The following is a 72089-nucleotide window of genomic DNA, read 5'->3' on the forward strand; positions in this document are numbered from 1 at the left end:
GACATTTAAATGATGTAATTTTTCATATATAACTGTTAAGATTTTTGCGAATTTTTTCGCTGAGTTATCAATTTTCTTCCATTCTCGATTTTTTTATATAGCAGAAAAAGAATGGCACAGCCATTTTTTTTAATTGTGTACAAACTTTGAAACTTTGCGCTATAACACATGGGCTGAAAAATACCAGGACTAACAAAGAAAACACGTTTTTTTTTGTTCAAACCAAGCTTTATTCATCAACGTAGTTTCCATCACGAACAACGCAATCATTCCATCGCCACTTTATCATTTCAATACCACTTTTGTAAAGTCAGTACTAACTGAAAAAGAGGCGAATGCAATAAAACTAATGTCATCTATGTGTTAGGTCCGGGACTTTTCAGACCATGTGTTATGGTTTTCGTTGTCGTATTAACTATACAGCGCACAAACGTGTTCACGTTTTGGAATGCCTAAAAAGGCTAAGTAAATATATTTTGTCACATTTAAATTCACATTTTATTCTTGTTTTCGTTACATATTATTTGAAAATTAAGTCATACGATGGTTTTATTAAAAAAATCCGTCATCTCTTTTTGTATCTTCTGTTTTTCTAAAACTTGAAGCACAGCTTCCTCCCTTAACCGTCTTAGCCCACTCATATCATTTTGATCGACGTCTTCATGACCAGTCCATATTAACGCCTTGTTGAAAATTTCAACTGCTTCAGTCGGCTTAATTTTTTCCAGTTGCTCTGATACGCTGTCATCATCGGATTCGTCCTCTTGTTGATGATCGTCATCTGTATTGCCCTCTTCGATATCTTCGTTCCATTCATGAATGGCTGGCAACGTGAATTCAATGTGAAATTTTTAATAAAAAAAGTTTTTTCAATAACCCACATACAAATCTTTGAGCATATCTGCGAACACGAGCGAACCTCAGGATTTAAACTACTAAGGAGATCGACGGTGTTGCACATCAAGGTGCGAACTTCAGCTTCCCATTTTTCTTTTAAAATCGCCAACGGAACATTATCTTCAGGATCATTACTGTTTACTGCAAAATTTAAAATACTGTTCCAGCAGTTAGATAATGTTGCTTCAGCAACACGAAACCAAGCCGCATTCAAAAGATTTATAGCTATTTTTAAGTTAATTTTTTTTCAACGACTCGAGCAAATCAGACTCTGTCGCTGCTATTGAAGCTAGAAGGCTGTTTATGTAATGCAACTTAGTGGTTTTTACTGCATTCTGATCCAAATGCCGAAATTTGCCCATTCTCCGTTGTCAGTTCAGCTTCATGTGGGTGAGAAGGAGCGTTGTCGATTAGGAAGAGAGCTTTAATTGGTAAGGTTTTCTCCTTTAAAAACGATGTAACCTTAAAAAACAACCAGTTAACCTTAAAAATCGAGCAAAACTTAAAAGGAATATTTCCCATGTGGAACAAATGACTCATGAAACCATGGCTAGTCGGTGGGACACTGAAAGTTTTTAAAGCAGCTTGGATTCTTCGCCTTTCCAATTACCAAAAGCTGAAGCTTGTGGGATCCAGTAGCGTTTGAACAGCATAAAAATGTGATTCGCTGCTATTCGGACTTTACCCCTGGGACTCTCTTCTCCAAACTTGACGCGTACGGCCAATGCGGCCATTTTAGCTTTAAGTTTTTCTTTAAACGGATCCACTAGCTGAGGTTTTTTTCCTGATGTTTTTTCAGTTTTTCGCCTGGTATTTTAAGAAGACGGAGCCATCCATCACTAGCGAAGAAGTTTGCTTCATTTTCTTTAAATTTTGCATGCAGTGTTTTTGCCCTTTCTTTCAACATTAGAGCAATTACTGACCAGTTTTTATCTCGCATTCTGATAAACCAACGATAAAGAGCTCTCTCCATTTTGGCCAACTCTGAAGAACGCAGTGTTTTTCTATTTCCAAAACCACAATATGTGTTGTTTACGCATTTTAAAATCTCTTGCTTTTTCGCTTTAATGTTACAAATTGTTTATTTAGCAACATTATATTTCTTTGCTAAAATCGTCACAGATGAGCCTTTTTTTAAAAAGCCGAGAATTTTAGCATTTCGTTTTAATGTCTAGCACAGGGGTTTTTTAGAACTCATTTTCACCAGAAAACATAAGACGGAACACTCTTTGCAAAACCAAAACCGCGACTGAAATATTTTACTCCTTACGTGCAATTACGAATAAAATGCCTATTTCATAATTAGGGGATTCCCCAATTTCAGAACTACTTGAGATCAATGTACACTACATTCAAATAATTGTAACGTTTATTGTTCATGTTAAAGAGCTTTTTGGGTTTGTTCACGTTTTGGAGTAGTCAAATGCACAAAAATGTCTGTTCACGTTTTGTGGTGTTCACGCTTTAGAGCGTTCACGTTATCGAGCGTGCACTGTATTTTTATAAAACAAAATGTTGGTGTATTCATAATTTTGCGACGTGGTGTATGTAAAAGGAATCGTAGGGGTACGTGTCAATTGTGCTAAGGGCAAGTATAGTAAATAACCCAATAAAAAATCAATTTTTTCTGCCACAATCAACCAGTGCTGTCTTTCATTGGCCACTGTACTGGTATATATGTGTATGTATCCAAACCAGCCGGAGATCGGAAGCAACAATTTGTCTTCACTAAAAGAAAAACAAAGAACACTGTGCCCTGTGCCTATTAACGGCCACACCATCACATTCTAATTACACACAACTGTAGCGCGCAGATGCGGGCAGACGCTATGACCCTGATTCCAGCTCAGGTGAGATAATAATTTAAAACTTGAATGCGGAATTACATATTTACGTACATATACATATGCATATGTGCTGATATGTAGAAGGGCCGAAAAGTGAATGGTGTGACGTTGAGTAGCTGTGATTATGTCCAATTTGAACACAACCGCTGGCGGGTGGCTGCCAACCGTGGTTGCTAGTGAGTCACAGATCACATCGTTGCCACACGTGAAAAATACTGCAACGTGAAATAAGTGAAAACACACCCAAAAACTACAAAATATATTAAAGTCATTTTAATTGCGTAGTTGGTTAAACTAGAACTGGTTTGCTTGCCGCATCTGCCGCAGCTACTAGTCTACCGCTAGCTGGTCTGGTGTTGCGACACTGAACGGCTGCTCTTCTGCTCAACTCCGCTGCCTGTTTTGCGAATGTGGACAATGCAGTTGTTGCCGCCCAACAGCGGCATTAATACCGTGACTTTATGAGTTAACTTAAATTTAAATATGTTTGTATGTGTATGTGTGTATACAAGTGTGATTAAAGTTGTTACTCTTGTAGCTTCTGGTGACCTGCAATTTATTTGCAATACTTATTTTCGGTTGCTTCTTCTACACACACACACACATACGCATACATGCATACTGTGAGTACTTCTTTCCGTCCGCAGTCACGTAGGGGATTCGTTACACACCAACAGTTCAAGAGCGCATCGTTGAGCGCAGCAACAGCGCTCACGCAGAATTCGCACAACTAATCTACATGCATAGGTGTGTGTGTGCAGTGGAAGTTGACACCATCGCGCATGCGCAATGCCACGCAGAATATAGACTTCTGGCTGCGGCTCTTTCTGTGGCTGTGTGGTGTACTCTGCTTTTGATATAGCGAAGTATGTAGTTGGCCGTGGTCTTATCGCCACCAGCGCTTACTTGGTCAGCAGTTTAATAGTTTACTCGCAGAATGCTGCAACGTTCCAATCGTGATAATAACAGCAACAATGTTGTGTGCTACAACCGCGCTACGTGCGGACGTTCAACACTCACTCTCACACGCTCATGGATATGCTCGTACGTCCGCTATGGCAGAATGTTTGACAGCTCAGCTTTTGACCGCACTGGCCAACAGCTAATAAGGTACACAGACGTGTAAACAGAACGACAGGTAGCCATAAAAAATAAATACAATTTTGTGTCGAATATGTATAAATACCGGCTTCGATCTGCATCTCGATATCAGTACAAATTCGTCTATAGCTACTCGTGTACTCGTAGTCGTACATCTTTACGCGTCGCAAAATTTTCGATCTGTTCTTCTGAAACAGCAACTATTGTAAGGTGTAAGAATATGAAGATCCTGATTGTCCTGTGCGCCCTTGTGGCAGTAGCCTCGGCAGGTTACATACGTAGCGGTTGGTCCGGTGGTTCTGGCGGTTGGGGAGGTTATGGTGGTGGTGGCGGTTGGTCTAGCGGCGGGGGCAGTGGCTGGTCTGGTGGCTATTCCTCACCCAAAATCATCAAAGTGATTACATTGGGTGGAGGAGGCGGCGGTTATGGTGGTGGTGGCTGGAGTAGTGGTGGTGGACATGGTGGTTGGAGCAGTGGTGGCGGTGGTTGGAATGGTGGCGGCGGCGGTTGGTGGTAACATGGAGATTGACTCGGCAGCGGTGTTGTACTGAATTTTCGAGATTTCGTGTGTTGTGACTTTGTTTTTGTAAAGAAATTGTATATAATTACATACTTATATTTTTTTTTATCTAAATAAAATTTGTTTGGTAAGCTATAAATTACTTCTGTTTGAATTCAAAAAGTGGTAAACAGGAATCAAAAATGACAACAATCAAAGCTACTCATCATCTTTGCTGACGTGACAGACCGGGTTGAACCTTGGCACCTTTCAAAGATACTAGTTGAGCGTAAATTAAAATGATATCCTGTAAGGAGTTTACTCTAAAAGATTTATAGCCGATTTAACTTAAAACAGTTGCCAGTTCCTTTAGCTGCGCAAACCAGGGAGCTGAAGGTGACTAGAAGTTGGTTGCCTAATATGGTACCTAGACTTTGGATGCGAATACTTCGGCCAAATTAACTGACACATGGGATATAGGCGGCCGCCGTAGCCGAATGGGAAGTGCACAGTTTCGAAACCCAGAACACTAAACGCCAAAGATATAAAAAACCTTCATAGAAAAAGCTCTTTTTAATAGCGGTCGCCCCTCGGCGGACAATGGCAAACCTCAGAGAATATTTCTGTTGTAAATATTTCTGTTCCTCATAAAAAAAACATCTGCCGTTCGAAAGCGGCATAAAACTATAGGTCCCTCCATTTGTGGAAAAACATCAAGACGCTCACCAGGAGGAGCTCGGCCAGACACCGGTCTTCGCCAAGTTCAAGCGTTCAATTGTGCGCCTGCATATGTCGATTCTATTCCTATAATTGCCTAACAAACGGAGGGATAGGCAGTCGTGGTGAAAAGAATTGAGAAGGAGCGAATTTGACGGAATCAGTGATGGGCTTACATAATATGGGATGTGTTTACAAATTTTAGCTTGTGTTGGTGATACTATATATTATACTATACGAAAAAAATTAATCAACAGCACGTCGTTGCTGTCTGAACAACGACTAATTGGATGAGAGTGTGATTGTGTATGAAATTACCGTACAGAATTCGGCTGCCGAATCCACTGTGGGGTGGCAGCTGAAGTTCCCCTCACAATTTTCTTTTTCACCATACTTATTGGCCAAATCTTGTATGGAACCTGGATAATGATTAAGTCCTACAACTAATGAAATAGCAAAATTGCTGTTCCCCGGAGCATGACTTTGTCGAATGCCGAAACTGATTCCAGTATAATATTTATAGTCCATCCGACTACAAGGATATCTTTGTGGTACGTGGAGCTAATATGGAGCTGAGTTCTAATCAATAAAAAAGTCACAATAAGCAAGCTGAAAAGTTGACTTCTATTGGAATCTCTCTGATCTCTAAGAAAGAAAATATGAAGGAAAGTAAAGTGAATGCGGATTAAAATAGTGTGTCTTAAGAAAACCAGAACCGAAGAACTGTAGCCCTCTTTTCCTCTTTCATTCAAATATTCATTCAAAATAACATATGTTATTGGAAACCCCTTTAGTTCTCATTAGTCGGTGTTAGCGCTAGTTGCGTACTATCGAAAAAGAAGGAGCATTTTATGCCTCCCAGCACATCATAATCCTCATCCATACTTCTGCTTAGGACTTCAGAAGCTTTCAGCTCAGGTTAGTTGGTCCGGTTTTCATGGAAAGAAATACAACAGGAAAAAAGAGAATATTAACTACCCCTCGGTATGCACCACAAATGAAATTATTACCCTGCGCATTATTTTGCTAATGAGTTTAATATAAGCATGTCCAAGGGCCCTCGAGCATGATTTTTAGTCATTTCAATTCATGGGTGAATTTTCCCCTACACGTCATCAATATTCCTTTCAAACTGAATTTCAAGTTAGAGGGTAAAGAAAAATGGACAGCAGAAGAAATTAACAGCATGAACCTTATATGTATTTTGTTTGTTACGAGGGCGGCTCAATAAGTCCGTGACTTTTTGTATTTCTGACCTCTTTACTGAAAAAGAAATACTGCTCCTCTCAACAGGCATCCGTCAGTTGACTCCTGTCAAAATTTGAACGTGCTACGTCAGTTAGTTTGTGTTTTACAGCTACCTTTATCAGACTACCTAGTAATTTGAGGAGAAACCGTTTTGCAACTTTTTTTTCTTCGAGTTCAATTATAATTTCTATTTATTTACAATAATTTCACTTAACTTAAATCGTTCTACTCTTGGAGTATATTCAGAAAATTCAAAATATTGGGTTCGGGAATTAGTTCGTAGCGTTTTTACCGAAGACTTTATTTCAAGAAAAAAGAATATATCAACAAGATAATTAATTATATATTCTCCATTGCTGTTTATAACCTCTTCTCACCTATAGACCGATTCTCTTTCAAAAGAGATTTCAGATGTTCTTCATCGAATTCAAAAGTCCTTCCACTGCGAGACGTGTCACTGGCGTCAAAGTCGCCATTTTTGAACTTTGCAAACCATTTTTGTGCTGTAGATTCGCCTATGACACCTTCTCCATACACGTCGCAAATGTCCCGGGCTGCTTCGGCAGCTTTTTGATCTCTATGGAAAGCAAAGAAAAGCAGGTCTCGAAAATGTTGATTTTTGCCTCCTCAGTATTCCATTTCTAAGGCTCAAAACTAATAAAAGATTAAATAACTCAAAAATACAATTAACATAGTTTTCTGGAAAGAGTTCCCTTTGTCAAACAGCAAACAAATCATTGCAAAATAAAAGAAAATATAAAAACGCTATGAACTTATTCCCCGACCCAATATAATTGTAATTGGAATTGTATGTAATTTTTTTTCATAAAATTGTCTCATGTTACCAAGCTATAACCATAAAGTGCCTGTGATTAATGAATAAAAAATAAATATATGGTAAATCTGCATTTGAAAGTTTGTTGAAAAGAAATAAAACCTCTTTAAGCGCGTTTCTCATAATTTTCATGAGATTTGAGCACATAAATGTGTAGTCTATGACAACTGCCAATAACCCATTAGTAAGTGATTATAGACTATGTAGACACGTAGATAATTACCGAAATAAAATTAGAAGCGCAGTGCATAAATCAACTGATAATTCGCATCAAATAAATGTGTTTCTTGCTAAATACCACTCAAACTCACAATGCAGTCAAAAGTAAGTAAATAAGTTGAGCACTTGTTAAACAATTGAGAATACAGTAGGGGATGCTTTTTTGTACGTAGAAATCGACGTAACGTAGAGATCGAAAGTAAAACTCCTTACTAAAAAATTCATAAAAATTCATATATATGGCATACGTGACGGTACTGCTTTTCGCAGGTTTCGCGATTATGACATCCGTGCTCGTATCACTGAACGTACTCTTATTACGAACTATCATTCATTCACAAAATTGTGTTCGAGTGCGTGTAAAAGTTGAAAAATATAAAAAGTTGATACTTATAAAATTTAAGATTCCAGGCCACAGGGGTATACCAGGGAACTGAAGGGCTGACCAACTTGCATGAGAAGGTACCTGTATGACAAACATAAGTAATTTTATGGAGGTACCTCTCGCAACTTCGCAACTTGTAAGCTTCGTATTAAGGACGCACTAATCAGTTCTGTAAATCAAAGATGGATTAGTGTCAATACCTGTGAAATTGCTAGGCAAACATGGCCAAGGCTAAATTTACGTCTGTGCAAGAGTGTTATAAAATTGAGTAGACTTCAAATTAGGGCCTTAGTGGGGGCTCTCACAGGACATTGTCTCATAGGAAATCATGCAAGGAGATTAGGCGTTTACATGCATAATTTATATCATAGCTGCAGGAATTGGGACGAGTTGGAAACAATTCAACACCTTTTTTGCACATGCCCGGCTCTAGCCAGAAGCAAGAACCGATATTTAAGATCCTACTTCTAAATGAATATTGATAATCTATACACTTTAGGTATCAACAAGCTTTTACGCTTTGTCAAAATGTCAGGATGGTTCAATAGGGAAATGTAGCCCAGCCACCGCGGCTCACAACGGACCCATTTCATGGTCTAAGTGGCATCGTTGTGCGATGCGGCTGCCAAACCTAACCTAACCTAATATTATACCACCTTAATCAAAAAGTTCTCGGCGCAACCACCAGGTGATGCTCTAGTGCGACAGAAGTCTTATATTGTGTGATGAGGCATGCTTTTTGATTTCTTCAGCTATTGTGGGAGCTTTGAGATCACGGTAAATTTGGGCATTTGTGGTAACCTAGAGCATGGTTCCATGTGTAAAAGTCCACGTAAGTGGGGAAAGTTGCTGATCGCCATTCACTTGGGAGTGGTATGGACGATTCTTCTGCATATGGGTCAAGCAGCTCACAACTCCCGGGATTAGCCCAAGTATCCTCTGGGTAGCTTATGAACACCCACCTGGTAACGTCTACCACAGCTGCCATGTAAAGAAGCGCAAATTCGGTGTTGGATTTGTTGTCGGAGAGAGACTTCGTCGCCAAGTACTGTCGTTCACTCCGGAGGACGAGCGTCTCGCAATAATCCGCATCAAAGCTCGTTTTTTAACATCCACGCCCCGACGAAAGAGAAGGACGATGCGACCATAGATTCCTTCTATGAGCGCTTGGAACGTTCCTATGAGCTGTGCCCCCACCACGACTAAAAAATCATGCATGGCGACCTTAACACCAGGGTGAGCAAGGGGGGAATTTTTGGCCCCACAATCGGAAAGTTCAGCCTGCACAACGAAACATACGAAAACGGACAGAGGCTGTTCGACTTCGCCGGAGCCCTAAACATGGTAGTCTGTAGCACCAGATTCCAGCATAAGAAGATACATCAAGCTATCTGCCTATCTCCTGATCGAAAAACGCGAAACCAAATCCATTATGTTGTGATAGATGGAAGACACGCTTCTAGTGTATTAGATGTACGTACGATCCGAGGGCCCAACATCGATTCGGATCCTTACCTCGTTGCAGCCAAACGCTACAATCACAACAGCCAGAAGATTCGCCACTCGACTCTCACTCCTGCTCTCAGAGAGTACTGCTCAACAAACATTTGGATATGGAGCAACATTTCTCGTTCCCTACGTACCACCGCCGAAGAAGAAATCGGATTCCGGCGAGCCAGAAAAAACAGTCGTTACGACGAGGAATGCCATGCAGCCGCAGAAAGAAAGGATGCCACCTATAGAGCCACGCTGTGATCGGGCGCAACGCAAGCCATGTGGGATCGCTACAGAAAGCTAAAAAAGGAAGAGAGGCGTATTATCCGTATTATCACAGAGAATGTGAAGAAGTACCCCAAACGTCGACGACGGAATTGTCGTTCCGCTATCAAAACAAACGGTCGGCGCACTCGGATATCGGCACCCGCGTCACTGTTGGCAGTTATGATTTCGAGGTTATAAGAGACTTCGGTTATTAAGGAACCAGCACTAACACCGATAATAATGCCAGCCTGTAAATCTAACGTAGAATCTCTCTTGCCAACAAGTGCTACTTTGGACTAAGTAGGCAACTGAGCAGTAAAGTCCTCTCTCGACGAACAAAACTAACATTCTACAAGGCTCTCATCATGCCCGTCCTAACATATGGCGCGGAAACGTGGACGATGACAATATCCGATGAAGCGAGGCTTGGAGTGTTTCAGAGAAAGATTGTGCGTAAAATTGTTGGACCTTTGCACGTTGGCAACGGCGAATATCGCAGGCGATGAAACGATGAGCTGTATGAGCTTTACGACGACATAGACATAGCGCAAAGATCCCGCGGCGAATGGATACAAACGTTCCGGCTCTGAAAGAATTCGATGCGGTATCAGCTGTTGGTAGTAGAGGAAGAGGAAGGCCTCGTCTGCGTTAGAAAGATATCAGGTGGAGAAGGACTTGACTTCACTTGGTGTGTCAAACTGGCGCCGGTTAGCATGAAAAAGAAACGACTGGCGCACTTTGTTAAACTCGGCCAAAATCGCGTAAGCGGTCATCACGCCAATTATATTAAGAAGAAGAAGAAGGTAACGTATGGAACATTTGCAATCATTCTGAGAGTTTTCGATTGGAATCTTTGGAGTATTTCGATGCTTGAGTTAGCTGCGGGGCTCCAGAGTTATATGCCATATGTCCATACTGGTTTTAGGATAGTTGAGTACAGTCAGAGCTTATTTTCGAGGGATACATGGGGATTGCGGTTTAACAGCCAATAGAGATCTCGAAGTTTGATTTCTAGTGCCTTGTCTTTAGTAAAAAGATGGGTTTCCCATGATATTTTGTAACATTACTTTGGGGTATGATTGTGTTATTGAGTTTAACGGGTGGGCAAGTATTTCGTTTGAGCGTAAAGGTAACTTGAACAGATTTTGTCTCATTTGATTTTATTTTCCAGTCTTTGAGCCATTGAGTTATGTCATCAAAACCCTTTTTAGAGTTGAAAAGAAAAGAAGCCACATCAGGAAGGGAGTCAAGCGGTGTCATCTGCAAAATTCCGTCGATAGTATTCTCAGTAACCAGCTAAACTTTTACAAAGCAGAGATTGTTCTTCATATTTTGTTACAAAAAAGTGCCGATTTTTTGATAAGGATATAATAATTTGTGGGTAGAGTAGAGTAGTATTATAGAGCAACCCATCATGACTGATTCGGTCGAAGGCTTGAGATGTGCCCAGAAATACAGCTGTGCAATACTTCTGCTGTTCAAGTGCTTTGTAAATATTATTTACGAGTCTATGTATTTGTTCGAGGATACCATGTGTTTTTCTGAAACCGAATTCTTGATTTGGAATTTATTTTCGGTCTTCAATTATGGACATCATTCTTTTGAGAAATAGTGACTCCAAAACCTTCTGCGCTTTTTCTGGGCTTACTGAACATTTTTATTAGTGCAACTTTCCATTGGGAAGGAACAAAACCAGTTAATATTAAGGCGTTGTATATATGTATGCTTGAGGAAAGATATTCCTTCTGCTGGGAGTTGCTTGAATACTTCTACATGGTGTCTGGTTTGTTGCCAAAGCTTACTCACCCGGCGTTTTTCTATCAGTTTTTCTTCAACTATACGAGATAGTAGCTTGGTTGCACAAGGTGCGTATTTCCAAGCTGCTTGCTGCACGCAGCTATTAAAATGCTCTACAGCTTTAGTTATATCTTCATTGGCCTTGGGAGGGTGCTTCAGATCAATTGCTGAGGTTAGAAGCGTCCAGCAGTACTTCCAACCAGTTTTATTGTTGCAAAGGCAGCATGGGGCAAATGGGTTAACTGAGTATTCATTCAGCGTGATTTGTACGGGAGAGTGGTCGGAGGAAAGTTCACAACATGAGTTAAATGCTGTTTTACTAGCAAGGAACTTTTTGCTACACAAAAGTCGATTAAATCGAGTCATTTATTTGTGTCAGTCGGCTAATATGTTGAGGAGCCTGAAGAGGCTGTGATGAGATTCAATTTTGTTATCGCTGCTAACAGCTGGCGACTTTTTGGGGCAGAGAGTCGAGATGCCCACTGCGTGTGTTTATACTTATACTTATTTTCGGTTGCTTCTTCTACACACACACATACAGGCATACTTGCATACTGTGAGTACTTCTTTCCATCTGCAGTCACGTAGGGCATTCGTTACACGCCAACAGTTCAAGAGCGCGTCGTTGAGCGCAGCAACAGCGCTCACGCAGAATTTGCACTACTCATCTACATGCATAGGTGTGTGTGTGCAGTGGAAGTTGACACCATCGCGTATGCGCAATGCCACGCAGAATATACACTTACTGGCTGCGGCTCTTTCTGTGGCTGTGTGGTGTACTCTGCTTTTGATACAGCGAAGTATGTAGTTGGCCGTGGTCTTATCGCCACCAGCGCTTACTTGGTCAGCTGTTTAATAGTTTACTCGCAGAATGCTGGAACGTTCCCATCGTGATAATAACAACAACAATGTTGTATGCTACAACCGCGCTACGTGCGGACGTTCAACACTCACTCTCACACGCTCATGGATATGCTCGTACGTCCGCTATGGCAGAATGTTTGACAGCTCAGCTTTTGACCGCACTGGCCAACAGCTAATAAGGTACACAGACGTGTAAACAGAGCGACAGGTAGCCATAAAAAATAAATACAATTTTGCGTCGAATATGTATAAATACCGGCTTCGATCTGCATCTCGATATCAGTACAAATTCGTCTATAGCTACTCGTGTACTCGTAGTCGTACATCTTTACGCGTCGCAAAATTTTCGATCTGTTCTTTTGCAACAGCAACTATTGTAAGGTGTGAGAATATGAAGATCCTGATTGTCCTCTGCGCCCTTGTGGCAGTAGCCTCGGCAGGTTATATACGTAGCGGTTGGTCCGGTGGTTCTGGCGGGTGGGGAGGTTATGGTGGTGGTGGCGGTTGGTCTAGCGGCGGCGGCAGTGGCTGGTCTGGTGGCTATTCCTCACCCAAAATTATCAAAGTGATTACAGTGAGGGGAGGAGGCGGCGGTTATGGCGGTGGTGGCTGGAGTGGTGGTGGTGGACATGGTGGTTGGAGCGGTGGTGGCGGTGGTTGGAATGGTGGCGGTGGCGGTTGGTGGTAACATGAAGATCGATTCGGCAGCGGTGTTGTACTGAATTTTCGAGATTTTGTGTGTTGTGACTTTGTTTTTGTAAAGAAATTGTATATATTTACATACTTATATTTTTTTTATCTAAATAAAATTTGTTTGGTAAACTATAAATTACTTCTGTTTGAATTCAAAAAGTGGTAAACAGGAATCAAAAATGACAACAATCAAAGCTACTCATCATCATTGCTGGCGTGACAGTCCGGGTTGAACCTTGGCATCTTTCAAAGATACTAGTTGAGCGTAAATTAAAATGATATCCTGTAAGGAGCTTACTGCAAAAGATTCGTAGTTGATTTAACTTGGAACCGTTGCTAGTTCCTTTAGTTGTGCAAACTAGTGAACTGAAGGTGGCTAGAAGTTGATTATCTAATGTGGTACCTAGACTTTGGATGCGAATACTCCGACATTATTAACTGAAACGAAATAAACGTTAGCTGGGTCATGCCGTCCGAATGGATACAAACGTTCCGGCTGTGAAAGTATTCGATGCGGTACCAGCTGGTGGTAGTAAAGGAAGATGAACGCCTCCTCTGCGTTGGAAAGATCAGGTGGAGAAGGAATTGGACACACCAAGTGAAGGCGGTTAGGTCGAGAAAGAAACGACTGGCGCGCTTTGTTAAACTCGGTCAAAAACGCGTAAGCTGTTATCGCGCCAATTAAGAAGAAGGAGAATTAACTGAGACATTGGAAAAGCTCTTTTTAATAGCGGTCGGAGGCGGCATAAAACTGTAGGCCCCTCCAGGAGAAGCTCGGCCAGACACCGGTCTTCGCCAAGTTCAAGCGTTCAATTGTGCGCCTGCATATGTCGATTCTATTCCTATAATTGCCAAACAAACGGAGGGATAGGCAGTCGTGGTGAAAAGAATTGAAAAGGAGCGAATTTGACGGAATCAGTGATCGGCTGACGTAATAGAGGATGTGTTTACAAAATTTTTCTTGTGTTAGTGATATACTATACGAAAAAAATCAACCAATGACACTTCGTTGCTGTCTGAACAACGACTAATTGGATGAGTGTGTGATTGTGTATAAAATTACCGTACAGAATTCGGTTGCCGAATCCACTGTGGGGTGGCAGCTGAAGTTCCCCTCACAATTTTCCTTTTCACCATACTTATTGGCCAAATCTTGTATGGAACCAGGATAATGATTAAGTCCTACAGCTAATGAAATAGCAAAATTGCTGTTCCCCGGAGCATGACTTTGTCGAATGCCGAAACTGATTCCAGCACAATATTTATAGTCCATTCGACTACAAGAATATCTTTGTGGTACGTGGAGCTAATATGGAGCTGAGTTCTAATCAAGAAAAAAAGTCACAAAGAGCAAGCTGAAAAGTTGACTTCTATTGGAATCTCTCTGATCTCTAAGAAAGAAAATATGAAGGAAAGTAAAGTGAATGCGGATTAAAATAGTGTGTCTTAAGAAAACCAGAACCGAAGAACTGTAGCCCTCTTTTCCTCTTTCATTCAAATATTCATTCAAAATAACATATGTTATTGGAAACCCCTTTAGTTCTCATTAGTCGGTGTTAGCGCTAGTTGCGTACTATCGAAAAAGAAGGAGCATTTTATACCTCCCAGCACATCATAATCCTCATCCATACTTCTGCTTAGGACTTCAGAAGCTTTCAGCTTAGTTTAGTTGGTCCGGTTTTCATGGAAAGAAATACAACAGGGAAAAGAGAATATTAACTACCCCTCGGTATACACCACAAATGAAATTATTACCCTGCGCATTATTTTGCTAATGAGTTTAATACAGGCATGTCCGAGGGCCCTCAAGCATGATTTTTAGTCATGTGAATTCATGGGTGAATTTTCCCCTACACGTCATCAATATTCCTTCCAAACTGAATTTCAAGTAAGAGGGTAATAGAAAAATGGACAGCAGAAGAAATTAACAGCATAAACGTTACATGTATTTTGTTTGTTATAGTTAAAATACAGTTTATTTTTGTTTATTTCGGTTTATGTGTTTATTTTTTGGGCTTTATGTTTATTTTGCGCTGCAACATTTTTTTATGTTGTCTCGTCTCGTTAATAAATAAAGAGTACTCTGATCCCATTTTCTTCGATTTTACTATGTTGTGTTCGCCTTTCGTGTTCCCTTAATGGGGGTAAAAGAAACACCAGGGCTCAAAACTTCACATCCGCATTCATATCGACACTCGTACGCAAAAAAATCCCTTGACACGCCACTCGCACTAACTGAGTGGCACGGAGATATACGAATGCAAACATGTCGCAATGACTTTTCTCTTCACAATAGTTTTTAAGTTCCACTGCGTTTGGGATTGTATTTTTGATTCACAAAAAAAATGTTTCATTGTGAAAATAATTTAAAAATTACTTGAGTTAAGCAGCGTTAAAGCAGAGTTAAAGCATACAGAGTTAAAGCATACAGACTTTGCTTTTCAATTTAAGTTCAAGTAACAGCGAAGAATATGTAAGAATAATGCAGCAGTTGAGGGATCTCACTAACCCATTGTCACTGCCGCATGCAGCGTCAATATTTTATAATTCATTTTAGAAAGCTTACTCAAATATAAACCATTCATTATATATTTTCAAAATGTATTCATTTGAAAAAAAAAGAATCGAAAGAGAGTAAGGGAATTAAATTTGAAATAGCAACAATAGTACAACTAGCAGCCAGTCAGTAGGAAGTGAATACCCGAGCACAGTTTGTGAAATAATATCAACCGTTTTGCAATTTTTTTTCTTCGAGTTCAATTATAATTTCAATTTATTTACAATAATTTCAGTTAACTTAACTCGTTCTGTTCGCGGGATGTATTTAGAAAAACTCAAAATATTGGGTTCGGGAATAAGTTCGTAGCGTTTATTTCAAGAAAAAAGAAAAATCAATACGTTAATCAGCTGTATATTCGCCATTGCTGTTTATAACCTCTTCCTTTCTCTCGACCAATTCTCGATACCTGTCATTGACGTCAAAGTCACCATTTTTGAACTTTGGAAACCATTTTTGTGCTCCATACACGTCGCAAATGGCCAGGACTGCTTCGGCAGCTTTTCGATCTCGATGGAATGCAAAGAAGAGCAGGTCTCGAAAATGTTGATTTTTGCCTCCTCAGTATTCCATTTCTAAGCCTCAAAACTAATAAAAAATTAAATAACTCAAAAATACAATTAACATATTTTTCGAGAACAGAAAGAGTTCCTTTTGCCAAACAGGAAAACATAAAAACGCTATGATCCTATTCCCCAACCTAGTACAAATATAATATAATTGTAATTGGAATTGTATGTAATTTTTTCTCATAAAATTTTCTCATGTCGTTACCAAGCCATAACCATAAAGTGCCTATGATTAATGAATAAAAAATAAATATATGGTAAATCTGCATTTGAAAGTTTGTTGAAAACAAATAAAACCTCTTCAAGCGCGTTTCGCTTAATTTTCATGAGATATGAGTGTGGGCACATAAATTTATAGTCTATGACAACTGCCAATAACCCATTAGTAAGTGATTATAGACTATGTAGACACGTAGATAATTACTGAAATAAAATTAGAAGCGCAGTGTATAAATCAACTGATAATTCGCATCAAATAAATGTGCTTCTTGCTAAATACCACTCAAACTCACAATGCAGTCAAAAGTAAGTAAATAAGTTGAGCATTTGTTAAACAATTGAGGATACAGTAGAGGATGCTTTTTTGTACGTAGAAATCGACGTAAGATCGACGCAGAAATCGAAGGTAAAACTCCTTACTAAAAAATTCATATATATGTCATACGTGGCAGTACTGCTTTTCGCAGGTTTCGCGATTATGACATCCGTGCTCGTATCACTGAACGTACTCTTATTACGAACTAAAAACCATTCACAAAATTTTGTCCGAGTGCGTGTAAAAGTTGAAGAATATAAAAGGTTGATGAAATTTAAGATTCCAGGCCACAGGGGTATACCAGGGAACTGAAGGGCTGACCAACTTGCATGAGAAGGTACCTGTATGCCACACATAAGTAATTTTATGGAGGTACCTCTCGCAACTTCGCAACTTGTAAGCTTCGTATTAAGGACGCACTAATCAGTTCTGAGAGGTCGTTGGTTCGAATCTCGGTGAAAGCAAAATTAATAAAAACATTTTTCTAATAGCGGTCGCCCCTCGGCAGGCAATGGCAAACCTCCGAGTGTATTTCTGCCATGAAAAAGCTCCTCATAAAAATATCTGCCGTTCGGATTCGGCTTGAAACTGTAGGTCCCTCCATTTGTGGAACAACACCAAGACGCACACCACATATAGGAGGAGGAGCTCGGCCAAACACCTAACAGAAGTGTACGCGCCAATTATTTATTTTTTTATTTAATCAGTTCTGTAAATCAAAGATGGATTAGCGACAATACCTGTGAAATTGCTAGGCAAACATGGCCAAGTCTAAATTTACGTCTGTGCAAGAGTGTTATAAAATTGAGTAGACTTCAAATTAGGCCCTTAGTGGGGGCTCTCACAGATTATACCACCTTAATCAAAAAGTTCTCGGCGCAGGTCATGCTCTAGGTCAACTATTAAAGGAAATGGGATTTGCGGTAATTTCTGTAATTAGTGGGTTTGGGTGCAATAGAAATCTTATATTGTGTGATGAGGCATGCTTTTTGATTTCTTCAGCTATTGGGGGAACTTTGAGGTCACGGTGCATTTGGGCATTTGTGGTAACGTAGAGGATGGTTCCATGTGTAGAAGTCCACGCAAGTGCGGAAAGTTGCTGATCGCCATTCACTTGGGAGTGGCCAGGACGATTCTTTTGCATATGGCTCAAGCAGCTCACAACATCCGGGGTTAGCCCACCTATCCTCTGGGTAGGCGAAACATTCCAGGATAGCTGGTTTTGCGCTGGGTTTGGAACCCGCCACTTAAATATCCCCCCCAATGAAAAGATTAAATAAGCCTCGGATGAAAACTTTCAACACTGATGACGACCCCTGCAAACGAACCAAGGAATACGATTTAAGGCCATGCACCTGGAATGTTCGGTCCCTTAATGAGGAAGGTGCCCCTGCCTGGCTGGTTGATGTCCTCGTGAGATTAAAGGCTGACATCACTGCCATTCAAAAGATGCGATGGACGGGACAAGGCAATAAAAGCGTAGGACCTTGTGACGTCTACTACAGCTGCCATGTAAAGGAGCTCAAATTCGGTGTTGGATTTGTTGTGGGAGAGAGACTTCGTCACCAAGTACTGTCCTTCACTCCGGTGGGTGAACGTCTCCCAATAATCCGCATCAAAGTTCGTGTTTTTAACATCCACGCCCCGACGGAAGAGAAGGACCATGCGACCATAGATTCCTTTTATGAGCGCTTGGAACGTTCCTATGAGCGCTTCCCCCGCCACGACATAAAAATCGTGCTTGGCGACCATAATGCAAGGGGGGGCAAGGAGGGATTTTTTGGTCCCACAATCGGAAAATTCAACCTGCACAACGAAACATACGAAAACGGACAGAGGCTGATCGACTTCGCCGGGGCCCGAAACATGGTAGTCTGTAGCACCAGATTCCAGCATAAAAAGATACATCAAGCTATCTGCATATCTCCTGATCGAAAAACGCGAAACCAAATCCATTATGTTGTGATAGATGGAAGACACGCTTCTAATGTATTAGATGTACGTACGATCCGAGTTCCCAACATCGACTCGGATCATTACCTTGTTGCAGCCAAACTGCGCACACGCCTCTGTGCAGCAAAAAACGTACATCTTCTACCTACGCAAAAAATGTTCGACATCGAAAAGCTGCAATCACAACAGACAGCCAGAAGATTTGCTACTCGACTCTCACTCCTGCTCTCAGAAAGCACTGCCCAACAAACATTTGGACATGGAGCAACATTTCTCGTACACTACGTACCGCCACCGAAGAAGAAATCGGATTCCGACGAGCCCGAAAAAAATAGTTGTTACGGCGAGGAATGAAATGCTGCCGCAGAAAGAAAGGATGCCGCCTAAAGAGCCACGCTGCGATCGGGCGCAACGCGAGCCACGTGGGATTGCTACAGAGAGCTAAAAAAGGAAGAGAGACCATGACGAGGTGAGAATAGCGATAACGCGGCTAAAGAACAACAAAGCTGCGGGCGCCGACGGACTGCCGGCTGAGCTATTCAAACATGGCGGCGAAGAACTGCATCAGCTTCTATGCAAAATATGGTCGGATGTGATCTGCCCAAACTATAAGAAGGGCGATCCTGCTGTCTGTGCCAAATCTTCAAAAAAGACCTATGAAAGGGGAATCGACACACACCATCTTTTCGTCGATTTCAAAGCTGCATTCGACAATACGAAAAGGAGTTTCCTGTATGCCGCGAGGTCTGAATTTGGTATCGCCGCCAAATTATTGGCGTATGCCGATGATATTGACATCATCGGCCTTAACAACCGCGCTGTTAGTTCTGTTAGTTAGTTCGTTAGTCTTGAGAGGGTGCTTCAGATCAATTGATGAGGTTACAAGCGTCCAGAAGTATGATACTTCCAACCAGTTTTACTGTTGCAAAGACTGCATGTGGCAAATGAGTTAGCTGAGTATTTATTCAACGTGATTTGTACGGGAGAGTGGTTGGAGGAAAGTTCATAACATGAGTTGAATGCTGTTTTACTAGCCGGGATACCTTTCGCTACACAAAAGTCGATTAAATCGAGTCATTTATTTGTGTCAGTCGGCTAATATGTTGAGGAGCCTGAAGAGGCTGTGATGAGATTCAATTTTGTTATCGCTGATAACAGCTGGCGATTTTTTGGGGCAGAGAGAGGAAATGCCCACCGCGTGTGTTTGGCGCTATACAACATTTTATTGCACCAAAATTCTATAGGCTATAATTGTGCGTACTTGAAGCTTTTCTAAAAAGCGAAGTGAAGTCAAGTCCTTCTCCACCTGATCTTTCCAACGTAGAGGAGGCCTTCATCTTCCTCTGCTGCCACCAGCTGGTATAGCATCGTATACTTTCAGAGCCGGATTCCAACAGTTAGAATATATGAGTAGATCAGTTGGAAATATTGTATAGAGATCTATATATATGTCTATATATAATAGGACTATGAATAAGTTCGTGCGGTTTTACAACAGATGGCGTAACTTGATTATTATTCCATCGATCCACATTTCCAAACATTCATTGGAGAGCTACTGTCGTAAGGCACAAACGTCAGTATAAGTTTTTTATTTGAAGCGTAAACAACAATATTTTTACCACACTTGAAAATGTCGAATTTCGTGCCAAATAATGTGTTTTTGCGGGGAATTCTTCTTCATTATTTTAATATGAAGAAAAAAGCAGCCGAAAGTCATCGTATCTTGGTGGAAGTTTATGGTGAGCATGCTCTAGCTGAGCGAACGTGCCAGAAGTGGTTTGCACGCTTTAAAAGTGGTGATTTTGGCTTGGAAGACGAAGAACGTGAGGGTGCGCCGCCAAAGTTCATGGATACCGAATTGGAGGAATTGCTCGATCAAGATCCGGCTCAAACGCAAGAAGAGGTTGCAAAAACTTTGGGAGTTGATCAATCAACCATTTCCAAACGTTTAAAAGCCATGGGAATGATCCGAAAGGTAGGCCATTGGGTGCCGTATGAATTGCAGCCAAGAGACGTTGAACGCCGTTTTATGGCATGCGAACAACTGCTTCAACGGCACAAAAGAAAGGGTTTTTTGCATCGAATTGTGACTGGCGATGAAAAGTGGGTCCATTACGACAATCCAAAACGTCAGGCAACGTATGGATACCCTGACCATGCTTCAACATCGGCGTCGGCGCAGAATATTCATGGCCTGAAGGTTATGCTGTGTATCTGGTGGGACCAGCTGGGTGTTGTGTATTATGAGCTACTGAAACCGAATGAAACGATTACGGGGGATGTCTACCGACGACAATTGATGCGTTTGAGCCGAGCACTGCGAGAAAAACGGCCGCAATACGCCGATAGACACGACAAAGTTATTTTGCAACATGACAATGCTCGGCCACATGTTGCACAAGTGGTCAAAACATACTTAGAAACGCTCAAATGGGATGTCCTACCCCACCCGCCGTATAGTCCAGACCTTGCGCCATCCGATTACTATCTCTTCCGATCGATGCAACATGGCCTGGCTGACCAGCACTTCCGTAATTACGATGAAGTCAAAAAATGGATCGATTCGTGGATTGCGGCAAAACCGACCGAATTTTTCACAAAGGGAATCCGTGAATTGCCAGAAAGATGGGAAAAAGTAGTAGTAAGCGATGGACAATACTTTGAATATTAAATTTGTAACCATTTTACGTCAATAAAGTTTCAAATTTCGAAAAAAACCCGCACGAACTTATTATATATATATGTGAGCATCGTGCAATCTTTCCATCTACCATACTCGTAACTACTTAAAAACCACGATTGATGATTGATGTATCAAACATGATCCTATTTGAGAAGACGCCACTCATCGCCTCTTTCCGAGCCCACTTACACTAACTCATCACTCGCCTTCTCATTTAATATCACCCTCTCTCAGAGTCTACTGTTGTATAACTTCGTTCGCAATACTTAGTGGAGCAGCGAACTAGGCATGGCTTAGTAAACTTCATCAACAACATCAACGATCTGCAGCCTACCAGTCGATACACCACACACAGACACATCCATACCTATTCAAATGTTTCTAGTACAAGCATTTACAAACAAGCGATAAGTAGGTTCTAATAAGCATTTGAATAAATAAATATCGGAGTGCTTATGATTTTTTATGTGTGCATGCGCAAACTCAAATTTATGTGAAGATGGTTTGCATACAAATAACGCTCGTACACCACTTGCGCAGTGCATTAAATTACGCTTTTACATACATACGTATGTATGCATCGATTGATAAGTGCATCTCACATGCAAAATGTTTGGAACGAATACAGCCAGACAAATCAAATCGTGTGTTTATGCGCTCATCAAAGTAAAAGTCAACATCGGCGACTGCCACTCGGATGAAGGTGAATGATGCAACGCATGCAGGAACTACTCTCTGTTTATGCACTCCATTAATTTACATAAGTACCTGTGCATATACAGAAGCACTTACATATATATAAGACAAATTAACGATGGAATCTGACATTTATGAGCCAAACTTGCCACTTGCAGTGCATAAGTTCGAGATATTCGATTTGCAGTAAATATTGTTGTTGGAGGTGTTGCAGTACTTGACATTGAAACCGAGATTGAACAAATATAAAAAAAGGAGATAAAAAGAAAAAATGTGTAGTCAAATTTCATACCAATTGATGAGTTTCAATCAAATTGCAATGCTTAACATTTTTACTATTAAAATTTGCAAATCACTACTGTTTCAGATTTGCATCGTGATTGCGATTGTTTCAATGCCGTAATAATGCGCTTGGGCATAGTTGCTGATAGTTTTCAGAAGATCATAAAAATAAGCTATGCAAAATACACGTCCATACATACTGCATATATGTATGTATATGCATGTAAATATATTTGTACTTGCATATTCACATCAACATTTAGAGGAGAAGAAATGCTGACCGCAGCATAAATTTGTATACATTTTTTATCAAATCTATGAATGATGCACCGTAGCTTGTAATATTGACATCAAAGTTCGCATAAGTATGAGCCTGTTAGAAATGTCAATATTAACGGTATTTGTTATCTAGGGATTTCGGTATATTTGTAATTATTAACTTCTTCTTCTTCTTAATTGGCGCGATAACCGCTTACGCGATTTTGGCCGAGTTTAACAAAGCGCGCCAGTCGTTTCTTTCTCGTGCTAACCGGCGCCAATTGGACACACCAAGTGAAGTCAAGTCCTTCTCCACCTGATCTTTCCAACGCAGAGGAGACCTTCATCTTCCTCTGCTACCAGCTGGTATCGCATCGAATGCTTTCAAAGCCGGAGCGTTTGTATCCATTCGGACGACATGACCCAGCCAACGTAACCCCTGGATCTTCATTCGCTGCGGAATGTCTATGTCGTCGTAAAGCTCATACAGCTCATCGTTCCATCGCCAGCGATATTCGCGTTGCCCACGTGCAAAGGTCCAAAAATTTTCCACAGAATCTTTCTCTCAACCACCCCAAGCGTCGTTTCATCGGATGTTGTCATCGCCCAATTTTCTGCGCCATACGTTAGGACGGGCATGATGAGAGTCTTGTAGAGGGTAATTTTGTTCGTCGAAAGAGGACTTTACTGCTCAGTTGCCTACTTAGTCCAAAGAAGCACTTGTTGGCAAGAGAGATTCTATGTTAGATTTCAAGGCTGACATTATTTTCGGTGTTAATGCTGGTTCCTAAATAAACGAAGTCTTTTACAACCTCGAAATTATAACCGTCAACAGTGACGTATGTACCTACATATTCGCTTTGCCTCTTTATCCAGTTTGGAGAAGGCAGAACTAACAGCGTGGTTGTTAAGGCCGATGATGTCAATATCATTGGAATACGCCAACAATTGTACGCTCTTATAAAAAATTGTGCCTGAGCGATTAAGTTCTGCGGCTCGTACGATGCACCCTGTCTGAAACTACGTTTGGTATCAAACGGCTCGGAGAGGTCCTTCCCAATTCTGACGGTGCTGCTGGTGTTGAGCAACGTCATCTTACATAGCCGTATTAGTTTTGTGGGGATACCAAATTCAGACAGCGCGGCATACAGGAAACTCCTTTTCGTACTGTCGAATGTAGCTTTGAAGTCGACGAAAGGATGGTGTGTGTCGATTCTCCTTTCATGGGTATTTTCCAAGATTCGTCGTATTGTAAATATTTGATCGATGGTAGACTTTCCAGGTCTAAAGCCGCACTGATAAGGTCCAATCAGTTGGTTGATGGTGGGCTTCAGCCTTTCACACAATACGTTCGATATTTTCAAGACTAATCCCGCGGTAATTGGCACAGATTGCAGGATCACCCTTCTTATGGATTGGGCAGAGCACACTTAAATTCCTATAGGCTCTATAGGCGGCATCCTTTCTTTCTTTGGTCGCATCGTCCTTCTCTTTCATCGGGGCGTGGGCGCAAATTAGCGAGATGTTAAAAAATCGGACTTTGATGCGGATTATTGCGAGACGCTCGTCCACCGGAGTGAACGACAGCAATTGGCGACAAAGTCTCTCTCCCACAACAAATCCGACACCGATTTTGCGCTCCTTTACATGGCAGCTGTAGTAGACGTCGCAAGGTCCTATGGTTTTCTTGCCTTGCTCCATCCACCGGATCTCTTGGATGGCAGTGATGTCAGTCTTTACTCTCACGAGGACATCAACCAGACGGGCAGAGGTACCTTCCCCATTAAGGGACCGGACATTCCAGGTGCATGCCCTCAAATCGTATTCCTAATTTCGTTTGCAGGGGTCGTCAGCAGTAAAGAGGCTTATTTAATCTTTTCATTGGGGGGGGGCTTTTTAAGTGGTGGGTCCCAAACCCAGCACACAACCAGCTATCCTGGAATGCTTCGCCTTCTCACGTTAGCTCACTCCCGAACGGGTGTTCGGAAGCTACCCAGAGGATACGTGGGCTAATCCTGGACATTGTGAGCTGCTTGAACCATATGTAGAAGAATCGTCCTGGCCACTCCCAAGTGAATGGCGATCAGTAACTTTCCCCACTTGCGTGGACTTCTACACATGGAAACATCCATTATTAACGGTATCCCGAAATTAATTCCGCGGTATAACTTTTTTAATTTTAGTAGAAATTCAATAAAATTAAATTTGATGCTTTAAGTAAAGTATTTAAAATAGTATGTCAAATTATTGAAGAATTTCGTGAAATTTTTTGAGTAATGCCGGCATCCCGGAATTTATCCCACAACATAGCTAACTTATTTTCAGTACAAATTCACTAAACCTAGTATTTTGAGTAAAAACTAAAGCATTGAAAACACCATATTTGGATACTAAATTATTTCGGTATGCTTATAACGTAATATCGGGATCCCGAAATTTATCCCGTGACATAACTTCCTCTATATTGAATAATTTCGGGATATTTTTTATATCATCTCGGGATCCTCGAATTGGTCACGGGACATAAGTTTCTTAATTTAAGCCGCCTTTCTGGTCTAGAATTCCGAAAAACTTGATTTTTTTCATGTTATGATAGTTTATACATTCAAAAATATTCTTGTAAATTTTTATATTGAAATTTGTTGTAGTTTAGACGTTACAGTCCTTTAAAACGAGAGCGGTTTGGAGTACGGTGCTCAGGTATAAGCGCGTTAACCATGTTTTTCTCCAAACTATTTTTTTTTCGAGTTGGCGTTGGTAATTTCTCAAAAAGTGCTCAACCGATTGATTTGAATTTTTAGTAGACTTGTGGCTCTCGCGAGTAGTAGAGTTATACATTTATAATCAATTATTTCTATTTTTTTAAGAGGGAGAACGTGAAAAAAAATCCTTTTTTTTGGTTTTCCAATAAACAGATAAAATATCTAGAAAAAAGTTGTTTTTTTTTGTAAATCTGCTACCCACCATAGTGAAATATCTCCTGATGAATAATCGATCGAATTTTTTTTTCAGACGTACCATAAGCAGCCCAATCAGTTAGGCCAGTAGCATGTGTTCCGTCAGGGGAAGCAATTTTTTATTATTGTCATTGAAAAAAAGATTTTCTTTTGTAAATAAAGAATTGAAAAAAATGATGAAAATGAAATAAAACGATTTTCAATTGATACCGATTGCTTTTCTTAAATTTTCAACGCCTTCAATTTTCACGTCTCTAGACCAGGGAGGTGCCTTAAGTAATAATTCAATAAAAACAATATTTTTTACAAAAACTAAAAATTTTAAATGATTTCATGTTAGGATATTAAATATTTCAGTATATTTCTAATGTAATATCGGAGTCCCGAAATTTTTTCCCGTGTCATAACTTTCTTTATATTAGTAAAAATTCAATAAACTTAATAAAGGGTGTTTTAGTAAGAGGTGTTATTTTGAAATTCAAAGAAAAATGCTATTTTTTAATATAATATAAATGATCGGATGTTTATTTCATTATAAAGAGGAAGGTGTGCCGTTAATAGTGGAAAATAACATCACGCAAATGACCACCACGACCACGCTTACAGGACAATATCCTTTTCATGAAGTTTTCCATAACCGAATTGTAAAGTGGCTGCTCCATGTCCTCTATAGCCTCACGAATCCCATCTTTGAGGTCTTGAATCGACCCTGGGCTGTTGGCGTAGACCTTCTCTTTCACGTGGCCCCGAAGAAAAAAATCACAAGGTGTTAAATCACAAGATCTCGGTGGCCAATTGTGATCACCTCTTCGAGAGATAACTCGGTCCGGAAACTTTTCCCGTAAAAGATCAAAAGTTTCGTTGCTTGTGTGACACGTAGCGCCGTCTTGCTGAAAATAAACGTTGTCCAGATCAATACCATCCATTTCCGGTCATGCTTTTTGTTTAAAGTAGAGCATTTAAGATAATATGCTGGAGTATTGAATAATTTCGGGTTGTTTTTTATGTAATCCAGGGATCTCGGAATTTGTGACGGGGCATAACTTTTTTCTTTTCATCAAAAAATCAATAAACCTTTAGGATTGTAATAAAGCCGTAAAGGGATAATGTGAAGCTTATGAAAAATCGCTTAAAGTTAAGTTTATTTATTATTTTTATTTTAATGTTTTTAATAAGCCAATGAATATAATAAATTCTTATAGGCGAAGCAGATATATTTTAAGGTTAGTAGACATTAGAAACAAGGAAATGCATTCAACTATTTATAATACATATTCAAAAATTTCAAGAGACAACGTTTTGAAAAAGAAAAACTTAGGTATCTCGGCGAATTTAGAGATTTTATTATTATAATTATTATTTTTTCAAATGAATATGCTCTAAAAGAATACCAGTCCCGAATCTGGTTGAAAAAATCTCTCTGATTACGAGGCTACAAACTTCTGGACCATTGAAGATGACACCAAAAACTGTTCACTTCCACTCTAAGCAGCTCGGAGGAGGCTTAATGGTTAGATTTTTCATAAACTCGTTATGCTATTGAAAAATGAAAAAAACGGACAGTTTCTTGAAAGTAATGATAACTGCTGCTGAGAAATGAATTGTACGCTAGTACGCTAGTACGCTTACATATGATACTTACGAACGTGAAAAATGTTCATCGCGCACTCGGGTCAACTTATGTGTATGGAGATGAAGCCCATTTTTGGGTTAATGGCTACGTCAATAAGCAAAATTGCCGTATTTGGAATAAAGAGTAGCCCGAAACCATTCTTCTTCTTCTTTTTAATTGGCGCGATAATCGCTTACGCGATTTTGGCTGTGTTTAACAAAGCCACTTGGGCACTCCAAGTAAAGCCAAATCCTTCCCCCCAACGCAAAGAAGGAGACCTTCCTCTTCCTCTGCCACCACCAGCTGGTACCGCATCGAATACTTTTTGAGTCGACATGACCCAACCAACGAAGCCGCTTGAACTTTATTCGGTGCGCTATGCCCATCGCCTGCGATATTCGCCATTGCCGACGTGAAAAGGTCCAAAAATCTTCCGCAGAATCTTTATCTCAAACACTCCAAGTAACGCTTCATCGGATGTGGTTATCGTTCACGCTTATGCGCCATACGTTAGGACGGGCATGAGAGCCTTGTAGAGCAGAAATGTAGAAATAATCGGTCCATATTTCTTCAAAGACGTGGCTGGCCCCAAAGTAACAGTAAATTGCGAATGCTATAGCGCCATGATAAACGACTTTTTGATGCCGGATGCCAGAAATTGAAGCCCGTGATCTCCACAACATTTGGTTCCAACAAGACGGCACTCGTGAATCAGTGGATTTACTGCGTCGTCGTTTCGGGGAGAAATGTATCTCTCGTTTCGAACCAGTGGATTAACCACCAATATCGTGTGTATGGAAGACAACATTACTAAATTTATTTACGAGATACTGACCGAAGTTCTTCAACGAGTCATTCAAAATTGATATTTGCGCATGATCGAATATCAGCGCAGTTGCGGCCTACATTTGAAAAGAATTATTTAAAAAAAAAAAAAATTCGTGAATAGTTCCATATTGATTCCACTGATTTCCCAATCAATTTGAATTTTTGTTGCTTTATTTCAATTTAATATTCGATATCTCTCAATTGATCACCCTTTACTTTCAAAACTTGTTCATAAAGAATTACAGCCTTGAAACTAAATTTGTTTCACCTTTTAGTTTAAAAACTGATGAAGAAGCGTCCTTTTACCTCAACTATAATAAAAACAACTACAAGGTGGCGCAAAATTAATTATCAAATTTTATTTTTGAATAATTTTTTTTAAATAAAAACAAAAGATTCTGTGTTTCTGACGTACGACACCTTTTATCAAAAGTAGAAATCTTCCGATAGGGTGAATAATTTTGCGGCACCTTGTATAATAAATTGTATGAACCCTACGCCTTGTAATACTAGCAAGGTATTGAGCTCATGATGCTCTCAATGTCTCTACAAGTAGCTGCTTGCATGGCGATGAAATAGATGTAATTGCTGGCGACTTGTGTAATCGTACTCGTCATAGATGTGAAGTGAATTAACACTGCTTGCCTTGAACTGGTGCCCTACCAAAACTTAGATTTCTTTGCTACTAGTTTTAGAAAAACTTTTTTTTAGAAATTTTTTGGATTTTATATTTCCATTTTGTAGTCTATTTTATAGTCTCCCAGTCATTTAAGTACAATAGCTAATGTTTGTTTGTATGTATGCAGCAATCGTATTGTTCATTTTAATTATTGCATAAATTTACGAATTATATCGGCTTGCGTGTAAGTTATTACTGTAGTTGCATTTGTACTTAATCTTGTTGCTTATTGCATTAATTTAGTAACTATTAAACTTAATTGCTCGTTTTTCGTTTTTTCTCTAAGCAATTACGGAATCCCTAAGACGGCTCGTGGGGGTGGTCTAGTTTGGCACTTTGTTGTACAATTTTTCGCCAATTTTTTTGTGACAAACCGCAAAAACGTAATACCTTGGCATTTTCATAATATGTGTGTTTACATATGTATGTGTGCTCATATTTCTTCAGTTTTCTAGAGTCACTTTAATTACGTCAAGGCTATGGTAAAATCAACTAATTGCAAAGCCGACAATGACGGAGGCAAAAGCAGCTGCTCTTTATTTACCACGAATTAATTAATTTCACTGTTTCACATTATAAATCCAACGATTGCCTGCCTGTCTTCCTTCCGCCCAACCGACGCGAAGAGCGCAACCTGCATGAAGTACGAATATTTTTGGTTTTTGACGCTGGACATAGAAAGGCTAGAACTTGCGAGATTAAAAGTGCTAAGCTGCAGAAAAAAATTCAACAGCCGAATAGAAATTGGTAATTGATTTTTTAAGGTTTTAAGGCACTCTACCATATTTCACGTTAAATCTAACTATAAATTTTAAGAGGCACATCAAATAAACCTTAAATACATATAATTCTAGTATTTTCCCGACCTTTTCAAAGAGTGAACAGTTTTTCACCAGGAGATCAATTCTTGTTCTGTGTAAATGTGAACAGTTTTTTCCCCATTTTCATTACACTTTCGACTCCCGTTCCGTTAAAAATTGAAAAGAAATTTCAAAATGTTTTCACATGAAAATAATAAAGGGGTCTGAAACGAAGTCTTTTCACTTTTCCATTTCACACCCGATTCTTGTTGCGTGTTAAGGTGCAAACAAATGTCAAAATAATGAGAATAGGTATGTGAAAAAATTGAGAGGGAGGTTGCTGGCAAGCGTGTAAGCGCTAGTATTGTTGCGTGGCTACACAACTATATACCCGAAAAGTTACTAAAAATGAAGTGAAAAGTTTCTGAGAAAACAAAAATGGAAACTATTTTTCACTTCACGTTTACACAGAACGATACCTGACCCCCAGGATTATAAACTTAGTTCTAGCTTTATTAATATTATTGGTTAGTTGAGAAAACGACCCTAAGCATTAATAAGCAGGCATACTGTCATCGCTCCAACCCAAAGGTTGACAACTTGACTACCATTCGGTTGGTTCGGACCCGATGTTTTTGGTACAGCGATCACTTCTCGGCAGGCAATGGAAAATCTTCGAGGGCATTTCTGCCACGAAAAAGCTTCTCATAAAAACTATCGACATAAAACTGTGACCTCCCTCTACCTCTGCTATCACCAGCTGGTACCGCATCGAATACTTTCACAGCCGGAGCTTTTGTATCCATTGGGACGACATGACCCAGCCAACGTAACCGCTGGATCTTCATTCGCTGCGCTATGTCTATGCGTCGTAAAGCTCATATAGCTCATCGTTCCATCGAGCAAACACTCCAAGCGACGCTTCACCGCTCACTCACTTTAATTTTATGTTATATCTGTAAAGATTTACCGCAAGTTCATTCCAAAAATATGCTACCACTAACTTTTGGAATTCCATAAAAGGCAGTCAAATTAGCGAGAGAGGGCTCTACTACTCGCCTCCCTCTTGATATGGAGATTGTAGGTATACCCCTCTTAAGCCACAAACTGCGTGATACTGTAACGTCAGCCAACACGTGGTATTGTAACGTCAGCCAACACGAGATAGGTTGATAGTCTGGCATGTAACGCTACAAAAAGAATTTGGCCAAGCGTTAAAAGACGCTACTTTATCGGTCAAGGAAAAACGTCTCTATGTTAGTTGCTTTGCTCACAGACCACTGTTTCCTAGGTCGACATGCTCAAAGATTGAAAGTACCTCACTGGGAATATTGCAGAAGCTGCAATGAGGAGGAGGAAGAACCTGGAGGAGAAGAGACATTCTCTTTGTCATTGTCTCACCTTTCATGCGACTAGGTTTAGATATTTTGGGTCATCGTTCTTGAATGATTCAGATGACCTTAGGGTATAAATGTCAGCCAAATCAAACTTAAAGCAAAATGGTTTAACGAGGAGGAGCAGGTAAACAGCTATTGTGACATCACAATGAGTCGGCAACGGTCTAAGTGAGTTGGATAATAGACCGCCTGCCACTTCTACTTACTTACCAACTACCTACCTTGTGGGGGAAATAATGACAGTAAATTCTGTGGATCAGTCCTCGCTACGGATCTAACACATCAAAAAAGGTTTTTTTCTCTAGTCAGCCATTAGCAAAGCTCCAAATGGATCTGTGCCATGAAAGGGATTCTTTCAAAAGCCCATTTGCTGATAAGAGACAGAATCAAGTTGCGATATACTGATATATACTGAGTTCATACCCTTCCTCTTCCGGATCTTTTAAGATTCATCAATGAATCCAAAAGATTTGCGCAAGAGTGACATCAACCCAATTTTTACGTCTTACCATCCATATTGTATCTATCCTGCCCTCTACTCTTTCTACTGTGATCTATCCGGGTGGTCTTCCTGACTTAGTGCTTGGACTTGTCCATCTTCCCACCAATCTAATTCAATTTAATCTAAGAGCCGAAATAAAACTGGCGACGCAATCAGTTATTAGATTTAGGCCGTGTTTAAGAGAGCGAGCCAGTCCTATCTTTTTTGAGTTTTGGGTTTTCTTTCTTTTTTTCTACTTCGGTCTTTCTTTCCTCCACCTCAGCCACTTTTTTGTAGAAATAAATAGAATAGTAATATAAGACCGACGTGTTGGTATGTGACTATCACTCGGAAGGGCACAGGTTCGAAACCTCAGGCACGTACCACCATTTTTTTTATTAATGGTCGCTCCTCGCAGACAATGGCAAACCTTCGAGTATATTTCTGCCATGAAAAAGGTCTTCATGAAAAACTATTTGCCCTTCGAGTTGAGTTGGTTTAAAGAGCGACTGCCACTTCCACCTACCTACTTTTGGACGAATTGTTAACGAATTCTGTACCGTCCGAACGTTCATGCGAGGTGCCTATGTTATCAGCAATTTCACGCTTAAGCAAACTTGGATCTTCACATGCGATATCTTTAATTGTCTATACAAATTTCGAGCATTTGTAATATGAAAGAAAATGCTTCGCAGCGTCAAAAAAATTATTAAAACTCAACGCAAATTTTGAGCCGCTCTCGCTTTATTGCACTAAACTTTAATGGGCTTTAAATTTGCGTATTTAGAATATTTCTAAAAATTTTGCCAATAAAGTTTGAAATTATAAGAATTTGCAGATTTTTTTTCTTTTATGTGATTTTGTGCAAGGAGAAAAATTTGTATCTTTGAGCTTCACTTTGGCACTTTTAGTACTGTGAAAATTTGAAATTGCTGTTGTAATTTCACTGCCACTTTAACCAACTCTTGACGTTCTACCTGTTTATTGCTTTTGCTTTTTGCTACAAAAAATTGGATTTACTTGCGAATGCATAAATAGAATTATAGCGCGAGCACATGAAGTGCCGCCAGACGAAGTGGATACAATTGTGTATACATTTAAGTTTATGTGCATGTGTATGCATAAATTTATAAATATTTATGTCCAACGGTAAGTGTATTACATTATCGAGTGTTCTTTCCCCGCGCCTTTTTGCTGCCTGAAATGAAACGGCTTCATTTCGCCATTGTCATGGCACTGCAAGTGCAAAGTGAAGTGTATGTTTTCGTGTTTTTGTACACGTATTCCTATGCATAGTCGCATACACACACACATGCACATATATACAAGTTGTAGGTACGTTATGCACTGCCATCAAACTGATTTTGTTAATTTATGCTTGAGATGAGCGCGTCGAACTTCACTAATTGCCGACAAAAAAGTACAAAAATAATTAATATTACAATGCAAAATAATAAAAATTACAAATAATACAAATCAGAATAAAAGTTAGAAAAATAATAAAATAAGAAGGCACGAAAACGTAAAAAATTACAAAAAAAACGGAACAAAACTTCGAGGCACCAACTGTGATATGCACCAGAGGTTTCGTGTATAAAAGCGATGTTGCAAATGTCAGCGGCATCAGTGGCTCCAACCACCAGAGTTGGACAATACACAGCAAAGTAAGGATTTCAGCGAATCAACAAACTAAAACCGCTCAAGTTAAAGTCAAAAAGTTCTCGACGAACAGCGATCTAAAACATTTCAAAGATGCGCGCTTTCGTCATTGTTTTGCTGTTGAGCTTGATAGCCTTTGCCGTGGCGGGTAGATTGGGCGGCGGTGGCGGCGGAGGAGGCTGGCAAGGCGGAGGTGGCAAAGGTGGTAGCGGCGGAGGATATGGCGGTGGCGGATATAGTGGAGGAGGTGGCAAAGGAGGTGGTGGCGGTGGATATGGAGGTGGCGGCAAAGGAGGTGGCGGTGGATATGGGGGTGGTAGCAGCGGCTATGGAGGTGGTAGCAAAGGAGGTGGATATGGTGGTGGTAGCAGCGGCTATGGAGGCGGTGGCAAAGGAGGTGGAGGCGGTGGATATGGAGGTGGCGGCAAAGGAGGTGGTGGCGGTGGATATAGTGGTGGTAGCAGCGGCTATGGAGGTGGTGGCAAAGGAGGTGGAGGCGGTGGATATGGGGGTGGTGGCAAAGGTGGTGGCGGTTATGGCGGTGGTGGATATGGCGGCGGCGGCGGTGGCGGCAAAAAGTGGTAAATTCTCTAAGCCCAACATTAGCGAAATGTGTGACTGGATTCGTTTATCTGCTAAATTCTCTTCTTCATTCAACTGAACTACGGACGTTTATATCCCTGCTTGTCATGGAAAGGAAATATACAAAAAATTGAAACTACTGTAAAATACTTGATTTGGATTAAAATGAGTTTGAGCTGTTTTATATATTTATAATAAATTAATTTTAAATCTAATACAATGCATTTGGAAATGCAGTTTTTGCTGAAGTATTACCTGAAGGAAGTACTGGAAGTGATAGGCGCTTGAATATTGGAAAAAAGTGTTAAGTAAAATTTGTGGCTGAAGTGGTGTTTTTGAGGAACGTCAGAGCTCAAGAAACAAAAATTCGATGAAAAATGCTTCAAAGTTTTCAATTTACCACCCTAATCCTATGCCACCCTAAGTAGAAGTAACGATACATTTTCATCAACCGCTATATTGTTAATAGATTCACCATAAATTCTTACAAAAAATATTTAAGTATCTAAAAGTTTTACTTTATTTTTATACTTTTTCGACTTTGGACGTGAATTTAACATATTTTCTATTATAGCTAACAACTTTAACTTCCAGATAGCTTCCTAAAATTTAAATTTCTATCGATGTATGGATATATCTTTTTAAAAAAGATCTTCGAACAGGACGAAAAAAGGGCAGGCGCGGGTGCTCAATCGAAGATTTTAAACTAGGTGTACAACGGAGGGTTAATTATGACGCTCTTTGTAGCTAATAAGGGATATGTGAACTTGCTAGAGAGATTTTGTTATCCATGGCTAGGTTTCGTACACTTCTCACTACGAGGGTCGTTGGAAAAATCCGTGCAAGAATAAAAACTACTTAATTGTTTAGGGTAAACCGTTTTCATTATTCAACACAGTATCTTTAAGCTTACATTCTGTCAAAAAAAAAATTGGGAATTGTTCTTTTAAACAGTGCGTGTTACACATATTTCTTAATTTTTTTGCTGGAATGTTGGTACAACTGTCCTCTGCAGTGTTGCAGAGTTTGAGCTTATTTTTGGCATTTAATTATAAGGTTGTCAAAAAAGTCTTGCGGTATTTCCGCAAGCTTGTCTTTGCAAGCGCGTAGTTCTAGTTGTATTCGTCGCATCGGTTCACGCTAGAGCTTTTTGGAAAGATCTTTTCACGTGCTAACACGTGTTCGATTAATTGTTGTTTGCTTTTAGTCGCTCGTGAGTTATAGCGTCGCAAACATGGAGCAAAATAAAGAGAAAATACGGCATATTTTACAGTACTACTACGATAAAGGCAAAAATGCATCTCATGCTGCCAATAAAATTTGTGCAGTTTATGGACCCAATACAGTTTCCATTTCCACCGCACAGCGATGGTTTCAACGTTTTCGTTCTGGTGCAGAGGTGATCGAAGATGCGCCACGGTCCGGAAGGCCTGTCGTCGAAAATTGCGATAAAATCGCTGAATTGATCGAAAGAGACCGCCATAGTAGCAGCCGTAGCATCGGCCAAGAGCTGGGCATGAGTCATCAAACCGTTATAAACCATTTGAAGAAGCTTGGATTCAAAAAGAAGCTCGATGTATGGGTGCCATATGACTTGACGCAAGAAAACATTTTTGCCCGTATGGATGCATGCGAATCGCTTCTGAATCGCAACAAAATCGACCCGTTTTTGAAGCGGATGGTGACTGGCGATGAAAAGTGGGTCACTTACGACAACGTGAAGTGCAAACGGTCGTGGTCGAAAAGCGGTGAAGCTGCCCAGACGGTGGCCAAGCCTGGATTGACGGCCAGGAAGGTTCTTCTGTGTGTTTGGTGGGATTGTCAGGGAATCATCCACTATGAGCTACTCCCCTATGGCCAAACGCTCAATTCGGACCTGTACTGCCAACAACTGGACCGCTTGAATGCAGCACTCATGCAGAAGAGGCCATCTTTGATCAACAGAGGCCGAATTGTCTTCCATCAGGACAACGCCAGGCCACACACATCTTTGGTGACGCGCCAGAAGCTCCAGGAGCTCGGATGGGAGGTTCTTTTGCATCCACCGTATAGTCCGGATCTCGCACCAAGTGATTACCACCTATTTCTGTCCATGGCGAACGAGCCTGGTAGTAGGAAGTTGTCCTCAAGAGAGTCCTGTGAAAATTGGCTCTCCGAGTTTTTTGACAATAGGGAAGCGAGCTTCTATAAGAGGGGCATTATGAATTGGCATCTCGTTGGGAACTCGTCATCGAACAAAACGGCGCATGTTTGACTTAAATCGCATTATTATAACCAATTTTATGAACAATTGAAAATTCAATAAAAATACCGCAAGACTTTTTTGACAACCTTATATATCAGTCAACCGCAGGCCACTTTTTCAAATTGGTGAACAAATAGTAGTCCAAAGGATCCGAGGCAACCATGCCTGGAGAATAGGGGAGATGTGAAACGAGTTTGAACCTTATATCCATTAATTTTGCGACCAAAACTGCTGAGGCGTGAGGTGGTGCGTTGTCGTGATGGAATATTATGATCGCCATGGCTTTCCTGCGTGTGGTGAGTTTCGGCTTAACAAATACCAAAAGTCAAGAGATTCGGCTTTTGAAGCCCGGCTTAGCTAATAAAGCCGCAGCCCCCGAGTTTTCTACATGCCTTTTCCCGACATTGCCTGTTGGGTATCAAGGGGGTGAGACTAGATATTACTTGTAGTCATTTACGCAACAGCTGAGTGGAGGATGAAGTGGAATCATCTCAACACCTTTTCCTCAGTTGCCTTCCTCTCGCTGGGCTGAGATTTAGACCTCACAGCTCAGATAAAACTTATTTACTTATTGCATACCTAATGAATTTCGTGAATTAAGACAACTGTAAGTAGTTGTCGCTCGGTCTTCTTCATACCTGACAAACATAACCCTTCTCTCCTCTCCTTTCTTTCCTATCTTTCTCCTTTATATCGACATAATAGTATCGAAGGAGAAGAAATGTGTGTTTTTTTGTAAAAGTGGGTCTTCCCATAATTTCTATAATTTCTATATAATTTCCATATAATCTAGCCTAACCCACCACCTCGGCGATTTAAGTTCAGAGAAATACGGTGTTAACTGCCTAAAAATGCTTCCATGACCCGTGAGAGATTGCCTCCAAAGGCGAACCCTCTTTAACCTAATTGCACTTTTAGCGGCGATGGGAATAACGTAAAAGTCAATGAAAAGCAAAACCACATTTATGGCAGCACATCCTGATCATATCGGTAAATATTTCAGTGGGTCTATATGCATGCGTCTTCTTCTTCTTCGGCTTCTTATTCTTACAAACATCTGACTAAAATTAATATACCATTTCATCTTCGTGAAAGGTATAAAAGCTTATTTTGCTTACTCTTAGTATCCTTTGTAAAACAAAAAAAAAATATTTGGCGCTTACACTTCTGTTAGATGTGTGGACGAGCTCCTCCTCATATTATATTAGTGATGTGCGTCTTGATATTTTTCCATAAATGGAGGAACCTACAGCCGACTCCGAACGGCAAATGATTTTTTATGTGAAGCTTTTTCATGGCAGATTTACAGTTGGAAGCTTGGCATTGGCTGCCGAGGGGTGACAGCTTTTAGAAAAAACTTTTCCTATCATTTTGCCGTTTCATGTGCGGAGATTCGAACCTACACACTCCTGAATGGTAGTCATGCACAAACCATTCGGTTACGGGCCGCCGTACTCCTCTGTACTTTGCGACGTAAATGTATATGTGTAGAGACCATTTTTATCGGGATTTCAAAAATACATGAGAGTTACTCAAAGGAATTTTCCTGCATGCTAGGGAAGAAAAACAAATTTTGTACACATTTGGGAGCTCTGATGTATATCTGTTTCTCTCCTGTGTGTTTATGTAAAAGCACGAAAGCTGTTTTCACTCGCAAGCTCAAGGGCTGGGCATATCTGCTCTCGAGATACCTTCAGAGGCTTCGCCAATATGCAGTTATTATTCCATTGGTTAACTGTTGTCGTGTGTCACTAACTCCAGATGTTCATTTGGTAGATACCTGCAGTGCTGCTCAGTTATTTAGAGTAACGATATTTTTTAATGCGTTTGACTTTATTTACAAAAATGTGCATATGTATGTATATGTGTGGACAATCGTATATGCTTATATGTATTTACGTAATTTTTCTCACCCTAGCTTCACTCAACTTGTCTCTCACCACTCAAAACTTTTCAAAAATACTGCTTCACAACTTAGCGTCTTCGATTATTATGATACTCGCTTTAACAACTTTCAAATCGGCTACCTAATTTACCACTTCCAACCACTGCCACCACCACCACCACCTGATGACCAACCACTGCTGCCACCAGAAGGCCAACCACCTCCATAACCGCCACTGCTTCCACCGCCACTACTAAGCTTCCAAATACCACCACTGCCACCACCGCCGCTACCACCGCCAACTAACCAACCGCTGCTGCCGCCACCAGATTTCCAGCCACCACCGCCACCACCTGATCTCCAGCCACCACCACCACCGCCGCCGCTTGCTAAACTCGATTTCCAACCGCTGAGTGCTTGCGCCCAACTAGAGCCACCGCCGCCATATCCACCAGAACCGCTCGATTTCCAGCCTCCTCCGCTGCCACCACCACCGCCAGACCAACCGCCTGAAGAGCGCCAGCCGCTACCACCACCACCACCGCTGCTGTAGGAAGATTTGCTGGGCCATAAGGATATGCCACCACCACCACCACCGCTCCAACCGCCGCCACCGCCACCGCCTGAGCTCCAGCCACGACCGCCTCCACCGGAGTTCCAACCACTGCCGCCGCCACCAAGAAAGCCAGCCATCGCGGCTGCGCACAAACTCAGCAACACCAGACAAATGCGCTGCATTTCGTAAATAGTTTCGTCTGTTAGATTTACTTTGGGACAAATTATTGGGTGACACAACCGCTGTCGCTTGAAGTTCTGACTCAACTAATCCTCCAATGCATTAGGTCGCAAGTATTTATATGTATGCGCTGCAGTGAAACGAATAAATGATTACTCCTTATTGTTGCTACTAAAGGCAGCTGTTGTTATTGTTGTTTTATTGTTATTGCTTTTAGTGCACTGTTGCTTAGTTCGTTGCGTTTGAATTTGAAAATGTAAATTCTATTCTTACAAAATGGCACAATTGAGCCAACCAAAAGCAACATCGCCAACAACAACAAATCTTAATATGGTTACAGCTAGCAACAACAATAAAAAGTGATTACTGGATTCTCTTTAGTTGCTACGAATGCAATGTTGCTCGCGCAAATTAATGACCACCGCCATGGACTCGCACACCCCGCTCCGCGCCCAATATGAAACGCACAGGCGTATGCACTTACTTATAAACGTTTCTCCACGCAGACTCTCGTACTAGCACGCACACACATACAGAAATTCTCAAACAAATTTACAATCAACTAACCGCGCTTCATTTTCAAAAACTTCTATTGCGGTTATGGATAACTCCGCAGTCATTGTCGTTGTTGTTTGTTAGAGCTGGAGCAGTATTACACAAAACTTAGCAGCTGCACAAAGAGCGGTGAAACCTCATCATTGCCACCTCCAACAAATTTTGCCAAACTATTTGTTTTCTTTTTTACCTTTGCTTTGTTGCAGCTTCTCCGCATGTGCCGCTCAACATTGGCATAACCGTTCATTTCTGTATCACCTCCCAGTGGCAGTGGCAGTGGCACCACCATCACAGCCACTACCGCAGCTGTCCTCGGTTTTACTGCACAATCATTCAATGGCTGCTTAGTTGCCCATGCGCACTCACAATTGACCCTCAACATGGCGTCGCAAGCATCTCCGCCCCATTAGCTAGAACATCAGCTAAGTTTTTGATTAATTACACCATGAAACAGCGATTTTAATTTCTAACGAATTTAATTTTCAAATTGATTTAAATAGCATTTTCAATTAAATAGCTGCCTGAGATATACCTCCCTCAGAAACAATACCTGGAAGAGTAATCAAGATTATAACAACGAGAAACGATAACACTCTAGCATATAATTGCAAACTTTTCGAACCCTTATACTGGTCTACTCTGAACTCAATTGGCTTAAGTCGCCAAGACACTTTGGTTTAAGCACTTTCGCATCCTGACCATATTGCCGGTTCTTGCAATCCCCGTTTCCGAAAAATTTCCCTCAGCTGTCCATCTTTGATTCGATTCATTTCCAATTCAAGGCCATATTCCAGTGAAATGACATATATTTTGGTCCATTTCCGGTTCTTCTCATATCAATTTCTGTGATTTTTCTTCAGTGTGTACCTGCTGTTCAAGTTACTTCCGCTTCCTGTTCATATTCGAGTCAAATTACACATGTTTTTATTTCATTTCCTCTTCTTCTCCTTTCACTTTATAAATTCCCATTAGCGAATGTATCTTCTTCTTCTCCTTCTTCTTGATTGGCGCCATACCCGCTTAAGGGATTTTTGCCGAGTTTAGCAAAGCGCGCCAGTCGTTTCTTTCTCGTGCTAACTAGCACCAGTTGGACTCACCAAGTGAAGCCAAGTCCCTCTCCACCTGATCTTTACTACTCTTCCTCTACTACCACCAGCTGGTATCGCATCGAATACTTTCAGAGCCGGAGCGTTTGTATCCATTCGGACGACATGACCCAGCCAACGTAGCTGCTGGATCTTTATTCGCTGCGCTATGTCTATGTCGTCTTAAATCGCATACGGCTCTTTGTTACATCGTTTGCGATATTCGCCAACGGGCAAAGATCCAAAAATCTCAAACACTCCAATAGGGCATGATGAGAGCCTTATAGGGTGTTAGTTTTGTTTGTCAAGAGAGAAATTTACTACTTAATTGCCTACTCAGTCCAAAGTAGCACTTGTTGTTGTCCTAGTTCCTAAATAAACGAAGATTCTTACTACTTCAAAATCATAACCTCTTGCTGTCAACGGGAAGAATGCGTGCTGTGAAAATCCGCTTGACTTCGAGTCCTTTTTGCGTCAGCTGTATGAAAGATGAAGTAAAATCTATATCATCACCTTCTCCTCAGTTTCCCTACTTACGCGGAGCTAAGATTCAAGCATCTTGGCTCTCATATCTTTGGTACGCAGACCTTGATATTAAAAACCTGATGAACTGCATCAGCAGCATAAAATGGGTAACACCACGTCAGTCACCATTCGGCTGTTATCAACAGCTGCAACCATTTCACCCTAACTTGCCGATAAGCGAGTGCGCCCACTGTTTGTTTGATGACAGGAGGTACTTCGTCTTGTACTCGTTCATCACCAGACCCATTCGTCTTGGTTCTTTATCGAGCTCAGCACATACAGAACTAACAGTACGGTTGTTAAGACCGATAATGTCAATATCGTCGGCGCACGTCAACAATTGTGCGCTTTTATAAAAAATTGTGCCTGAGCGATTAGGTTCTATGGTTGCCACAATTTTTTCTAGCATCAAATGAAAGAAGTCACACGTTAGCGAGTCACCCTTCCTGAAACCTCCTTTGGTAACAAATGGCTCAGAGAAGTTTTTTCAAATTCTTACGGCGCTGCTGGCATTGCTCAACGTCGTTTTGCACAGCCGTATTAGATTTTCGGGAATATCGAATTCAGACATCGCGGCATGCGGACAACTCCTCTTCAAGCTATCGAACGTGCTTTAAAATCGCCGAAAACACGGTGTGTGTCGATGCCCTTTTCATGGGTCTTTTCCAAGAATTAGCGTCTTGGGAATTAAATAAATTAAAATTCTAGTAATAATTCACAGTGTTGCTCCAAAAGTGTTGAGTACTAAAAAAAATAATAATTGGCGCGTACACTTCTGTTAGGTGTTTGGCCGAGCTCCTCCTCCTAATTTTGGCGTCTTGATGTTGCTCCACAAATAGAGGGGCCTATAGTTTAAAGCTGACTCCGAACGGCAAACGGTTTTTATGAGGAGCTTTTTAATGGCAGAAAAACACACGAAGGTTTGCCTTTGACTGCCGAGGGGCGACCGCTATTAGAAAAAAACCATTTGTATTATTTGATGTTCATCACGGAGATTCGAACCTACACACTCCCGAATGTTAGTCACACACCAACTCATTTGACTACAGTGGCCAGTTGATAATTTGAGCCTTCAAATAATCGAAGGTACAATAGCTGCTATCGACGATACTTAATTGTCGCTAGACAGTTTCAAGTGTCATCAATAAACAGACAATCCCTACTGCTGACAGACCACCACCCAACTGCCCCAATTCAATAAAGAGCGAAAAGCATATGGCCGTTCACAGCATTCGCCTTAGCGGAGATTGGGCCTTGCTCGCGAGAACACCCGCCGGCAGAGATCGGACTTTAACTCAATGACGACAACAGCAGCAGCATACCACCGGAGACGAACTGCTTTAAACAATAAACAATCGAACAGATATTTGAAGAGTATCATACAGATTTTCAAATTTCATACTATCGCAACATTTCCGATGTACCATTTACTCCAAAAACACTGAGGAAAGCGTAGAGTTTCCCTACGTCCACAGGAGAGAAACCTGGATGCAGGTACCTGTTATGTCAGCAGACATAAATGAAGCTTCACTCTGATGTAAGTGAAATTTAGTCAAGGTGGTTTGTTTGATATAATGTTAAAGGGATCATGCCCCGAATACCACTGGTGAGGCGGCGCCTTTGATAACCTTTCGGACAATTTGATTTAAACCTCCTTCCAACACAAAAACAAAATGTTAAAATGTTTTTAAGCAAAGTGTTTAACAAAATAATAAAAAAATTTATAAAGAATTCAAAATAAAAACAATATTTAAATGTTAAAAAGAACCAAATATATATAATGAACCTCCAATGAGTAAGGGAGGCTTCAGAGACTCCACAGTTGGATAATCCAGTTCAGTTCGGTTAAGAAACAACTTTCTTTGCCATTTAATATCACAAGCTGGACAATCACAGATGATGTATCTTCTATTGGATCTAATATCAAATATTATACAAAAAAACATTAGACCGAAAAATCGTAAAAATTCAAATAAAACCTAAGCTCTTGCTATCACGAACACACAATAGGAAAAGTAAAGGTATTGAATATCAAACTCTAGAATTTGCATTCTTTTCTTGTTACATAGTGCCATTTACAGAAACACAAAGGTATACTACCTTGATCAAAAAGTTCCCGGAACAACCGTCAGGTGATGGAGGTTAAGTAATGATCTAAGTCAAGCGATTTGAGCTCTATTTCTGTTTTGTTTTTTTCTTTGGTTGCATGTTGTAGGTGAGTAAAATTTTTACCAACATTTTATCGCCATTGCTTGACATTTGTAAAAGTTACGTCGTCTTGAGTAAATCTACCCCATCAAGTCATTTACATTTTTTACAGTATTAAAAGTGGATTTGAATTTGCAACAACGAATCTGTATTGAATTTGGCGTTAAAATCGATTCTATGGTATAAAAACCTTAGAAATGTTGGGAAACGGTGATGATATTCTAAAGAAAACAGTCGTTTACGGGTGGTATGAATACTTTAGAAGAGTGAGAGAGAGTGAGTCCACCAAGGACGGTGCACGTAATGGCAGGCCATCGACTGCGAAAACTGATGAAAATGTGAATCAAGTGAAAGAAAAATTTATCGATAGCTGCAAATTAACGATCAGAAAGCTGGCGGACGACTTGAACATTCCTTATAGATCCATATACATAGTGTAGTCCAGGACATTGTAGTTACTGATTTGCGTTTCCTCCGTGTTGCTGCAAAGTTGGCCCTGAATTTCATGCAAAAAAATTACCTCTTTGCCAAAGACATGATTTCGAACCCAGAATCCGACCCAACATTCATCAAAAGCATCCTTACTGGAGACGAGACGTATCCAGATATCAGGCGAGTGAGTGGGGTGTTGCGAATGAACAAAGACCACAAAAGCCACGTCGTTTTGAGTCAAAAAAGAAAGCGATGCTCGCGATTTCTATGGATTGCAACGGTGTTGTCCACCACGAATTTTTGCTTCCAGGAAATGAGACAGTTAGTAGAGACCATTACTGGGCGTTATGAGACGTTTACATGAAGGAATTCGCCCAAAACGAAAGGATTTGCGGGAAAACAACTCTTGAGTTTTGCACCGAGATAACGCACCGTCGCACAGCGCTACAATTATATATATATAATTGGCGTGTACACCCTCTTTGGGTGTTTGGCCGAGCTCCTCTTCCTATTTGTGGTGTGCGTCTTGATGTTGTTCCACAAATAGAGGGACCTACAGTTTCAAGCCGAACCCGAACGGCAGATATTTTTATGAGGAGCTTTTTCATGGCAGAAATACACTCGGAGGTTTGCCATTGCCTGCCAAGGGGCGACCGCTATTAGAAAAAACTTTTTCTTAATTTTGATCTCTCATTGAGATTCAAACCGACGTTTTCTCTCTAAATTCCGAATGGTAGTCACGCACCAACTCATTCGGCCATAGCGCCATCATTATCCGTGCATTTTTTGGCAAGAGCCAAACGAATCCAGCAACCATCAAATTGATCTGGAATGGCTCACTGCGACTTTTTCTGTTTGATTGAGTCAAAAAACCATTGCGAGGAACGCGTATGCGAACAGCCGAAAAGAAGTAATGGAAAAATCGAAAACGGATCTGTTGACTTAACTGAAAATAGAGTTCCAGAAATGTTTCGAGAGCTGGATCAAACGCATAAATGCATAAGTGTCATGCAGTTAATGATGAGTAATTTGAGGGCAATAATACCACTTTCGAGAAATAAAGTTGCATTTTGAATTCTTTGAATATATTCCGGGAACTTTTTGATCAAGGTGGTGCGTGCACCGGCCGCTCACACAATTGCTTTCCGTTTAAGTTACAGCTGTAGTGTGCAAGCCGAAATTTTGAAATAAATTTATTGGCGCGTAATTTTTAAAAGCTTCAACATTGCAAAGCTCTGCTAATTGTCCATGTCATACGAGTACATAATAGACGCACATGCATGCATACATAGATACATACACACATACATACATACATACATATATACATACATACATATAAAAATACTTGTGTTTGATGCCAAAGCTTGCTTGCTTGCTTGCGGTAATTGTTTGCTAAAATTTATTTGTTTTACTGTAAACTGTGAGTTTTATATGTGGAATAAACCCAAGTGCAGTGGAAATAGTAAATTAAATGAGAAAAATGGTAAAATAAAAAACCGAAAATATATAAAATATACACAAAAATAAAAAGAAAAGGAATCATCACCCATTCACGTTCTCCGCAATTGTTAATGAAAAATTAAGATACATAAACTTTTTTAGTATACATATGTATGTGTGTGTGCATGTATGTGTATGCATGCATGCAATTTTTATTTATGCTAAGTTGCATTTAATTACATTTATTTGCGATTAATGACACCTTACAGGAGATAATTAATCACCTACTTGTACGGCATTACACAGTTCTAATTACACACTGATTTGCACGCTTTCAAACAAATACATGGAAATAATACATGAAAAGTGAAGAGCATATTTTATTAATTATCATTACTCTGCTAATTGCACGCTTTATCCATTTGCATAACTCTTAATACTTAAAAATAAAAAGGGGTCGTGACCACAGTTGTAATTTGCGCAAAATCCAGAAAGTCTGTGTTCAACCCCTATTTTAACAGATTTCCGTTAACTGCCGTTGGCCAAACACTGTGTGAAAGAGTGAACGTAAGTAATGTGGCTTCAGATTAGTTTAGGTTTTTTTTATCTCCCCAACACAAAGAAAATCCTGTCACTCATCTCTATGCCCACCACTAAAAGCTAAAACGCAATAAATATTGGAAAGGATGGGGCATTCAGTTCAAAAAGTTTATCAATCCATCATCGGTTATAGTGAACGCTTGGCATCTAGGAAAAATGATGTAAAATTCGAAAAGAAGTTCAAACTTGAACTGAACGACAAATTAAACTGTAGTAAACTTGCATTTGAACGGAAACTTTAGGAGTGTACCCCGCACTGGTACACATATGGCATGAATACTAGGCCGGGTCGATTTGTGGGGAGGCAAAAAAATCGCCCATTGCTCTGTGAAAATCATATTCTAGGGATCAAAATAAGAAACTTTGCCGAAGGAACCATACCTCTGAAACGAATTCTGATGTCCCCCAATTTGGGTCGAACTTTTTAGTTTCTTTTCTCATGTAAAGGCCAAAAATGGTGATATTTTGAAATGATTGTATGGGGAACCCCCCAGGAGAGTTCCAGGGGGTGTGCCACTGGCATGGGTGGATCGGCCGTCCAAAGTTAGTGGGGGTCGGTCATACATTTGGACTCGATTGGAGCACTCTAAATGGGTCAAAGTGGGATTTTTCGTTCGACCCAAATTGAGGGACATCAGAATTCGTTTTAGAGGTATGGTTCCTTCGGCAAAGTTTCTTATTTTGATCGCTAGAATGCGATTTTCACAGAGCAATGAGCGATTTTTAAATCGACCCGCCCTAATGAATACTCTACAAGGCATAGACTCTGGAATATAAGGCACCAGAACCAAGCGTTCAGTGCCGATGGGTAGTTTCCCAAGAAACTTCCAAGCGGAGATGTATGTCATCTGTTGTTGTTTTTGTCGTTGTTGTTGTTGTTGTAGCAGCAATACAAGCCCTGTCAGTGTAGTATATATCACAGGTCGTCTTCGTCTAACTCATCTAAAGGTAGGCCCAGGAAACTTGCTGTTTCGACAGGTTGGGTCCAGAGGGAAAGGAGTGTTAAATGAGAGGGTTTGATAGGCCATGTGAAATGTGGTTAGTGTGGTGCGGGGTGCCTTCGCATGCTGGGCATATGTTTGGTATGTCGAGGTCAATTTTCGATAAGTAGTAGTTTAACCTGCGTCAATGTCCAAAACGTAGTTGTGCCAGTGTTACTCGGGTCTCAAGGGGAAGTTGGAGCTCTTCTTCTGCAGTAGGTGGTGGTTGGACTCCGATTACGGCATTTGGTGGACGAGAGCTTAAGAAGGTGATGATGGTCTCCCGGTGAATGTCGGGAGTCAGTATATGCCTGTCTGGTCCAGTAGATGCCTGTTCGTTTTATCCTGGATCTCGTCGGCGTAATTGAGGAGGTATCTTCTGACGTGCCTAGGAGGCGGCTCTGGCTTAAGAAGGTGTCTGCAAGGGTGAAACCTGTGGTAGCACCCAAGCAGAAACTGTTTGCTGAGTAATTTATTGTGCTCCTTTACTGGAAGCATCTGTGCTTCGTTGTGAAGGTGTTGAAGTGGGTACATTGGGAGACAACCCGTCGCTGTCCGAATAGCCATGTTTTGGCAAGTCTGAAACTTTATCCACTGTGTGTCACTAGTTCTAGGCGACCAGACAGGCGCAGCATAGTTTAGAACCAGCCGGCCAATTGCCTTAAATGTCGTTAGCAACATTTCTTTGTCTTTGCCCCAAGTTCTACCGCCAAGCGATTTAAGAACCCTGTTGCGTCTTTAGACTTGTCATCTGTCTATGTGCAGAGTTAAAGGGTTATATACCTTGTGTTGGACTAAAAAATCGAAAACTTTTTCATGGTATATTCTAAAAGTACATGATTTTAAAAATATAAATTAAAAAAATCACAAAGATCGGAGCACTAGAACGAAAGTTACAGACCGTGGAAGCGCGCGACCTTATCCATAAATAAGGTGCACGCAAAACTTTAGACGCGATTATCTCGAAGTCGTGTTTTTTGAAAATTACCGTCGGGTGATCATTATTTATCAAAAACTTTTTGACCGATTTGCATAAACTTTTTTTCTAATTATTCGCTTTTACAACCTCGTGAATCTGAACGGTTCACTTTTTATAAATATTTGCATAGTTCGCTGGAATTAATTTTTTTTAATTTTTCAACCCCTCAAAAATCGTTTTTTTTTTATGCAAGCGATTTTCATATCGAGAAAAAATTTTGTTGGGTATATAAACCGTTCAGATTCCCTACAAATTATTTTTCTACAATAATTATTTAATTTTTTTTGATTTCAGTTGAGCTGCTCATGCGCTACCGTGATCAGCACAAGCCTCTTCTAAAAAACTGCGTTTCGGGGGAGAGGCGAGATTAACAATAAATAATAACATTTTTTAAAATAAAAACACCAAACTGTATTCTTCGAAAGTTACCCTTCAGTATGATATATGCCTCATTTGAATAAAAGTTCTAAAACATATTTAAAAAAAATTATGACAATGGTCCATTTTTTCGGGCTCACAAGGTATATAACCCCTTAAACTTAGACAGAAAATTCCGGAATGAGCGAATTGCCATCCTGAGCGACAGTCAGGCAGCACTCAAGACTCTATCATCGTGTGAAATTAAGTCCTCACTGATCTTCGAGTGTATCGAGAAACTGAATATGCCAGGAACGCACAATCGCATCCGACTAAACTAGGTCCCAGGATAGAGTGGCATAATTGGGAATCCCTTTCTTGCTATGGGATAAAATACGATCAAGGAGAAGTCAGGAGTGAAGAGCTAAAGCTAAGTGAGGTTTGCTGGCACTAAACTATTGGAAGGGTACAACCAAAAGAGGTTTAAAAAACTCATAACCCTCCCCAAGAGTAAACTGAGAATGCTCACGGGCATTCTCACAGCCACTGCAGACCGCAGAGTTATATCAGTCAAGATCAGAGAAGTTGTTAAAATTTTTGCATGTGACATCGGACGTCAATCATATTTAATCCTATTGAACCAGACAGCTGCAGAATACAAACAGCAGAGCGCTGGAGTCCAATTAAAAATTTTCATCACTCAAAATTATTATTTTCAGTACAAAAGTTATTCAAAACAATTAGATGATTCATTTTGCGCCAGCATTTTTATTGCTTTATTGTTGAACGAACTTGTATTTATTCATCGAAGGTAGAGGTTTTGAATATAAACACCCATTCAGCCACTTGTGCCACAGAATGACTAGATCTCTAGAGGTTAAATATCTATATGATATATATGCATGTATCCATTACTTAATTTGTGTGAATCGCCTTTTTCCAATATCATTCCTAGCAGATTCGGAATCTACATAAAGTTCTAGGGGAAAAAAATACATTACGTCCCCTTTCTGTGTTAACCTCGTAATTTAATTTTTTTCGAAATTGAGATTTTTAGTGAAAAACACTCCTTAGCACTCCTGTTACGTAAAATAAAAAATACATACAGATTTTTCTCGTATCTACATGTTCGAATTCAAAAACCTCGTATCTCGTATTTTCATAGAAATTAAGTAATTCTAAACATTTTTATCGATTTACTGAAAATTATGATTTTGTAGATACTAAGTTAACACAGAAAGGGGACGATTAGAACATATCTGTAAAGTCATTTTAGAGCACTTCCAAGTATTAAAATAAGCTCGAAGAATCAGCAACATCAGGCCCTTTGCCCATTGTTACTCAAGAAGCGTCACGTACCCTTCTGTTTTGGAGCTATGTACTCAATTCGTTGATATCTACTACATCAGCGCTGCATAGCGTAATTTAGCCCTCATCGCCATGTTTTCAACGTAACCTCAAACTAGTTTACGATACAGTTGCTACAATATTTTCAATGGCTTATTTTTGGTGTTATATCAAATAGTCGCCAGAATTTAACGCTGGTGAATTTACAAAACAAAATAATATTAATATATATAAATAATAATAATATATAATTTTAAAGATATAATTGAAGTCAAACTGCGAAATCCGGAGGAGAAGAAAATGTAAATGTACCAAGAAAAGTAAAAAGGGAAGAAAATCGCAAGTTCGTTTCTTAAGTCTTTGATTTGTATTGCTCAAAGGTTGTGCTCTCAGATATTTAGAGTGAATAAGCTACGCTCTACCCAATACGGGCATACAAATTGACAAAATTGTTCTTAATACGATAAAACAACATTTTACAAATTACGATTAAGCAGTGAATCAGTCGAATATAGCAATGCTATCATTAATTGTGATCAGTCAGAGCAACGCTTACAAGTTATGCAAATTCATTTCGCAAATTCTGTTACCGTGCGCTATGTCCACAGCTTTATTGCAGTACTCCATTTAGTGATGACGTTAATTTTTAGCTCAATGGATACATAAGTAAACAAAAATTGTCGGGTTTGGAGTGAAGAGGATTCACGATGCTCACTTTTTGCTGTATTTTATAGGCCGGTGGAATCGTTGCTACTTACTTCTTTAAAAATCACACCAGCTCGCCATGGAATTTGTACCGAATATATATTTTTCCAACAGAATAAAATCGCATGTCGTACAGCGCCTCAAACTATTTTCGAATTGAAGATAGAATTTGTATAATTTTCATTCTCGAAATGGGTCATAGAGATCGCACGATTTAATTCCTCTATATTATTTCTTATTCGGTTATGTGAAGTTATTAGTTTATGTGAATCGACTGAAAAATTGACTGAATGCATTGGAAGATGGCATTTTGTAAAAAAGGAATACAAAATTAGGCTTCCAGTTTATACCCTATTTGATCATAGGGTAAGTACCGGGGATTTTTAATTTAAACGAACTGCGTACGTGGGAACCGGTCCATATTTTTTGCTCATCTGTCACATCTGTCACTATTTATCCGTTTTGAAGCGTTTGAGAGATGCTGTACTTTGCAAATGGCCGGAAATGTGGGCAAACAATTCTTTGATTTTGCATGATATAACTCACCATCTCGCCGAGCCCAAATTGTGCTGAATTATTTGACCAAACACCAAGTAAATACCATCGTGCAAGCACCGTATTCACCTATTATGGCCCCGTGCGACTACTTTTTGTTTCCCAAGTTGAAGTTACCACTTCGTGGAAGAAGATTTCAGTCGATAGAGTAGATCAAAGGGAATGCTATGAAAGAACAGAAGGCCATCCCTTCGTCGGCCTACCAGGGGGGCATGGAGGACTGGGTTGAACTTTGGCACATGTGTGTTGCTTCAGATGGGTCATATTTTGAAGGAGCTAAAATAAATTTGCATGAAATTTAACTCTGCTTCGTTTTATTTAAACATTCCCGGTACTTTCTTATCTTGGGGTACCATTAGACGTCAGCCATCGCCACCACATGTCCATAACTATATGCAAACGCCAATGGCAAAAAATTATCTTTCTAGTAAATCAAACTCCTTTATTTCTACTATTACACTTAAAGTCTTGAGGATGAACGATATGAAGTGTTACCAACTTCACACTGCTTGTATCTGTAAAACAGCTCATGACATCAACAGCAAAATTGTTCTAAAGACAGTTCAATATATTGTTTATAAGCCATCAAAAGCATTTGCAACTCAGTTTTGTTGAATTTTTTTTCTGTGATGGAATTCAAACGCAATAGTGTGATTGCGTTATATTTGGCTGGAAAATCACAACCAGCCATTGTTCGTGAGCTCAGTCACCTCAAAGTGAATAAAATGTTTGTGTATCGCACTATAAAACGTTACAATGATACTGGTAGCATTGCAAAACGCTATGGAGGTGGACCAAAAAACACCGCAACAATGCCAGAAATGGTTCGGAAAGTGAAGGCTCCACTTGAACGAAATCCACGTCGAAGTGGACGAAAAATGGCCGAAGAACTGAAAATATCGCAAGACAGCTGTCGACGCATATCGAAAAATGAGCTCAAGGTCAAAGCTACAAAAAAATTCGGTGCGAAAGAGCAAAGGAGTTGTTGCGCTTGCACGAACGTGGCGAATTTACTAACATTGTGGTTTCTGATGAAAAAAATTTCCCAATTGTGCAGTTCATAAACACTCAAAATGATCGTGTTTATTTGACCAAACGCTCATACGAGAATTTGAGCCTACGTATGGCCCCTCATAGCAATTTCCCATCGCAAGTAATGGTTTGGGCCGCAGTGACCTCTGATGGACGCTCTCCAATCGTTTTTATCGAGCCTGGAGTCAAAGTGAATGCGAATTATTATCGGGAAAATATTTTAGAAGCTGCTTGCGTGGACACGCAAACATGTACGTTCCAATAGGACTCGGCACCGTCTCATAAAGCTCGTGTGAACCAAAAATGGTTACAAAATCATGTTCCACACTTCATTTCATCCACACAATGGCTTTCGAATTCGCCAGACGCAAATCCAATGGACTATTCCATCTGGTCCATTTTGGAGAGCAAGGTGAGGACTAAAAAATATGGCAGTATGGATGTGCTGAAAAAAGCGATTATACGAGAATGGGCCAAAATACCTCAAGATCATATTCGTGCAGTATGCAACTCACTCTTTGACCGTTTGAAGGCTGTAGTCAAGGCAAAAGCGGGGTCATATCGAGCTAAAGTGAATATACCTTCTACTCAAATATGAACGAGACGTTATCAATAAAACGGTCTGCGGATGACATATGGCAAAAATAAATTTTTTGTTTTTTTGGTAGGACTGTTATAAGCTTACATGGCAAACTTCAGCGTGATATGTCACATAGTTTGTTTTCTGTGCTACTGTAAACAAGTCAAGCTCGAGTGTGTTCTATTTTTGCCATATGTCATCCGCGGACCGTTTTATTGATAACGTCTCGTTCATATTTGAGCAGAAGTATGTTAAAATTTTAATCATTTTTGAACAATTTTGTCTTTGAAATCAATAAAAAATAATTTCACACAAAAAAGTTATGGTGTTTTGAATAGGGAACACTTCATATCGTTCACCCTGTACTCTCGCAAAGCTCTCAATTCCATTTCGAGGTGACATAAATATGTGTGGGGCCCAAGAAAAATAAGCTTTTAATAGAGAGAAAAATGTATGCCTAGTCCATAATTCTTATTAGATTAAGTTCAGAGATTAATTTCCTGAATTTAATTTTCCTACAAATTCCTACTTTTATATTTCTTATAAAAATCAACAAGCATATACTTTACGATTTTTAGTACGTATGCTTACCCTGCAGCATATCTTTGTTTACTTTTTATTATCAATTGCCAATCGAATTAAATCTAATTTTATAGCTTCAAGTTATCCGATCCTACATCTGTGTTCCGAATTCCAACACCTTTTCCCACATCATTTCAATTAAGTTTATGTCTTATTCAAAAGAGTCGCTACCAAGCAAAATAGAAAAAATTCAGATAGCTGCAAAAATTGCAAAAAATAATTTACAAAGCCTCATCGTTATTAATAAAAGTCTGATGAGAGTTACTACATAGTCGTAAAAACATAATTAATCTTGACTGACCACAATTCTCATTGCGTTGACCCTGAAACTTTACTAGTTAAACACTCGTATTTACTTCATATGCAATTGGTGTTCTAATATTTACTCATTGCTGCATGTAAACAATTAGTAAACAAGATTACATATGCATGCTCATCATACATACTAATGTTTTAAAGAAGAATTATCTCTTGCTGGGTACTGCATACAAATGCTAACTAGTCACTTAATACGTGAGTACCAGCGAAGCTCTGCCCATAAATATTTTAACCTCTTCATATGCGCACAACGAATGAAAAATGAATGTGTCTTAATTGTCTACGAGTACAAAAACCTACATGAGTTTGTTTATTTAAGCACTGAAAAATATATTGTGTAAAAATGTACAGAAATTTTATGTAATTCTTGAACACTATCTCGCCTTCTTTGATTTGCTGTTGTACTATTTTCGAGCATTCGAAATCCATGCTTGTTAAAATCTACATGACTTGTAAGCCTGAAGATATAGAGGTTTGCGAATTGGTGAGCTTAAAAAAAAAAACATAATTATATCGATCTTTTTATTTATATTTTCATCGGTTAAATATAATCTATTTTATTTGTTGAATCTGAGAACACAAACTTGCGCATTACATATAAAAGACTTAAGAAACGAACTTGCTGATTGACGCCTCATAAAGAAAGGCTGTACAAGTATTGAGAAGGGCATTTAATATGCTGTATAAGTAGATGTCCGATGAATACCATGACGCAAACTCAAACGAAATACGTTTGGAACATAGAAAATTCGATTTTAATCATAGCTTCGTAATCCGCTGCTCCTACAAAGGAATTAGGAAGCATGGAAGGAACGAAGGAACCATGGAATGCGGGTTGTCGAAAGATATGTACCGATAACACATAGCGGCAGCCAAAATCGGTATGGAATGAAGTTTCAGGTGTCAATAATTCCTACTAGGTTAGTAATTTTCATTTTGAGCTTAGCTCAGTTAAGGAAGATACTCTTAACTGCATTCAGGCACACTACCTTTGGCTTAATTAAGTTAAGTCGCTCGCCTCATTTGAAATGCTGTTTTTGGGTGTTTCTGTGAAGGCGTGTACAACGGAAACAAAAAAAGATTTTTTATTTTTGTTTTAAGTATTTTATTTTCTAACTCTTTATTAAAAAACAAAGAAATTGGTTTGATCATACGAGATTCGTTCAGAAAGTTGTCAGCCTTAGAAAAATGGTCTTCACATGGGCAATGGACACAGATATAGTCGGTACTACTGAACGAATTTTGATGAAATAAAATTTAGATAACGTAGAATTGATACCGTTATTATATGAACTACGCTTATTAAAAAAACAAAAAAAATTCTGTATTTTTTTCGGACCTTTAAAGTCAACAAAATAGTCAAAAAACCTTTTTTTATCATTTTGTGAACTTTTTTTTAATATTATTTCCCACGATAACGACATTCATACTGGATAAAGTACTCTTTTATCCTTTTGATTTCAGACACCTGTGAGTCCCGTAATCCGTGTCGTCAGCGACATACCGTTTTTTAGTAGACCATTTTTGGAAGTCTGATAACTTTGTGAACGAACCTCTTATGGCCAAAAAAATTTCTATTCCTAGCAACAGATCAAAAACTAAAATGCCTAAAACAAAAATAAAAAATAACAAATCTTCTTTCGTTTCTATTTTGCACGCTTTTAAAGAAACACCCAAAAAAACACCATTTCAAATGGGGCGATTGCCTGAGATGTTCGAAAAATCTTCTCAGAAAGCACTTTTATAGGGTTTTCTTTGGGATGGCTCGAAGTTGGATGAAAAAGTTGGTGGGGGAGTATTTTGCGAGGAGTCCCCACCAGACTCAAGTTCAGGTTACAGGACCACTGCAGTATATTCCAAGCAAAGATAGCGGCAGTTAAAGAAGCTGCTGATTGTCACGGAGATTAATATCTAATCCGACAGCCAAGCGGCAATCACGGTATCGAACTCAATGATGGTATACTTGAAACTGGTTGGGGAATATCTGACATCACTTTCGATCGCATCTGATCTCTTCGATATAAGGCTCATCTGGGTACCTGGCTTATCTAAATTTCAGAAAACTGGGAGATGGATGAGCTGACTAGGCAAGGGACCAGTAAGGTAGTTTCCCTGCGAAATGAAAGGATTGAGATACCGTTGACTATCTGCGGTCTGCTCATGGAGAGGTGGGATTTGCGTCAACTCAGCGGGTGCAGGACAAGTTTGCAATCTTGAAAGAACGCGAAATTTTTCTGGCCACTTGTGGAGTGGAGGCGTTCGAGGGATTTTCTGAAGTTAACAAAATGTCAGCTCTCGAATTTCTTGGGTGCCCTTACAAAACATTGGTCTCCAGGTATGTATGATGTGAGACTCGGCATTGCATCGAGTCTTTTTTGCCTCCGTTGTATGGAGGATGAGGTGGAATCATCTCAGAACCATCTCCTTGGCTTACCTGCTTTTTCGGAGCTAAAATAGGAGGTGGAGCTCGGCCAAACAACTAAAAGAAGTGTACGAGCAAATTATTTATTTATTTTTATGGGAGAATATATTTTGTTCAGTACATACACATGGTTTCAGCAAGGTGGCGCCTTGTTGCACACGACCAAAGAGACCAAGCCAATATGGCGTGATTTCTTCCCTAATAAACTTATTAGCCATTTTTGCGGTATATCCTGGCCATCCAGATCGCCCGAGCTTACCCTTATAAACTTTTTTCCGTTGAAGTACCTCAAAAGTAAAGTCTATGAAACAAACCCAGCGATCAGCTCAGCACCAAAAGAAAATATCGCTCACGAGGTTAATAGCATTCCGACAGCACTTCTCCAGCGTGTGACATGGAGGAAGGAGGCCTGATTCCAAAAGTTAGAAAAGTTAAGAAATAACTTTTTCAAAACAAAATCCGCACAGTTCTTCTTTGTAATAGTTATTGTAATAAATTTTTATTATTAATAATTATTTTAAATAATTTAATTCCCGACTATGCCACCGGATATCCTGTAGCAATAAAAGAGAATATGTTGAAAGAAAAAATAGGTACATATTTGAGTTTACACACCCACCCCTTTATTCACCAAACGTTTTTTCCTCCTCTCGGCAGCCAGATAATAGTCACATGGTTGAGAAATTGACGCTGAATTATTCTTCAATTTTATTGTACACACACCATTTCCAGCATTTCTTTCGAAAAAAAAGAACACAAAAATTATATTTGAAACTGTAAATATTTTTTTTCAATTTCCTGCAGTTTTATCTCAACTTAATCAATACCCAATTCAACACCTAATGACCCCTCAAAATAATCGATTTTTGAAATTTATTACAAAAATGCATTTCATTTCATTCATTACATTTGAGTCTAATTATGCAGTAGCCAACTACTTGGCCATCTAGCGGCAGCCGCGCGTGCCCAATAAGCCTTCAGATCTACGTTGCAGTTTAGTTGCGCAAGCCACAACCTGCCATACTTGGCTGATTTCCCTATCATTACGAATTCAAAATGGTTCTATCACAACCGCCCACTGAGCGAATGGGGGCCAAAGGTTAGGCAGCAGCCTAAATGCATAGTAGGGTAAAAAGGAAGGCAAATATGTAAGCAGTGGCAATAGGCGCAACACGCGAGCCTTGAATGGTAGGTGCGAGGGCATGCAACGAGCCACACCACTGCTGATTACTGCTGCTGGCTTTCGGTTGCTTGTCGTCAAATTGAACGCCAGCAATTTTCGCTTTAATTAAGTTGAAGTTTCATAGTTCCATCGCAACCAGCAACAAAACGAAAATACGAGTGTAAGCGAACAACAACAATTTTCATAATGCAACTAAAAATAAATTCAAGTATAAAATTTAATGAAAATTCAATTGTCAGCTACATACATACAAAGTGAATCGTAAATTTGTATTTGGCGCGGCTGCACTGGCGCAGAACGACAATTACCGTCGACGTACAGCGAGAGCCTAAGTAGCGAAGGCGATCGCTTCGGTTTGGTTTTATTACCTCTGACAGCTGACAAAGCACCAGGCTGCGTGTTTGGTAGATGACAGAAGACTGCGACTGAAATGAGACAACAACAAAAGTCAGCTATAATGAATTAAAAATTAAATTATACACCTCACCAGTGCGGCAATGCTTTCGTTTGCTTTGTTATTTTGTTGCCATTATTTTCATATTGGATTTGTAATATTTTGTAAATTTGATGCTTGCTGAGTAAAAAGAAAACAAAAATAATATGAAAACATGCCATATTTGGCAAATCATTGTTTGCAAAGTGATGAGTTTTGCAATTTCAGAAAATACAATTTTCGCAGCTGCACTTTCGTATTAATTCAGTTGCTTTTAAAAGCTAAGTTGTCAAGTTTGGCAGTATTTGCTTGCTGAGAAGAGGTGTCAGTACCTTTGTGATATGTGACCTGTGCGACATTTGCAAGCTTCTTCAAAAGCTTCTCTTACTAAATTGTTGAGTGGTAATTAATTCAGCTTAGCTTTGCCGACTAAGCTTAGCTTTCGATTTTGCCGCTATAGAGAAGCTTATTGTTTCACAATTAATTAGTTAGCATAGAAAAGACAAAGCCACAAAGTAACGCTTTATAAAATAAAAGCTTTTTATATAATATAATATAAAAAATAAACTTTAAAATGTAAACTTCTAATAAAATATGTCTAGTCCACTTTTACCTGTATTATTTAACTAACCAATGCCCGACCTGCTTCGCCTTGGGCAATGCCAAAACAAATGTTAAAAATAATAAAGATAATATTGGCCTTCTTTTGTCAAATTAGTGATTTCAAATTGGGCAGCTCTAAACGTGCGCTATTCTTAAAGATCGAGCATTTTCATAATACTTTTCTCGTTGTTTTACCGTGTAAAATTGTATATCTGCCTGCGTAACAAAAGTCGAAAATGACATAAAAAAGTATCGTCTAGGAATTATTCACTACTGACATCTAGATGTCACTTTTGAAGAACCCTTTATATGATTTTTGATCTTCAGAAGAAATATACAGTAAATATTTGCTTATCTCGCCTTTGTTTTTCCTTGCTTCTCATAAAAACCATTTACCGGTCGTAGACTTCAAAAACATCTGGAAACTGAAAACCTCTTCACTTGTAAAACAGGATCAAGCTGAACACCATGAATTGGGAGGAAAAGCTCAGTCAATCACCTAACAATGAATGTATGGATGAAATGGAAATTAAATTAAATCAACTTCCTTTTTTTTGATGTTTTATAAAATCGTGAAAAAAATTGTTGAAGTTTTCGTCTATGAAATTTTTGTTTTTGTTTTTAAAACTCCATTTATTTCATACAATCTGTCATAACAATAACAATAAGTACTATTTTTACCTACAATTTAAAGAAGAACAACTTGGGGTAAGAACTCCCAGTGGAATTCGTTACTTGATAATGAACATCATATAGTATATATAAGGTGGTTAAGTTTTAAGGGCCGGTGTTGATTTTGAATAAAATACAATTTTTTAAAAAATTATTATAATTTTTCTTTATTATGATAATATTGGTATAGCTCAATTACGTATGGAACAACATATCGGCCAAATGGCCGCCGCGGCTTCGGCGACACAGCTCCATCCGATGGTCCAATTTTCGATGACGCTGAGGCATAATTGAGGTTCTATGCCGTTAATGTGCCAAATTATCTCATCCTTTAGCTCTTGAATTGTTGCTGGCTTATCGACGTACACCTTTTCTTTCAAATAACTCCAAAAAAAGAAGTCCAATGGTGTCGTTGACGTTTCGGTGTGTTCACATTCAACATCGGCCCTTAAAATTTAACCACCCTTTATATTATACATTTTTACAACTTTTATATTTACGTATTTTACGTTTGAAATCTTTGCATTAAATCGTTTGGCTGACATTTTTCTAACCTTGAAGAGTAGTTTATCTTAGAAAGATTATTTGCTCGGTTATTCGGATGAGTGGTTTTTTATTTCTTCGAAAACTGTCTTAACTTTTAGGTTAACAGTGTAGTGATCGCAGTTACAGTCCAAGCTGCTTTCGCTTTAAAAGTATATGCAATCGCCAAGTAAGACGCCGATCTAATAGAGTACCTAAATATCTGGCATTGACTGTTTGAGGTATTGGAACGCTGTCAAGAGATACGGCAGGACATGAGCCGTTTCGAAGTGTGAATGTTATCTGCGTCGATTGGATTTCATTAGCTTTTATGCACCATTTTTTCATCTAGTCGCTAACACTGTTAAGCTTTTCTCGTAGGTAATCAAAAGCAATTGAGGCAAGGGTACTCCTGATCATGACGACAGTATCATCTGCCTACGTGTCTGTATATGTGTTCTTTGATAGTGGCAGGTCCGCCGTGAACAAAGTGTACAAGACGGGGGTAGAAGGCAAGTGTGGTACACCTGCGCCAATTACAATAACTTGCTCTATGGTGGAGTGTTTACAATTGGTGATGAAACCATTGCAGACGTTGACAGTTTTTGTTACTTGGGAAGTACGATCTCCATAGACGGTGGTGCGAAAAGTGAGATTTACAACCGAATAAATAAGGCACGTAACGCATTCGCTAGCTTTCGAAATATATGGGGCTCCAACAGCATCAAAACTTGCACAAAAGTTCAAATTTTTAACGCGTACCTTAAGTCTGTGCTGTTGTACGGATCGGAAACTTGGCTTGTGACATCGGCAAAGCTGCAAGCGTTTATAAACAGGTGTCTGCGTAATATATTTAAGATATGGTGGCCAAGAGTTATAACAAACAAGGAGCTCTAGAGACTTCTCCAGCACCAAAATAGCATCAACAGTGAAATAAAGAAAAGAAAATATGGATGGATAGGCCATACTCTGCGAAAGCCTTATGAGGAAATACCGCATGCCGCTTTGAACCCGCAAGGAACGAGAAGAAGAGGCAGACCAGTGATGACTTGGCAAAGGACTATCCGCAATCGTTTAATGAACTGAGATTTATGTCTAGAAATATGTTCGGAATACTTTTGTTGAATCCTGAAGCTCCTAAAGGAATATAGATTAATAATAATAATAAATGGTGGAGTGATACTTACGAAAACCAAATTGGTGGACTGGAATGAGACTCTTTTGCGGAATTATTGTATTTATCCTTTTTAAAAGCAGCTTTTCAAGAAGTTTAGAGACAACAGCCAATAAACTTATTGGCCTGTAATTGGAGACCGCGCTCAGAGCCTTCCCTGGCTTTTGAATTAGGATGATTTCAGCAACTTTCCACTGAGTTAAGAAATACTCTTGTCTGATCATCGCGTTTAATATTATATAATAGTGAGGAATTTGTTTCCACATATGGGTAGTTCTTTTAAAACCTTACTAGTTATTAGATCGTAACCTGGTGCCTTTTTGGTTGCTGCGTATTTAACGTCTTCTCAGGTAAATCAGTCGAGTAATAAAGTCGAGAAATCAATTTAAAACAGAGCTGAGAGAAATATGAAATAAAATATAAAGTAATAATGGCGGATATTATTAATATTACTATTTCTATGGTTCCAGGAAGGAACAATGAGCCCAAGAGCGTACTATAAAAAATTTATATTTTCTCTAGCGAAAAGTAAACAAGAAATTTTTTGAATAATTGCACATATCCACTTTCATTTGATATCCGTATTAATATCATAGAGTGAGTATAAGTAAAGGGAGATCAGATTGGAGGTACTTTTTCCAATAGGGTTTTTGCTGATCATGCGTGACTACTGTCAAATTAAATACATAATTTTTTTAGGTATTCATTGACTTTTCATCATGGAAAGACTTACGCCTCGACAATGTTTACAAATCGTACAATTATGTTACGAAAATCGACGATTTGTGAAGAGCGTTCATCGCACGGCCAAGTCAACTGATGCTGTATGGTGATAAGGCCCATTTTTGGCCTAATGGCTACGTTAATAAGAAAAAGTGCGGTATTTGGGCTGAAGAACAATGCGAAGCCATTCAAGAACCATTGAAAACAACTGTTGTGGCCTATGTGCTGGAGGAATCACCTCTTGTCTCGTACCAGTGGATAGGCCACTAAGATCGTGTGATATCACACCTTTGCACTTTTGCTTGTGGGGGTATGTAATGTCTAAATGCTTTGCGGATAAACCACCTTCATTTAAGGTATTGGAAGCCAACATTACTAAAGTCATTCACGAGATACTGACCGAAGTACTTAAGTGAGTCACTCATCATTGGAGTTAACGGATGGCCGAACTGCGCCGCAGTTGCGGCCAACATTTGAACCAACATTTGGGATTATCTTTAAAAAATAAGTGTCATCAATGGTTTCACACAAAACTAATAAAGATTGCCCAATCAATTTGAATTTTCGTTGTTTTATTTCCATTTAAAAACCGATACCTCTGAATTGATCAGCATTTATTTAAAACATTTTTTGGAGAAATTTGTTCTTCAAAGCTTTAAAATTAAAAAAAATAATTAAAATATGAGAAAATTTAAAATTGATTATGTAGAATTACAATATAAATTTTGTAGTGTCATGAGCATAGAAAACTTTTGTTAGACAAAAAAAAATTGATTTGCCCGGTAGAATGCATAATTTCATTAAGTTTTGAAAATGTTCTCGTTTTTTTTTTAATTACCTTCGCACTCTCATTAATCGGCTGGCTAAAACTATTATCTTTATTATCATCACCTTTTTCCAACATTTTTTTTTTACTGCAATCGATAGATATATTATAGGAGAATATGCCCTCAAAATTCTATAGCCGAATTCAAAGTGATTTCGGAGTTACAGGCCTGCGTACCGTCCCTCGTGTGAGTATACTGTCTACCTTCTGAAAAATTTTAAGAAAACTATAATTAAAATTCGCAATTAATTAACTAACAAAATACCAAAAAAGGCATTTTTTAATGCTATTTACCACTTTTTTTGAAAAAAAGCGAAAAAAAACACTTTTTGTCAATAATTAATTCTGTGTTCATTTTTTCATATTTTTATAAAAGAGTAGTCTATTATATGCGGGAAAGCTTTCTGAATACGACAATTTTTTTCTTTTCTGTTTCAGGAGAAAACTACGACCGCAATCTCACACGCCGTTTTACTATCGCGCAACGAGAAGCTGTGCGAGATCCCTCATATGTCCGCCATTTTGTTTTTTTATTTATGTTTATTATGTTTATTACTCTTCAATCAAGCCTTCAAATAAATGCAAAAGATTATTCCTGTGTCTCGCTTTTTTCGCCTTGAAGAAAAATTGTGAAGAAACACCTTTTTTTGATGCCACTGATAAGAGGCCCCCCTTAAAGAATTTCAAATTCAAATTAATCTAAAATCAAAATTCAATACCACATTCGTACATATATATTCACATTTCAGGCAGCTAAACTGCATTGCTTTTAGGTCTACCATGCCCTCAAACTCATTTAATAAATTTAGTAAATTTTTTTTGTATCATCTATGTTGCATACAAGCACTTACATTGAATTAAATTTAACGGCATTTCATTTTAAATCATGACATTTTGATTGCATTGCCAAAACACAATTGTCACAGACTTCATTGAAAATTAAATTAGAATTGAGTTTTAATTTAAAGATATAAAAAATTGTAAACAAATTTTCGACATGACTTGCAACACCCAAATCCCAAAACTGTCAATCATTGGCGAATACAAAAACCGTAAGCTTACATTTTTATCATTAAACTCACATTTACTTGCACCAAAAATTGTGTGCAAAAAGAAAACCAAGACACGAACTACTTGTAATGCCATGCAAAATAACTGACGAAGGCATAAAAAACGCTGCAAACGAAAATCGATTCACCAGTAGATTGGAAAATGTTGTGTGCACTGCAGCTCAGTTCACAATTCATCATCGCGCTACTCGTTGCAGTCATGCTAACAGCACGCGCCCATTCCGTGGCCAATTGGCCAAGTGTTAATAATCTCTTTAAAATTGGCTTAATTTCTGAACATGAAGCTCTGAAGACTGCTACAGGCCAACGACGTTTTCAAGAATCTTTTGAGGGGTTTGAGCAAAACAATCAGTTTTTACCCAGCACACTACGAAGTAGAATACCACAGAAGCAACAGGAAGGCGCTTACAGTAGATCCGTCTTTGGATTGTCTACAAGCAGTAATGTTCACACATCTCTCCGAAGAGAACCAAGTGCTGATGAAGTGTATCAGGCCAAACGACATCGGCGCATCAATATGATATTGAATTCAAGTTGAACTAAAGTAGAGCAAATAAGGGGCATTAGATAGAAATATAAGTATATGGATATTAAGCATTTGTATTGAACAAAAATGATATTTAATTTTTGATAATCCAATTTTTATTAGTCTCTTAATCTGAGGTCTCGCGGCTTCTAAAAAATGTGAATACATTTGGGGGTTACATAAGTTTTGAGTGCGAAAAATTGCATACTTCTTTGAATTTTTTTTTTCTATTGTACTATAACAATTGAAATATACAATAAATCAGAGACATGTATTAGGTTATGGAATAAGTTCGTAGCGTTTTTACCGAAGTTTTTTATTTAAACAAAAATAATAACTATATCAATAAGTTAATCAATTATATATTCGCCGTTGCTGTTTACAACTTCTTCCTACGTTTCCACGACAGTCGGTTCTACTTTACCGAAACGACCCGGATTTATATACGGCCAAGGACTGTCACTGCAGCAGCATTCCCCGTATGTAGGTAGGGGGAATGTTTATGCTGCTACAACAACAACTTCTTCCCACCTCACACACATATCATGATCTACTTTAGATGAAGATCCGGCTTAACTTTCGGCTTTGGCGTATCTCCTGGAGCCACGCACTCCTTTCTTTACTTCATATTGATATATAGGCGCCATTTCTCATCTCCCGTGACAATTCGATACAAAAAGCACTGTTTATGACCGCGTATTGCTCTATGGCGGGCGAGATGCTGAGAGGCAATTTGAAGTCGACTTTCTTTGTTTTTTTCGTTGAGCTCGTGAGGCAACCAAGCTCCCAATTTTTCGGTAAATCCCATTGAATGAAGATGATTGGCAATCGTTTTATGATCGCAGTCCATTTTTCCGCCACTTCAGGACTGATTTGGCGACTGTTCGCCTTCAAAAGTGGTTTGAGACGTTGTTCATCGAATTCAAAAGGTCTTCCGCTGTAGACTCGCCTATGACACCTTCTCCATACATATCGCAAATGTCCCGGGCTACTTCGGTAGCTTTTAGACCTCGATGAAAAGCAAAGAAGGAGCAGGTACCGAAAATGTTGATTTTTGCCTCCTGGGCATTCCATTTCAAAGCTTCAAGCTTAATGAAAAATTAAATAACTCAAAAATAAAGTTAACATAGTTTTGCAGAGAAGAACGAGTTATATCGAATAAATACTTACCCTTTGCCAAACAGCAGACAAATCGTTGTAAAATAAAAGAAAATATAAAAGCGCTATGAACTTATTCCCCAACCCAACACATACAGGGTTGCCCATATTCGACGGACCCGACGGATTTCGATGACTTTTTAGGCCCATTCCAATCGACGAGGCTTGTCCGCAGGCAACAATCTTTGCGTCAATTGAATCTTATACGGGAATAAATGCAAATCAATGCGGATAATTCGTTGTAAAGTGGTCCGAGCAATGCCCAACTGCTGAGAACGGCGATTTTAGGATGTCCTTGAAGACGCCTTAATCGGTTTTGATTTGGCCTCTTTGGATTAGAAAGAGCATGGCCAGTCAAAAACCTTTCGTACACACGTTTAATGGTGTTCTTAGAAGGCGCACTTTTCACATTATTTAATTTTTTATACGCACGTTGAGTTTTCACAATTGACTTCTTTTGTTGAATGTAAATTTCAACAATTTGGGAGCGCTCGCGTGGCGTGTACTGTTCCATGGTGAAAATCTGCTTGGACTGACGCTTCCAACGCGGTATGTCATTAAGCGATCTGACGTCTCTGACAAAAGATACAGGGTTGCCAGATGGGTCCGTCGAATATTGAATATCTCTCGAAATTTAAATTTTTTTTTTTTTAAGTTTGAAAATTCAGCCTTTAGAATCTTTTTGCTTGTGATCCCTCAATATACACTTTGATTCAAACTTAGAGTTTCGTTATAAAAATAATTCTAATGCTGCTTATTAGGGGTATCCTTGTCGCTACACGCGTTGTGCACTTTGTTAGATTTATGAGAAATATAGGAAGTGTGGCAAATGAGTCCGCGTATAAAAAACGATTATAAGCAGACCTAAAGGTCTAAAAATATCTCGTGCATCTGCAGCAAAATATTTACAAAAGTCGAGACATTTATAAATAAATGAATATAACGGTACACCGAAGTTAAAAATGTGACGACTTCCTCGGACGAGATCAAAAAAAAAAATACCTCTCCAAAGCAAGATCTTCTCATTGAATTGTTTGTGACAAAACCAAACTTATCGTTGCTTGAAGCAGTTCTAAGTAAAACTGGTCTGCATTCAGGACACATATACAGGTCGTACTTGTAGGAAGTAAATATTTTAAAATTAACATTTTTAGAAGAGCCATGCACAGAAAGGCGCGTGCGATAATAAAAGGTCTTCACTCAAGCTCTAATCAATCTTTTCTCAAAGAAGTGTACAAAATTTCTATTTTAAATAATATCAAGAGTCTTTAAAAACATGTATCATTAATTACGTGCTATGCACCAGGTCAAGCTGGCTCAAAGAGCGGAATTTTCTCAGCCTTCGTCCCTTAACTTACAATTGAAAAAATTGTCTAAACAAATTTTTGTATTTAATAAGTTATTAAAAGGTTATCAAAACTCATACCGCATCAGGAGGACCACCTTGATGCAACCCGCAGAATCCTTTGCACTAAATAATAAAGTTTGCGTGGAAACTTATCTCTGCACCCCTTCAAATTTAATTCCTCGCAGCAATTAATTAAAATAGAAATTTGCTTATCAATGGAGAAAGCACTATCCCCGTGGTGTGCTCCTACTGGGATACGTAAGGTTAGGCTTAGATGGGTAGCACTTAAGCAGCTGGCGCTTTGTAAAACTTTTTACCCCTGTTCCCTAAAACAACTTCGTAACTACTCAAAATAAAATTCTTTAGCTTTTTGACATTCGACGAAATGAAATTCTCTAGTTCTACCAGTCGTCTCAGCCCTTCGCCTAGAGAGTGGCGAACAAGGGCAGGGAAGGCGTTGTGTAGTCTCCTACTACTCAACATCGCAAGAACCACTGCCAAAGCCACTCAATCTGTAGTAGGTTGGAATATATTTCCCCGATCACAGTAACAAGCCGAACTAGCTGTAATTACCTTCTAACTTGTAATGACCTACAACAAAGACAATGGATGTAAGAAATGTATCCCCAGTTTCTATTTTTCTTTTGAAACAATAATTATGTTGGGAGTTTCAGTTAATTATTCTTGTCTATGAGCAACCCGAAGGAAACTCTCAGATTTGGCAACGACTACTACCGCTGCAAAATCAAAATTTGGCTGCTATTTTGATATCCAAATAGGTAATTTATTGCACACTCTCGAGTGCATAGTCTCCGATCAGCATGTCATCGTGCCTGAAACTAGAGCTGGACCGGGCCATAAACTTCATTTTTTCTGTATTAATTCTTAACCCGGTAGATTGTACTATTTTTTTCAGTTTTTTAAACGCAATCTGTAGTTCACTCCTGCTTTTCGCAGTGTTAAGTATTTCATCTGCATATGCACAAAGCTGGAACGTATAGGCTTGTATAGGGTGTTTAATAAGAGTTGTTATTTTGATATTCAAAGAAAAATGCTATTTTTTAATATAAGTGATCGGATGTTTATTTCATTATAAAGAGGAAGGTGTGCCGTTAATAGTGGAAAATAACATCAGGCAAATGACCACCACGACCACGCTTACAGGACAATGTCCTTTTCATGAAATTTTCCATAACCGAATTGCAAAGTAGCTGCCCTATGTCCTCGATAGCCTCACGAATTCCATCTTTGAGTTCTTGAATCGACCCTGGGCTATTGGCGTAGACCTTCTCTTTTACGTGGCCACAAAGAAAAAAGTCATGAGGTGTTAAATCACAAGATCTCGGTGGCCAATTGTGATCACCTGTGCGAGAGATAACAAGGTCCGGAAACTTCTCCCGTAAAAGATCAATGGTTTCGTTGCTTGTGTGACACGTAGCGCCGTCTTGTTGAAAACACACATTGTCCAGTTCAATACCATCCAATTCCGGCCATGAAAAATGGTTAATCATCTCTCGATAGCGCAAACCATTCACCTGTAATACCTGTTATTGGAAAACCCTTTAAATAGTCCCGCCGTAGCCGAATGGGTTGGTGCGTGATTACCATTCGGAATTCACAGAGAGGTCGTTGGTTCGAATCTCGGTGAATGCAAAATTAATAAAAATATTTTTCTAATAGCGATTGCCCCTCGGCAGACAATGGCAAACCTCCGAGTGTATTTCTGCCATGAAAAAGCTCCTCATAAAAATATCTGCCGTTCGGAGTCGGCTTGAAACTGTAGGTCCCTCCATTTGTGGAGCAACATCAAGACGCACACCCCAAATACGAGGAGGAGCTCGGCCAAACACCCAGAAAGGGTGTACCCGCCAATTATATATATATATATTAGGCCGGGTCGATTTGTGGGGAGGAAAAAAAATCGCCCATTGCTCTGTGAAAATCATATTCTAGGGATCAAAATAAGAAACTTTGCCGAAGGAACCATACCTCTAAAACGAATTCTGATGTCCCCCAATTTGGGTCGAACTTTTTAGCTTCTTTTCTCATGTAAAGGCCAAAAATGGTGATATTTTGAAATGATTGTATAGGGAACCCCCCAGGGGAGTTCCAGGGGGTGTGCCACTAGCATGGGTGGATCGGCCGTCCAAAGTTAGTGGGGGTCGGTCATACATTTGGACTCGATTGGAGCACTCTAAATGGGTCAATGTGGGATTTTGCGTTCGACCCAAATTGGGGGACATCAGAAATCGTTTTAGAGGTATGGTTTCTTCGGCAAAGTTTCTTATTTTGATCCCTAGAATAGGATTTTCACAGAGCAATGAGCGATTTTTAAATCGACCCGCCCTAATATATATATATATATATTGTATAAATTGTATGATCGCCTGTATTCGGAATCGAATTGGCAAATAAAGAAGAAGAATTATGGGCATATTAAAGAAATACTAATTTTTTAGCTAATTATAAAAACTGTCTATTTCACATAGACTTCCAATCGTTACGTCAAGAATAGTAATGGCCTTGAAAACATTTGGCAAATCATTGGTTTTGCAAAATTCATTGATAAGGCGTTAATTTTTTGTACTTAAAAACCTGATAGGGCAGCACAAAACACACAAAAGGTTTCCGTAATTTAATAATAACTTTTTAATATAAATTTTTTTTTAATCAGATGCTCCAACAAACATTCTATTATACCATCGCATTTATGTAAAGTCTCAGCCATAAAAATCCCCTTTTTACGATCATTTACAAGACTTAGTCGCTATGCAAATTCCAACCGCTTGAGTGAGAACCAATTGGGAACCATAAAAATTCTCGGCATCTATTAATGGTAATCTAATGCCAACTATTTATAAGTTTTTTATTTTTTATTTATTTTTTTTGGTATTTTAATCTATGCAAATCGCGCATTACACACAAACTAAACAACGAGTTATTCGGCTCTTCGCTGCCAATTGTTACACACTTAGATTCGTTAGAGCTGGCATCCAGGAAGCGCGTTATGCAGAAAACCCGTTATTATTAATTAAACCAAGCACAGTTTTCGTTTAGCGAGAATGAGCAAATTGTGTGTTGAAAAGGCAAGTTTTTAGATATTTTTTTTTTTAATTTATTCGAATTCCTTAAGTTTGCTTTGTTTCATCTATGAAATGAACCCTTACTAGAAATGATGCTTATGCCTGTATATTCTTATAATTAAACTAATTATGTACTTTGTGGTGTAGTAATTTCGAAATGGCTTGATAAGGTTGATAATTTACCAACCGCCGCCCCAGCCGCCGTTGCCACCACCGCCGCTCCAGCCACCATTACCACCGCCGTAACCACCACCGCCGCCGTTCCAGCCGCCGTGACCGCCGCCACCGCCTCCATTCGAAACATGAACGACATAGACCTTACTGACGCCACCACCACCACCGCCGCCGCCGCCGCCATTCCAACCACCACCACCACCACCGCCGCCGCCGCCATTCCAACCACCGCCGCTGCCGCCACTCCAACCTCTCTGACCACCACCACCGCCGCCGCCTCCGCCACCACCACCAAGTAAACCACCCAATTTTTGTTGGATCAAAGAGCCAATGCCGCCGCCGCTGCCGCCACCGCCACTATTCCAACCGCCACCACCGCCGCCGCCTCCTCCTCCTAGTAAGGCTCCCAAAGAACGTTTTTGCAAGGTATGCGCCTGACCACAGGCAATCAATGCGGTCGTAACGACCACAATACAAGTGAACGATTTCATGATGAACTCAAGCCAATTCCGAAATATCCAAAAGCAAGACTAGATCAAGACTGATGAGACCGCTTGAGGTGTGTAAGCATTTATAGGCGACAAAAAAAGCAAAAAATATTTAAAAGTCAATATTCGATAAAAAAAAACAAAGAAGAAGCCAAAGTGGTGCAAATAGAACCACTCAAGCAAATCGTTTGATAACAGAGACAAAAGTGAGATAGCAATACTAATTAGACATATGTTTGTATGTAGTTATATTAAGACTTCTGAACGATGCAACAACAATTTTTATAATCAAAAGGTAAATCGGTTATGCAAACAATAGAACAGAGATGCTGCGCGAGCGCAACCCAGCGGCACCTGGTGAGAATAACTCACTTAGCATTTGAAGAGCTCACTTTCAGTGACAACAACTTGGCAGCACTGAGGTATAACAACAACAGCTTATATTATTTACGCTTGACTTTATCTCAAAGAAATTATATCGGAAATGAATATACATAAGCATACGTGCATATACATATATATATACAATAAATACATATAACACGAAACGTATAAAACAACCAGTTGTTTGAAGATGAAGATCAAGGCTACATTTTATATGCGATTTGTTAAGAAACTACACATAAGCGCGGCTAATTTTCTTCGCTCAATCTTAAATGGTAAATGGCAATTTTAGCTATTGAAGTCTCTTATAAAAAATTGACGGATGTTAGAATTAAAAAAAGAATTATTATTTAGAAGGAATTGAAATTGGCAAAGACTTTGCAAGTCTTTATCGAATTGAATGGCACTTGACAAGCTGTCGTACTTTAAATATTAGTGAGCATACAAAAAAAAGCAAAACAAAAAAACAGACAAACAAATGCAATTAAATGCTTATGAAATTTTACGCTCCACTAGTTTCCGCAAGCCTCTCACCTCAAACTTGGTTTCACAGCAACATTTCCTACCACTGCTCGATAGATTTATAATCAGCTTCAAACCCAAACTGCTTAACCTCGACTATAATCTACGGGACGTATTTGAAACAAATCACTAAGCTCTGCCCCTCTGAGCACCACCATAATGGAAGTGATAACTGCAATGGATAAAGCAAGGTTGTGTAGCTCGTACCGGTCCGTACAAGTAGTTTCTTTTTCAAAATCCAAAAACACGAATAAAAATTAATATTTTTTTGGGTATTTGAAAGGGCAAATAATCCTCTTATTTATGGAATACAATTTCATTTATGTAGCTGTATCGGCTTGCTTTGCAGTAGCGTATCCAGTTCACCCAGTTTTCCAATGCCTTGGTTTCGGTTTCTGACTCTATCTCAGGAATGGCTTACTCGAATCATTTTTAAGAAATAAAAATCGAAAAAGAAAATAAATCTAAAGGTTTCAACTCGCAGCTTTGAGGTGACCAGCTGGCATCACCGAGATGGCTAATAACAGGATTACCATACTTGGCGTGCAAAAGATCGATAGTGGCATGGGTTGTGTGGCACAACGCGCCATCCCGCAGATCGTGGCAATTTATATCTTCAATTTCCGGACACAAAAATGCATTTATCATGCTTCCAATCAAAAGTAAATTTTTGAAGAAAAATGGATAGCATCGCTCCTGTCACTCTCGGAGGACTTATTGGCTTGTTGACTATCATGTGTGGGTTTTCAGACACCCAGATGTGGTGTTTTGTACAGCGATGAAAAAGGCCTTTGTCAGAAAAATAATTTTGAGCTCTTTCCAATAAATGCACTCTTTGGGCTGTACAACATTGACTTTGGGAATAATAATAATTTTGAAATATTTCCGCGGAGATATGATACTGCCGTTCTGTACAGATTTCCAGCGAGAACGTCAAATAACACATGATTAAAAAACACAATATGGAAAACCCTGTACATGTAAAAATTCTCAATATGTTCTGAATATTCTTTCAAAGTATTGGACATGGACCCATTAGAACGCCTTACTTATTAAGCCAGGCTAATGTTTTTCACTGACTAATCCTCGAACGAATGGTATTTTCTTTTCAAAATAAATTTTACAATGCAACTAAGTTCTCGCTGTTTGTCAATAGATGCCGCCAGCAGTGTTTGCTAGTCGATTCTAACATAACCTAAACGTCATAAACCAAGCTTAGACTTATGGTAAACAAACTGCTTCGACACATTAGTGATTTTCTTTTGGTATCGCATACTTTTAGTTTTGTGAAAATGTCTGATCTTGTGCCGAATAATCGACATTTGCGGGAAGTGTTGATTTTCCTCTTTCATTCGAAAAAAAACGGCGACTGAAACGCATCGAGAGCTATAAAAAGTTAATGGAGATGCTGCTTTAAATGAAACAGCGGGCCGAGATTGGTTCCGTCGCTTCAAAGACGGTGATTTTAATGTTGACGACGTTCGCGTAAAGGAAGAACAAACACCTTCGAAGACGTTGAATTGGAGGCATTGCTCAATGAGAATCCGTATCAAACGCAAGAAGAGCTTGCTTGCTTCAGTATTAGGAGTTACCCCCCAATCCATTTCCAAACGATTGCATGCTTTGGGAATGGTTCAGAAACAGGGGACTTGGGTTCCTTATGAGTTAAAACCAAGGGATGATGAACGTCGTATTTCGCCTGTGAACACATGCTCCAGCGGCAAAAAATGAAGGGTTTCTCAGCAATCCAAAGAAAAGAAAGTCATGGGGACTGAACGGTCATGCTTCTACGTCGTCGCCTCGACCGAATATTTACGATGCGAAGGTTGTGCTATGTATTTGGTGGGACCAAGTTGGTATCATTTTTTATGAACTGTTAAAACCAAGCGAAACCATCACTGGGGATCAGTATCGACTTCAATTGATGCGATTGAGCCGAGCACTGCGCGAGAAGCGGCTGCAATACGCGGAGAGGCATGAAAAAGTTATGCTACATACAGCATGACAACGCTCGGCCTCAAGTTTCCAAACCCGTTAAAATCTACCTGGAAACACTGAATTGGGAGATCCTACCCCATCCGCCATATTCTCCAGATATTGCGCCGTCGGTTTATCAACTGTTCCTATCGATGGCACATGGTCTAGTTGACCAGCAGTTTCATTCATATGAAGACATCCCTGGATAGCCTCAAAAGATGAACAGTTTTACCGCGACGGCATACGAGATCTACCAGA

The 72089-nt window shown here is 39.4% G+C and overlaps 4 protein-coding genes across 4 annotated transcripts; 2 read left to right on the plus strand and 2 right to left on the minus strand.

Moving 5' to 3' along the window:
- Window positions 1-3970: 3970 nt before the first annotated feature.
- Window positions 3971-12999, plus strand: LOC129238117 (loricrin-like). The gene is made up of 3 exons (XM_054873156.1): window positions 3971-4358; window positions 8501-8525; window positions 12454-12999. Exons 1-3 carry the CDS (start codon window positions 4066-4068, stop codon window positions 12856-12858), a joined length of 723 nt encoding a protein of 240 aa, XP_054729131.1. The 5' UTR covers window positions 3971-4065; the 3' UTR covers window positions 12859-12999.
- Window positions 13000-32905: 19906 nt separating this feature from the next.
- Window positions 32906-33397, plus strand: LOC129238118 (acanthoscurrin-2-like). Its single transcript, XM_054873157.1, has one exon. The coding sequence runs from the start codon at window positions 32906-32908 to the stop codon at window positions 33395-33397; it is 492 nt and encodes a 163-aa protein (XP_054729132.1).
- Window positions 33398-37671: 4274 nt separating this feature from the next.
- LOC129238119 (loricrin-like) lies at window positions 37672-38262 on the minus strand. Its single transcript, XM_054873158.1, has one exon. It carries the CDS (start codon window positions 38260-38262, stop codon window positions 37672-37674), a length of 591 nt encoding a protein of 196 aa, XP_054729133.1.
- A 30203-nt stretch (window positions 38263-68465) lies between these two features.
- On the minus strand, window positions 68466-68951 carry LOC129238120 (uncharacterized). The gene is made up of 2 exons (XM_054873159.1): window positions 68657-68951; window positions 68466-68575 (listed from the first exon to the last, which is right to left on the minus strand). The coding sequence occupies exons 1-2, from the start codon at window positions 68949-68951 to the stop codon at window positions 68466-68468; spliced, it is 405 nt and encodes a 134-aa protein (XP_054729134.1).
- Window positions 68952-72089: the final 3138 nt, after the last annotated feature.

This window comes from Anastrepha obliqua, chromosome 2 (assembly GCF_027943255.1).
Source record: "Anastrepha obliqua isolate idAnaObli1 chromosome 2, idAnaObli1_1.0, whole genome shotgun sequence".
NCBI lineage: Eukaryota > Metazoa > Arthropoda > Insecta > Diptera > Tephritidae > Anastrepha > Anastrepha obliqua.

Coding starts and splice junctions, on each gene's coding strand:
- LOC129238117 (XM_054873156.1), top strand. CDS start 4,066: ATGAAGATCCTGATTGTCCTGTGCGCCCTTGTGGCAGTAGCCTCGGCA. Junction 4,359..8,500: donor GGTGGCGGCGGCGGTTGGTG/GTAACATGGAGA, acceptor TGATTTCTTCAG/CTATTGTGGGAGCTTTGAGA. Junction 8,526..12,453: donor GTGGGAGCTTTGAGATCACG/GTAAATTTGGGC, acceptor TCTCGATATCAG/TACAAATTCGTCTATAGCTA.
- LOC129238118 (XM_054873157.1), top strand. CDS start 32,906: ATGCGCGCTTTCGTCATTGTTTTGCTGTTGAGCTTGATAGCCTTTGCC.
- LOC129238119 (XM_054873158.1), bottom strand. CDS start 38,262: ATGCAGCGCATTTGTCTGGTGTTGCTGAGTTTGTGCGCAGCCGCGATG.
- LOC129238120 (XM_054873159.1), bottom strand. CDS start 68,951: ATGAAATCGTTCACTTGTATTGTGGTCGTTACGACCGCATTGATTGCC. Junction 68,576..68,656: donor CGGCGGCGGCGGTGGTGGTG/GTGGTGGTTGGA, acceptor TTTCGAATGGAG/GCGGTGGCGGCGGTCACGGC.